The sequence below is a fragment of the Prionailurus viverrinus genome, chromosome A3 (assembly GCF_022837055.1).
Source record: "Prionailurus viverrinus isolate Anna chromosome A3, UM_Priviv_1.0, whole genome shotgun sequence".
Lineage (NCBI taxonomy): Eukaryota > Metazoa > Chordata > Mammalia > Carnivora > Felidae > Prionailurus > Prionailurus viverrinus.
In genome coordinates, this window is record NC_062563.1 from 32,182,055 (window position 1) to 32,253,874 (window position 71,820).

A 71,820-nucleotide genomic window follows, 5' to 3' on the forward strand; every position below is an offset into this window, starting at 1 on the left:
GCACACCCTCAATTACCAGAGACCACTAAGAACAAAGATAGTGGCTTAGGCAATGATGAAGAGACAACCAGCAGCTCAGACTAAGCTGGTTAGTGAGGTTTACCTCCTACACAAGACCAACCTGTCAAGACTGGGAGAGGCTGCTGTCATATCTAATATGCAAGCACCAACATATAGAGAGAAAAAAATAAAGAAACAGAGGAATAGGTTTCAAACAAAACAAGCTAAATCTCCAGAAACAGATCTTTTTTTTTTTTTAATTTTTTTTTTCAACGTTTATTTATTTTTGGGACAGAGAGAGACACAGCATGAACGGGGGAGGGGCAGAGAGAGAGGGAGACACAGAATCGGAAACAGGCTCCAGGCTCTGAGCCATCAGCCCAGAGCCCGATGCGGGGCTCGAACTCACGGACCGCGAGATCGTGACCTGGCTGAAGTCGGACTCTTAACCGACTGCGCCACCCAGGCGCCCCCAGAAACAGATCTTAATGAAACAGAGATAAGTGATTTATCTGACAGAATGTTCAAATTATGACCATAAAGATGCTCACCATGGTCAGAACAATTCATGAACAAAGTGAGAATTTCAATAGAGAAAATATAAGTACCATAAAGCAATCATAGAGCTAAATAATAAGTGAACTAAAATATTCAATGTAAGGGTTCAAAAGCAGATAGGTCAAAGAGAAGAAAGGATCAATGAACTCAAAGACTGGGCAGTGGAATTCATTCAATCAGAGATGCAAAAAAATTTTTTAAATAATGAAAAAGTTAGCTTAAGGGACTTGTGGGCCAATATACACATTATAGGGGTCCCAGAAAGAAAGAGGCAGAAATTTATTCAAAGAAATAATGGGGGGGGGGGATCTGCTTCACACCTCTAAGCTAAAAAATCATCTCGTTGGCACCACTGTATATGTCCAAGTACCCTAATCCAATGAAGAAATAAGATGGACATTACAAACTGATTTTTGTCTTTATTTTTTGACTGCCACTCATTAAAGTGTTATTGCACATAACTCTTGATGGCTACATGTCCAGAAGTCATACAATTATCCACTCATCTGCTCCAAAGGTGGATGTCTACTTTACAAACAAGAAAAAAAGCATCATGTAGTTTGGCGTGCTCTTGATGTGGATGTACACACAGGAGCATTTCTCAAGCAGTGGTCCCTGGGTCAGCAGTACCAGCCATCACCTGGAAACTTCTTAGAAATGCAAATTTTCTGCCCCACCCCAGACTTACTGAATCAGAAACTTTGAGGTGCTAAACAATCTGTGTTTAATAAGCCCTCCAGGGAATTCTGGTGCACACTAAGTTTTCAAGTTATTGAATTAAGCATCAGTTCTCAAAGATGAAGTGAATAATATGAAAGAGAAAAACAAAACAAAACAAAACAACACTTGGTTTAGGTTAACTTTTACTGTTGGTATATGAGTTCACAAGAAACTCCAGGGCAGCTACATGGGCACACAGGGCCTTGGTAGTGCAGACTTGCAGAATGAATGAAATGGGATGGGACTTGAAAACTCAATGAATAACAAGTATGAGAGGATTCTAATGACAATGACCCGTGGAGAGCAGCCGCTACAGAATCCAGTCTGTGCATGTATTCTCCTTGACAAAACTTGACTGGTTGTATGTGGGTGAGGACTGTTTGCAAGGACGTGTTTGCAAGGACGTGTTCAGTGAGGTTATCAATTTGGGCACGTTTTCTCATACAGATCACATGTCACAATCAGCTGAAAGCCAGTGAATGTGGTGTCACTGACCGCATCATTAATGTAAATCAGACAAATCGTAGTAGGAAACACTTTTATTCTTTAAAAGGAATTGTTTTAAGAAAAAGGAATCAAAACTGTACTTGTTGGTAATCACATTGACCGTTATCAGGATAGTACATGCTATTAGGAAAATGTAATTTCTTTTTTTCTGAGATGCTCCTTGCTGGATGATCAGCATCTGTGCTATAATGATGTGAACAATACTATGAGCATGTTTAGTAAGCAAGACAAGAGCCGTGGCTTACTGTAAACACTTTCCTTGGCTATAGATGACCAAATAATATGATTATATGTTTTCAGAGCTTAGAAAGGCTAACCACCTAATCATGCCAGAGCTCAACAAACCAGCATTAATAATCACCAAAAAAGGCACTTTAAAATACAACTGACAAGGAGTGACACTAATGCAATGAGAACTGGTCTAAGCTCTGCACTAAACTGTCATAGTTCACATAGATAGTGCATTCTCTCTGTCTCCGTGTATATGTGTATATATAAATATATATATGCGTATATACCAACAACCATATACATATGTATGTGTGTACATATATATACATATATTTATATATCTCTCCACAAGTGTCTGGGTAGGGGGGAAAAAAACCCTTGTTGTTGCCTTTAATTGAATAGTACACAAAAATTCTAGTCACTTCATTTCGAACAAAGAAGGAGGGGATTGGCAAATTAACCCAAAAAAGTACCCTACTACACCTCTGTGTTGACAAAAAAAAAAGCAATAAAATAAATACTCAGAACTTTCCTAAGTTATCAACTATTAAAATTAAAAAAACCTAGCATTTTAAAAAAGTTTATTCCACTGGAGGAAACGGAGGACATTTTTGGTACTGTAAATCTCGGACACTCATACATCCATATTGCTTAGATTAAAGAGAGCGGAATGAACACAAGAAATGTCTTCCACAAATTCCTTTTTAGTACCTAAGTTTTCTCTATGTTGTGTTACTCCACTTAGCTTAACACATAAAGTCTTGTATAAATATATTTCTAGGATGTCTAAATTCTCAGGATATTTGCACAGAGTACCAAATGTACTTAGAGGATTTTTGTGAAATAAACAGGATTGGCCATATATACCAGTCCACTGCATACACCCCAGGCTTAGGTATTTTGGCTCGACGTTTTGACAGACCAAATCTATCTGTGCCAGAAGTGGACAAAAGGCTTACTCGTCCTTCCCAGGAGCAGGTGTACAGACATGTTCTTATTTTTGAATGTAAGAAAACAATTAGTAATAGCATTTAAGGTTTAATTACTAACTGTATAGTGCCTGAGGACAAAAATCAGAGCAATTTTTGAAAGCTTAAGAGTCAGACTCTGGGCATTTCCGTTTTTTAGCTGCTGGCTCTTCAGTCTTGTGTAATTCTAAAGTGCTTGCGTTGGATTTGAGACTGGGGTCTGCTTTAAGGTTATCCATGGCAACAGTGAAGCCTGAGAGAAGGTACCCCCCACCTCCGCTCATCAGTAGTTTGGGATGACTTCGATCTGGCAAAACCTAATCAAGACAGAAAGACATTCATGTTTTCCTAAGCAGATAAAGCACATACTAACAATACACATGCTGGAAATCAGAGTTTAAACGACACAGATTCTCTTGAAGATTTAATCGGATCAATTCCTAAAGAGCTCCTCCTTCACATAATAGTGCAGATAAGAGTATAGAAACTGGTTTAAGTGGTTTTCTTTTGAAAAATAAAGCTGGAGCTGCTGCTCTCAAACCTGATGCAAGTTTCTAGTGGCAAACAAATGGTTGGTGTAGTACTTCTGGGCCTGTGCATAACTTTCTTTCTATTGGCTCCAGGAAGCTTCATGGCCAACAGTGGAGTTTCGGTCCATGGAGAAGTAGCTACTGGACACATATCCAGAGCCTCCCTGCCCCAATACCTTGTTAACTCTGACAAGATCTCTTCTCTGCCATTACCATAGCTCAATAAGATGACTGTCATGAAGGGCAGGGTCCACTCAGGGCTTTAAGTATCCCGGATTAAGTAGGACGATGTCCAAGCAGCAGGGCAGTGCCCGTGGCAGCCATGGCAGTGCTCCCTCAGACCTTCCAGAAGGAACCGGCTGTGAGGAGTTCAGGCAGCAGAAAGCCTCTAGGTGCTGCTCCTTTGGGATCCTCTGCAGCATTCAGAGGCCATGGGCCACTCCAAGTCGATTACTGACATGGGTACCAGGACCACAACATTTCTGCTCAACATAGGGCTCCTTTAATGGGCACTCTTTGCTCTGGGGTTCCCCATTATGTTGGCTGAGACCTTCTGAGGGTAGCACTGCAGGATCTTCCTGCCCATCTTCCTTTCTCCCTCTTCTCTCACAGCCATCAGACCTCCACCATGGTCTGAGGGCTTTCCCATCTAATCCTGCTTCCTCTCTCCTCTTTCAAAGACATTTTCCCCCAATAAATCCCTTCCACTGCTAATTCCATCTTAGCAAATGCCTTCCAGAGGACCTGAACTGACATGAAGCCCAGAAGTAAATCCTGAAAACCTGATGCAAAGATATCCCGGGAGAGAGAAGAGAGTCACTTTCTTATTGGCCTAGGGAATTTGCTATTATCATTTATTCCCTCCACAATGATCTAGAGGCCTTGAAGAAACATGAATCATAACTGTTTACATTTTAAATGTCTCTGGACTGGAGTTACAGAGTAATAGACCCTGACATGAACGGAGAAAAAAGGGTCAGGAAAAGCCAAGGCACTTTCTCTGAGTTATAGGCAGGAGATTCTTTCATCTCTGTAGACAGAAATAGGCAAATTTCTATTTAACAACTTCTGGCACTACTGCAAAGAGCCAGCAACTCAGGAGAGTAGCTCCCAGGAACTGGCTCTAAGAACACGTACCTGGTAATTCCTGAGCCAGGTTTCAGACAGTCTGAGGTTGATGACCCCTCCTCTTTCCCGCAGTTTTGTATAGCATTCCAACAGCGGCTAAAAGCATAAAAAGAGTTGAGGATGACTTTGAGGGCTGTGATTTGAATATTAACATGCAGACGCAAGAACTCTCATCCATTCCATTTCAGTATTACCTCTTTATACTGACAGTAGACCACGAATGGCCTTGAAGGGGCCACGAAGTCCAGCAAAGTCAGCAGGAGTGGAGTGGGATGGAAACGACTAGCTACAATTAAACTGTAAGGAAAACATTAGACAAATTATTTCTCTGCTTGGCAAGGCGGAGCGCAGATTTTAAAATGTATTTAAAATGATCATTTATTTGCCATGACTTGCACAAGGAAGAGCTTGATATACAACATTCTACAAATTCAAAAAAAAAAAAAAACAAAATCATAAGCTATTACTTTCTAAGAAACACAAAATGAATTAAAAGCTCTTTTGGGAGTGACTCAGTGGCTCAGTCAATTAAGCGTCCAACTTCAGTTCAGGTCACGATGTCATGGTTCGTGAGTTCAAGCCCCACATCAGGCTCTCTGCTGTCAGCGCAGAGTCCACTTCGGATCTTCTGTCCGCCCCCCCCGCCCCTCCCCTGCTCGTTCTCCCCCTCTCACGACAATAAACATTAAAAAAAAAAAAGCTCTTTTGGTGCTTGGCAACTCTAAGTCGCATTTAATGACACTCCTGATTTAAAAACAAAAAAATCTGGAAACAAATCCAACATGGTACTTACTGGCTTTATGGATATCTAAATCTACGACTGTCAGGTTTCCCCTAGCCCTTATGGGTAGCCAGTATCACACCAGTTTGAATGCCCCACCACCTGCATGCAGCAGGACCACACAGACCCATCTGACACACGGTCATCAGAGAAATTCCAAACTTATTCTAAAACTCTGAAACCAGCACACTTTCCCACCTCCACTAGATGCAGCCTCCTTTCTTTAAAAACCCAAGACAGAATCATCATCTCAGCTCCCACTATAATCAAAGCAGACAAGCAGACAAGCAGACAGACAATTCTAATCTGTTTGAAGCAGAACCCATGAGCACCCAGGTATCTGCATTCCTTCATCAACGCACCCATCTGCATTTCTTTCACTCAGCAGAGCAGCAGCCTCTAAATGTCTTTTCCTTTGCTCTTCTTGTCTCCTCTGCTTTTCCTGAATCTTCAAGAAGAAAAAGAAGAAACTAATGTACTGAGGCCATTCAGTCAGGTTTAGGAAACGCTGGTCTGTCAGAACATTTCAACAATATTTAGCAACTTAGACTAAAGCAACAGAAGGTCATTCATAAGAAAGTTGCAAACACATAAATCCATATGTTATAAAACCATCATTAAGCTACCTGGTATACAATGCTTCTGTATCCTAAAGCTCCATCCCAAAGATCACATCACATACGTGTGTACACCCACACACACGCTTTCTCCATCTGTTTTGATATTCACTATCTTGGGCACTGATGCTCCAAAGCCAAGCCAAATCTCAGTGCTTAAATTAAGTTAACTGAAACTGAGGGAGTTACACGGTAATAGATCCTGACATGAAAGGAAAAAAAAGGATCAGGAAAAGCCATAATGAGGGGAATGTTATGAAGATAGTGGGGACTCTTAATACTCTTACATAATCTTTTTTGCTTCCTCTCTCTTTAGGCTCCTTATATTCTGGATCTTGAGAGACAATTTCCATTGTTTCTTGTTCCTGTGGGTGATGGCTCTCTTGGGCTTCTGCCACACTGTCTTCCTTCTCTTGCTCTGAAGTCTGTTTTTCCTCCAGGGTGCCGTTACTTTCTTCAACTGAAGCACTGTCTTTAGGCTCTGAAGATAACATCTCTGCAGAAAACGTGCCATTTAGGAGACTGTCCACTTTGTTGAGTGGGAATTCATAAAGACCACTGAGGAAAGATTTGGGAAATCCAAAACATGCTGTTGCTGCCCGAACAGGTCCACCTCCAGGGTACAGCTGAATAATGGAACCAAAGCCTGGATTAAAAAAGAAAAAAAAAAAAAAAGCAAACATCTGCTTGACGGAGGTGATTCTAGACTATGCAAAACCTCAGGGTCCGCCACAGTAAGAAGATAGAAGGTCTCTACTCTGCTCAGAGGCTGCAACATGATGCAGCTCCTCTGGGGTCTGTTCAGTCTATGAATATGCCCAGTGAAGGAAATATAATTTCAAAACACGGGAACAAGAAATCTTTTTTTTTGTTTGTTTGTTTAATGTTTCTTTGTCTTGAGAGAGACAGAGAGTGCACGCGTGAGCAGTGAGGGGCACAGAGAGAGAAGGGAGAGCATCCTGAGCCACCCAGGTGCCCCAACATGAACAAGAAGTCTTAACGCTTACCCCACTTGACACTATGGTAAAACCCTGTGATCGTGCAAATTTGGATGTCAGGTGACCGGTGACTGGCTCTCAGCTTTCCCCTACTCCAATCCTCAATCAGGACAGTTAAAAGTTCTTATCTTCTACAGGGTTAGAGAGAGGACAGGCAAACCAGGCCATGTTGTGTTCCTCCAGGACAAAATATACCCCCAGTATTCTTCTCATACCATCCCCTCAATTCACGCCAATAAAATGAGCGCCAGCTATCCAAGAATTCACTGAAATCACTGTCCTGGAGGTCCAAGCCAGAAAAAAAGCTTCAGAAACATCCCCATTGATGTTGAAGATGGAAAGGGCAAATACCATCCAGGGGCACCAACACAGCACTGGCTGGGAGATGTGGACGCTGCAGGAAGGTCCCAGGGACGGGAGCTGTGCAGGCCCACCCAAGCCATTTCATTAATCTTGTAGTAACTCAGCCTCGCTTTCTGTGCGTTGTGTTTTTAGGCCCCTCTACTTATGTCATGGTGGTGCTTTAATGAACCTGAGAACGTTAAATCTTACCTCCCATTCGTTCCATCATTGCACCCAGTACCAAGCCTGCACACGTTTCCATTACAATCATTTTATTGCCAGCACGGATATTTCCCAACGTCAACATCTGGGCTAGGGTATCGTATCTCATGTGGCTAAAGAAAAAAAGGAATGATTCATTTATTTTTAGCTAAGCAGAGACAGCTATCTTAATCATCATTTCTCAAGTTTTATTTGTTTGTTTCACAAAAAATGATGTTGGTAAGATTATAGATTGCTTTGGAGACAACAGTAAAAAGAACTTACAATTCATGAGGTAGGAGGACACTTTATGCAGGTGTGCAAGTTTTTCATTTTACTTAAAATCATGACTTTTCTTAAAGACATATTTTCCCCCAATTATACTTTTGAAAGGAAACAAAGCGTACTTAATTTTTCCAGGTTCTCTTGCATAATACATAATTGAAAGAATGCGGGTGGATGGCTTCACAACAGTAATGATGGCTTCATACCTGAGGGAAGAAAAAAGAGGACATCAGTCTTGAAAAATTGGCTTAAAAATATTTTATTTTTAATAATTTTATAAGTCTATAAAGATTTAATACTTTCATCTTTTTCAAACAAAGGCCACTTACTTCTTTTTCTTCTTTTTTATATATTTATCTTGAGCAAATTCTGTCTTGTCTCGGAATGTTGTACTATTTTCAATTAATTGCTGAACTATTTCCTATAAGAAAAGGAGCAAGCAGATTTCCTGAAATTTTATTTCCACTGAAACGATAACTTCAAAGGTTTCTTACCCTAGAACGTATACAAAGACCTGATTTTCCAGGCCCCTTTCCACACAAGTCCAAATGAATACACTGCATTTTTCACTCTATCTAGAACTTGTATTAAAATACAAGTACTTTGTAACTCCACTTAAAACAGGATAAAAAAAAAAAAAAGAGAGAGAGAGACATACATAATAAAGGGAGAAGGGATGTAAAAGAAAGACACTGGCTGAAAACTTACTGAAAATGAACCAAGTTAAGCTCTGATATGCACTAAGTTATTAAATTCTCTTTTGCTAATAATATCAGTAAGGTCACTCACATTCCTGCATAAAAGAAATGATATCTTTGATATATTGAATTGCATGTACATTTCAAACTATTTTTAAGAGAAAGTATTTTTACATTTCACCTTGGGTAAATCCTGCTTTAAAAACCAAATAATTTCCTCAAAACCGTACAAAAACAAAACACAACATCCTTTGAATATTACCTCTCCTTTAATGCCCTTGTCCTTTAAAGCTTTTATGTCATCTTGAGTAAGTTTCTGAGATTTCCCATCATCAATTATATTTCGATTATCAGTGCCCGCTTCTTTGGTCTCTAAGGAAGGAAATTGCTTTATGACATTTATGATCTGCAGTTAGTTAAAATCTTTCTTCTTCTAAGTTCATGTCCACATCCAGCCCATCAGTCATTCAAATTTGGCCTTCTAATTCCATTGCCTCTATTCCTCCCTCCACTCTTTTCTTGCCATGACTGCTCCAGTCTCTAACTCCTATTCCTGCTCCCTCCCACTCTTGCTCCCTTACAATCCACCCAGATACCAGAGTTCTCTTTACAAAATGCAATCTGGCTCATCTAATCCTCCCGTGCACAAAACAGTGGCTTCCTACAGCCAGAATACATTCCAAAGATGACCTGCAAGGCTGTATACGCTCTGGCCCCTACACTTTAGCCACTCTGCCCTTCTTTCTCTTCCTCAAACACACCAAACATAGGCTCACTGCAGCGCTCTGGCACTTGCTGCTGCCTCCACTTGGAGTGCTTTTATGACAATCTCTGGGTAGATTTCTGCCTAGGTCCTTCCCATCACTCAGCAGTGAACTCATTATCTCAGCCAAGTCTCAGCCAATCAGCTTCCAGCACACCTCCCTGTTTTATGGTCTGCACAGCACATACCACCACCTACAAGTATGTGTTTAGCTTGTCTACTTATTTTTGGTGTTCCCCACTGCTAAGTACATTTCATGAGATGGTTTATCTCATAAACTGTTACAATCACACTGCCTAATCATACCTGGAACATATTTGGTGCTCAATAAAAATATGGATGTTAACTGAAAAGCATTTAATTGGTTTGAACAAAAATTTTAAAATAGTATTTTAATTATTTGATTTTAAAAATTATTTTAATTAATAAAATATCTTAAGTACATTTATTTTAACAAATGTTGGAGTACTTAATTTTAATCAACAATAACTGCTAAAATTATGGGCCTTTGCTACAGGCAAGGCACTGTTAGGAACTTCCCATATATTACATGACTGAACACCAGCAACATCCTGGGCATTAAATGTACATATGGCTCCATTTTACAGATGAAGCTCTAAGACCTAGAGAAACCAAGTAACTTGCCTAAGGTGACAAGGCGAGTGATAAAACAAACTTAAACCTAGTCAGTTAACTTTGAAGCCAGACTCTCAACGTCTACCCTACATGCTAACTGCCTCCAGCAAATATTTAACTTCTGGGCACTGAAAGGGCTCTCTACCTGCTCTTAGCAAGGGTTCCTGGGATTAAAAATTGGGCCTAAGGTCGGAGAGCCAGTTAATGATGGGCTAGAGCCAGAATCCAGGTATCTCAAAAGTCAAAAGCAGACCTCGCTTCATTCCATCAAGCTACAGTTCTTAGATTATGAGTTTAAGTTTCTTTGAGGATAGCTTGGGTTAGCATTTTAGAATTGGGGTTGACAGGTTTCTGACTAGTCAGCTCAAGAGCACCTATTTCATATACCCAAAGGAGTGCACCTGAAGTAGGCTCTTCCTTCTTCTTCTTAGGCTGAAGACTTCCTCCATTGGTCACTTCAAATGTGGTTCCATAACTATGGCCAATGATGTTATCCAGATAGAACCACTGCTTTTCAAAAGTTACTTTTCTGGGGAAGAAAATGCAATTAGCTGTATCTTATTTGCATTCAGTGTAGAAAATATATGCTCAATCAAATTTATTTCAAAACTGGTCTCCCACAGAGACTGATCTCTGAACATTATCTCTGAACATGAACTGACAAATGAACTAGAGAGAACTGGGTTGGACAGAGACAAAATTAATAAGAAGCCACAAAAACAGTGAATTTGGAATGAGAAACAAGGACAGAAGACATTCCTCTTCTGAGGCACTGGTCTGACTCCAACTTGCACTGACAGGATGTCCTAACTCACAGGTTTGCAGATTTCCTAAATAAAGGGTCACCAAGATTGCCTGGCCACTGAACACACACTGTGACACTGTGACACCCCTCAAACAATCATTGAGAAGACAGGGATTTAACAAATTCCTTGGTCTAACTGGCTATTTCCTTTAAAAATTATCTAGTAAAAGCAGGGGTGCCTAGTTGGCTCAGTCGGTAGAGCATGTGACTCTTGATCTTGGAGTCATGAGTTCAAGCCCCACATTAGGTGTGGAGCCTACTAAAACAAACAAACAAACAAACACACAAATAAATAAATAAATAAATAAATAAAATCTAGTAAAAGCAAATTATGTTTACAAATAAACATTACTGACAATCTATACATTTGGAAATATGCCTAATGCTGACAATGCTCTACTGAGGATCTGGCAACTTTAGCTTTCCTCATTATCTAAATTTTTATCTTATTACCATTTAAAAGGAAAATCCCACAAAAACAAACAACCTTTTCTTTTTCTTCAAAACACCTACTGAGTGTTGACAAGTGGCTGGGCAGTACATGCCAGTGAGTTTCATGCTTTTTCATTTAATTCTCACAGAAATCCTGGGACATAGCTCCTTCCTGATGAGCAATCTAAGGCTTAGGAAAAGTATCTTGTCCAAGACTCATAGTTACATAGTGGGAGGCTGGGATTAAAATCCAGGTTTGACTAACTCCAAAGCCTGGTACCTTCCACTATACCACACAGTCTGCCCCAGAAAAGACCAATGGATCTCAGGAAGCCCTGCCTAGTTTTAGGACATGGCCAGTGTCCACAGAACTCCAAATCCTGGAAGACATGTACTGATTAATTCTGTTTGTGCCCCACCCTACACCTTCTCTTCCTTTTTCTGTGCCCCAGGAGTCTATGACAGAATGCATAGACCACATCACCCAAGCTCCCTTGCCAAAAGTTTCTCACCACTACTAGACCCTGGGTGCATCACCATTCTCTGTTGGTTCTCTAAACCTCGCCACACCACTGTACGTGTATATGTCACAGCTTCATTAAATCTCCTCCTTTGAACCATCTGAGTGAATTCCTGCGAGATCCTAAGTAATCCAGATAGGATCAATTCTTATTCTTTGCTGTGTGCCCAGTTTCTAAAACGTAATAGAACATAACAGACTCTAAAAATATTTGCTGACATAAATCCCATCAGAAACTGAAACTGCGTTCAGTCCAGATGTGCAACCCACACTCTCATCCCTTGAGCACCCCAGTGCTAGTGAAATACTGAGTCTGAGATGGTTTGGGTTTACCCTTCTGGCTGGGGGACTGATATGCAAAGAAAGGTGTGCCACTCAAACTGAGCGGCGTGACAAGACGTCACTGCCCTAGTCAGGAAAGTGGGACCCAGTCAGAGCAATGCAATGCCATGTCTTCACCAAGAAAGAGTGGGATGTGCAGTCTCTTCAGTAAGCCAGGATTGCTTCTGCCCAACTAGATGTGTGCAGACCCAAAGAACAGTAAAGGGAGAGTATGACCTGGGATTTCGATGAGCTCAAAGCATCATTTACTAAATCAAACGGAAACTAATGCAATGGCTTCTGCCAAGAAAAGTGATGAAAAGTGCTTCCAAACAAGTATGTCTAGAGTACGAACAGAGTACTTTTTAGAAATAAAGATGCTACTGTCCGCATTGTTGGTAATGAAAAAGCTCTTGTTTAAAAGGGCACATTATTAACAACCACACTCAAACGTCCACTTTTAAAATTAAGCAACTTGAGAAAAGGGCAAATGAGAAAGAAAAGAAAGAAAAAACAAAATTTCACCTGCGTGGTCATTATACAGCTGTGTAAACTTGGTATCATTCATCAAGCATAACCTAAGGATTTTGCTGCACTGTTACACTTCAATTAAAAAGTTTAAATAATTAATATTGGCTCTTTCCAAAATTATACACTTGAAGGCCAGCACACATTTCTAATCAGAAATTATAGAGAAAATGATGCAGATATATTTCTGGACTAAAAGAACCCCCCACCCCCTACCCCCACTGCATTTATTTTTCTTTACCACGCTGGTTCTTGTGCAATAAAACTTGGCTGTCACCAGCATGGTGCTTTGCGGGCTGTTACTTGATTATTTTCTAATGACACCTGTTTCACTTTAAATACCAGTCAAAAGTTTGGTTCACACAGGAATAAAATAATTTATCTGAAGGGAGCACTTAGAAACTCCAAATCTCAGAGCACCTAGACTGTGCTCTGCAGAAAGCTGTTCTCCTGACAGTGAACTCAACTTGTTTCATTGTCTAAAGTTGTATAATAACCAAACTTAAAGGAAAACTTGGTTGTACTTTTCAGATAGTTAACAGAAACATCTCAATACATTTTCAGCATTAATAAGCTATTGGGATTTAACAACCTCACCACTCCTGCCAAAAAGTTACCAAAAATTCCCACTTTTCTAATATTAAAACAGAGTTACAACTAATCAGCATGTTCACAAATCAAGCCTGATTTCAAGTTTTGAGATCTTGAGCAAACTGCTTTTAGGTAATTCAACTTTCCTAGATCTCTTCGCAACCCTGTATGTTAAGTGAGGGAATCCTAGAGTAATCCTACATTCTATGGGAAGTTGTTTTCCAACGTTACTATGTGTAAACAGTTATTCCAGTTTGGATACAGAAAAGAGACCAAAGGTCAGATAAGGTGGGAGACGTTTCATTTTTGTGGGACTGATCCTGGCTGAGGGAGTAGGGAGAAAGGATGGTCTATGGGAAAAAGGCAGGGGAGGGGAGGACCCCGAGAGTCAAGGATAGGAGAGAATGGTTGGTGAGTTCTGTGAGATAAAAGGAGAGAACATCTCAAGAGCCTAGGAGAACAACTCCAGGACACAGGGAAGGGTGAGAACAAGGAAGGGGGAGAGCACTTGAGCACCCAAGGCCAAGTATGAGAAAGGGAACCCGGTGGAAAGACCGAGAGGGATGTTGAAGGCAGAAGACCAGGTTTGAAACCTTGGAAGCGGCAGTCTGCAAGAAGGCAGAAGGGACACGGGAATGGGATGTTGGGGGAAAAGGTTTCTGTAAGAAGATCAAGAGGAGAAAACGAGGAAGGAGGTTGGGGATCCACAGATCCAAGAACTGGACCCTGGTGGGAAGACCTGGAGAAAGGGGGTATCTAGAAAATGAAGCGGGGACCCTTAAGGCCAGGGACCTGACTTACTTTCTCCGCTGGACTTGCACTGCTTTGAACACATCTTCCCGTTTCAGCACCACGAAGTCGCCGTCACGGATGCGGTGGTCCTCGGGATGCGGTGGCTGTGGGCCCGGCGCCTCCCCTGGGCCCTCCATGGCGCTCAGCCCGTCTCCCCGCTCCGCAGCGTCTCTTGGGCTCCCCGCGCCCCGCCCTTCGTCCTCTGCTGTGGCGGAGGCCAGCCTCACAATCACAAACCAAGTGGACGCAGAACCCTAGGACCGGCACCTCCCCCACGTGCTGCGCGCCGCTTCCGCTTTCCTGTGGGGACCTCTGGACAGCTTCCGGGAGCCTCACGGCTTCCGTCTGGCCGCACTCCTTGATTGGCTGCACTCCATCCCTCCCTCCGGTCACGCAGCATCTTGGACGGAAGTTGCGTCAAAGACGCGCCAAAAAAGAACGTGGAAGGAGACTGGAGTTTAGCTTCAGTAGCTAAAGGTCCAGTGAGCCCGTGAGGCGTTGGAGAAACTGAGGTCCCACGCGGGGACGTCTGGAGGGCTGCGACTGAAGAGAATCGCAGGTCTTGGGTAGGGGTCGCCTGAGGAGCTCGGGCCTCAGTCTTTTCTCGGCCCTGCCTAGATTCCCCCCGGGAGGAAGGGAGAGCGGGGCGGGGCACATCTGCTGCTGTCCAGGAACCTGCCCTGCTGAGAACTGGGAGACCTTTGGGACGTCTATCTTTGCAAGTAAGAACAGCCTGAGGAGAACTAAATGAAGTGAGGGTGTTTAACGAAGGACAACAGGCCTACAGGTGGCTCCTTTACCCAATTCTACAGTCCTACATGTTGCGTCTGTGTTGGAATTTTTACAAGTTATTGCCACTATATTATCTCATTTGAGAAAGATAGGGCATGTAGCGTTCTCGAAGGAGCGCTTCAGCTTGGATTTTAAAAACGGAGTTTGGAGTTCAGTACTGCCACCAAACAACTTAGATCTTGATCTGTTTCTCAGGGTTTCAGTTTCCTGACTTGCAATATGGTCTAGACGATGATCAAAGTTCTGGCTTGTCCTAACTTTAGGAACTTGTTTGGGTATTAACGTATTTATTAATTAAATCCCTTTAAACAGATTCGGATATGGTTTTTTGTGTGTGTGTGTGATGAATTGCACTACAGTGTACGGAGATACTCTTTGTTTCTTTTTATCCTTAGGATACGAGCTATTTTTAAAGGTTGACTTTCTTTTTTACAACAGTTTTAGGTTAACAGAAAAATGGCACAGAAAGTGCAGAGTTCCCTTATATTTTCTCTTACCTCCCCACAGCCCAGGTTCCACTTGTTAACACCCTGCATTATTAGTGTGTTACATTGGTTGCAATTAATTGACCGATATTGATATTATTACTAGCTAACGTTCAGAGTTTATGTTAGAGTTCACTATTTCTCTTGTACAATTCCATGGGCTTTGACAAATTCATAATGTCATATATCCACCACTACAATATCATACAGGATCGTTTCACTGTCCTAAAAATGCCCTGTGCTCCACTTACATGAATTATTTTAAAACATATTTTATTTTTTTTACTCCTACTTCCATCACAGAATTGATTTTTTGAATTTTATTTAAATCCAAGTTAACATATAGTGTAGTAATGGTTTCAAAAGTAGAGTTTAGTGATTCATCACTTACATATAACACCCTATGCTCATCCCAACAAATGCCCTCCTTAATGCTCATCACCTATTTAGCCCCCCCCCCCCCCATCTCCCCTCCTGCAACCCAAAGGTTATTCTCTGTATTTGAGTCTCTTATGGTTTGCCTCCCTGGTTTGTTTTTAAATGTATTTATTTTGTGTGTGCACCTCACAAGTGGAGGAGGGGCAGAGAGAAAGGGTGACAGAGGATCAGAAGGAGCGCTGTACTGGGGCGCCTGGGTGGCGCAGTCGGTTAAGCGTCTGACTTCAGCCAGGTCACGATCTCGCGGTCCCTGAGTTCGAGCCCCGCGTCGGCCTCTGGGCTGATGGCTCAGAGCCTGGAGCCTGTTTCCGATTCTGTGTCTCCCTCTCTCTCTGCCCCTCCCCCGTTCATGCTCTGTTTCTCTCTGTCCCAAAAATAAATAAACATTGAAAAAAAAATTAAAAAAAAAAAAGAAGGAGCGCTGTACTGACAGCAGACAGCACGATGCAGGGCTTGAACTTGGAAACCGCCATATCATGACCTGAGCTGAAGTTGGAGCCTTAACCAACTGAGCCACACAGGCGCTCCTTTTGTTAACTTATAAAAAAAATTTTTTTTTAATGTTTATTCACTTTTAAGAGACAGAGGGTGAGTGGGGGAGGAGCAGAGAGAGGGAGACACACAATCTGAAGTAGGCTCCAGGCTCTGAGCTGTCAGTACAGAGCCCGCCATGGGGCTCAAACCCACAAACCGTGAGATCACGACCTGAGCCAAAGTTGGACGCTCAACCGACTTAGCTACCCAGGCAACCCCAGGCACCACAGCCAGTTTTGTTTCTTAAATTCCATATGAGTGAAGTCCTATGATATTTATCTTTCTCTAACTGACTTATTTCGTTTAGCATAATACACTCTAGTTCCACCCATGTTGTTGCAAAATGGCAAGATTTCATTCTTTTTGACCCCGAGTAGTATTCCATTGTATTTATATACCACAGTTTCTTTATCCATTCATCCATCAGTAGACATTTGGGCTCTTTCCATACTTTGGCTATTGTTGATAGTGCTGCTATAAACATTGGGGTGCATGTGCCCCTTTGAAACAGCATACCTGTATCCCTTGGGTAAATACCTAGTGGTGCAATTGCTGGGTCGTGGGGTAGTTCTATTTTTAATTTTTTGAGGAACCTCCATACTGTTTTCCAGAGTCACTGCACCAACTTGCATTCCTACTAGCAACACAAAAGTGTTCCCTTTCCTCCACATCCTTGCCAACATCTGTTGTTGCCTGAGTTGTTAATTTTAGCCATTCTGACAGATGTGAGGTGGTATCATTGTGGTTTTGATTTGTATTTCCCTAATGATGAGTGATGTAGAGCATCTTTTCATGTGCTCTTAGCCATCTTGATGTCTTTGGAAAAGTGTCTATTCGTGTCTTTTGGCCATTTCTTCACTGGATTGTTTGTATTTTGGGTGCTAAGTTTGATAAGTTCTTTATAGATTTTGTATACTAACCTTTTATCTGATATGCCATTTCAAATATCTTCTCCTATTCCATTGGTTGCTTTTTAGTTTTGTTGTTGATCGTTTCCTTTGCTTTGCAGAAAGAAGCTTTTTATCTTGATGAGGTCCCAATAGTTCATTTTTGCCTTTGTTTCCCTTGCCTCCGGAGGCACATCTAGTAAGAAGTTGGTTCAGCCAAGGTCAAAGAGGTTGTTGCCTGTTTTCTCCTCTAGGGTTTTGATGGTTTCCTGTCTTACATTTACGTCTTTCTCCATTTTGAATTTATTTGTGTGTGTGGTATAAGAAAGTCGTATCATTCTTCTTCACGTTTTCGTCCAGTTCTCCCAGCACCATTTGCTGAAGAGACTGTCATTTTTCCATTGGATACTCTTTCCTGCTTTATCAGAGATTAATTGGCCATACATTTGTGGGTCCGTTTCTGGGTTCTCTATTCTGTTCCATTGATCTATGTGTCTGTTTTTGTGCCAGCACCATACTGTCTTGATCATTACAGTTTTGTAATACAGTTTGAAGTCCGGAATTATGATGCCCCCAGCTTTGGTGTTCTTTTTCAATGTATCACATTGGCTATTCAGGGCCTTTTCTGAATTTTAGAATTGTTTGTTCTAGTTCTGTAAAGAATGCTGGTGTTATTTTGATAGGGATTGCGTTGAATGTGTAGATTGCTTTGGGTAGTATTGACATTTTAACAGTATTCCTCCAGTCCGTGAACATGGAATGTTTTTTCATTTCTTTGTGTCTTCAGTTTCTTTCATAGGCTTTCTATAGTTTTCTGCATACAGATCTTTTACACCTTTGGTTAGGTTTATTCCTAGGTATTTATGGTTTTCGGTGCGGTTGTAAGTGGGATCGATTCCTTGGTTTTTCTTTCTGCTGCTTCATTATTGGTGTATAGAAATGCAACTGATTTCTGTACGTTGATTTTATATCCGGCAATGTTGCTGAATTCGTGTATCAGTTCTGGCAGTTTTGGGGTGGAGTCTTTTGGGCTTTCCATGTAGAGTATCATGTTGTCTGCAAAGAATGAAAATTTGACTTCTTCCTTTCCAATTTGGTTGACTTTTATTTCTTTGTGTTGTCTGATTGCTGAGACTTGTTCCAACACTATGTTGAACAACAGTGGTGAGAGTGGACATCCTTTCACATTCCTCACCTTAGGGGGAAAGCTCTCAGTTTTTCCCCATTGAGGATGATATTCTCTGTGGGTCTTTTGTATATGGTCTTTATGATCTTAAGTTATGTTCCTTCTATCCCTACTTTCTTGAGGCTTTTTATCAAGAAAGGATGCTGTATTTTGTCAAATGCTTTTTCTGCATCTATTGAGAGGATCATGTGTTTCTTATCTGTTCTTTTATTAATGCAATGTGTCACATTGATTGATTTGTGGATATTGAACCAGCCCTGCATCCCAAGAGTAAACCCCACTTGATCATGATGAATAATTCTTTTAATGTGTTGTTGGATTTGGTTTGCTAGTATCTTGTTGAGAATTTTTGCATCCTTGTTCAGCAGGGAGATTTGTGTGTAATTCTCTTTTTTAGTGGAGTCTTTGTCTGGTTTTGGAATCAAGGTAATGGTGGCCTCATAGAATGAGTTTGAAAGTTTTCCTTCCATTTCTATTTTTTGGAACAGCTTCAAAAGAATAGGTATTAACTCTTCTTTAAACATTTGTTAGAATTCCGCTGGGAAGCCATCTGGCCCTGGACTCTTGTTTTTTGGGAGATTTTTGATTACTGATTCAATTTTTTTTTTTTACTGGTTATAGGTTAAAAACTATTTTAAAGGTTACTTTTATTTTGAATCTTTGATAATTAGCCAGAATCTATCATTGAGTTAAGAAAAAAAAAATGAGTATCTTGCTATGTACAAAACAAAAAATGTGAAGGGATAATTAGCAAAAAAAAAAAAAAAAAAAAAGGATGAGAATATGTTAATGTCTTTTAAAAAATGATTGCATTTCAATGAGTTTATCTAAGAACTGCAAATAATTCATCTAATCAGTATTGACCTAGAAATGATCTTTCTTCCATTGTCTTTTTGACAAGCTGGAAGTCCCAGAAAATTAACTTCTTTCCTATTTAGCCCCTATAGAGAAAGAAAGATTAAAACATGTATGTACCCTTTTCCACTCCTATGCATCCTCAGAAAAGTTCATATTAGCTGCCTATGTAAGAGTATGTGTGTACCTTTTGTAAAAGTGGATATGACATGCAGGATTGACTGTTTTTGAGGGTCTATGATGATGTATTCATAGTGTCACAGGTCAGAATTATGGTCAGCCAGTGCTGCCCTAGAATCAGTCTAAAACACTACAAAAAAAAAAAAAATCATCTCTGAGTTAATTACTTGTCTTATTTTCATTTCTATTGAGGGAGCCCCTTGAAAACCGGTACACTACCTTATTTTTATCCCATGAATGTTCAGTATACTTGGTTAAACACCTATGGTACATATACCTTGAAAAGAGGTGGCACCATTTGCAATGACATAGATCTAGCTAGAGAGTAAAATAAGCAAAGTCAGTCAGTCAGAGAAAGACAAATACCATATGATTTGACTTATATGTTGAATTTAAGAAACAAAACAAACAAGCAAAGGGCAAAAAGAAAGAGAGAGATAAACCAAGAAACAGACTCTTAACAATAGAGAACAAACCGACGGTTACTAGAAGGGATGTAGGGGGTGAAACAGGTGATTGGGATTAAGGCGTGCACTTGTGATGATGAGCACTGGGTATTGTGTGGAAGTGTTGAATCACTGTATTGTACACTTGAAACAAATATTACACTGTATGTTAACTGGAATTTAAGTAAAAACTTTAAGGAGAGAGAGATGGGAATTAGAAGTGTGACTGCAGAGCGTTTGAAGCTGGTACCATGATGTACAATGTTGCAGTGCTGTTTGCTAATCTCAAACTAGAATATGTTAATTTTATTTACTATGTTAATACATTCTTAGGAGCACTATTTCCATTATAATTTTGATGAAGATTTTTTTTTGTCTTTGTCTTTTAGAAGACATGAATGGAGACTATAGAGGCAGAGGATTTGGACGAGGGAGGTTTCAAAGCTGGAAAAGAGGACGAGGTGGTGGGAGCTTCACAGGAAAATGGAGAGAGAGAGAACACAGACCTGACCTGAATAAAACCACGAGAAAGCATACTTCTGGTAGGGGAGGTCAAAGATTGCTCAATTTTTTTTCCTTCATGAAGGAAGCTATTTATGCTTGTCCTGCAAAGCAGTTTAACTTAAACTTCAGTCTTTGATTTGATGTTACTCCTTAAAGTAGTATTTAAGTATTAAGATCCAAAATTTTTACTGAAACCTATAACTTAACTTGTAACTACTAATATCATGTCAGTTTCTCATTATCAGAAGGAGAAGCAAATAGGAAAAAAAAATTCTATTTCTACTAACCTAGTGCTCGCTTCAGCAGCACATTACTATTTCTACTGACTTAGTATTCTATTTTTTTTAGAACAAACCTCACAGTCTTTGCTACTACAATCAACATTGGATCAGTTCATACCATATAAAGGCTGGAAGCTTTATTTCTCTGAAGGTAAAGTTACAAGTGCAAAGAATATCACAGATTCTGTTTTCTTGTCACCGGATGTTACATCTCCTATTACTATAGTACATTTGGCTTACTGATAGATAGCCCCTTCTTTAATTTTAGTTCACCCAAACAATTAAATCATGTTTATATTTAAAGAGTATTATGTTTCGAGTTTTGTATCAGTTAGGAAAGCAGAAACCACAGTAGGTATTTCAAAAAGGGGACTTAATACAGTGAATTGAATATACAGTTGGAAGTCTAAAAAGAGCAAAAGGGGGGTTGTTCCTGGGTGGCTGTTGGTTGAGCCTCTGACTGTTGATTTTGGCTCAGGTCATGATTCCAGGGTCATGGGATTGAGCCTGCATCGAGCTCCACACTGAGCCTGGAGCCTGCTTAGGACTGACACTCTCTCTCTCTCTCTCTCTCTCTCTCTCTCTCTCTCAAATAAAATTTAAAAAATAAATAAAGAGCAAAATGGGAACACTGTGATAAGCCCTCAGATAATAGTAACTTCCAGAAGCAGCAACCATCCTTATGGCTGAGGGAATAAAAAGTAAGAAGTTCTGAGGTTGTCAGGATGTAGGGATTCAAAGGAAAAGCTGTTGCTTCAGGTGCTCAGGGGCACCCTGAAAAGCTGTGCTTGGATCTCCAAAGGGTACTCTTCACACCTGTGCTCAGACCACTGCAGCAAATGAAGCTGGTTGTTGCTGGTAACTCTGGTGGGAGGATGACACTATTGATGCTCAGAGCTGGAGGCTGGAAATTCTCTGCAGCTGGCAAGATGCTGAAAAGAATTAGAAACAAAAATAAAACCCTTCTTTCTTGCCACCTTCCAGTCTCTAACATGCCTCCAGTTGGCAGAATTTAAAGGAGTCTGGGCAGTGCACTGTGCAGATCTCAATCATAGCATCACAGAATAGAAAATAGAAGGGAGGGCTTGGAACCAAGAGAACCTACACAGGCTTGTGTAGAAACACACTTAAGGACTCTCCCTTTTATAGTCAAAAATATCAGTTAACATCATAGGTTTGGAGACTAGTCTTTTCTCTGTTCTTACAGTTTTTTTCTATATATTATATCTCTTATGAATTATGGTTTATGTGTATGTATATGTGTGTGTGTGTAAAGCTGTGTATGTATATATATGTGTATATATGTACATATATGTGTATATATACGTTTATATGTATATATATGTACATATATGTACATTTATATGTATATATATGTGTATATATGTACATTTATATGTATATATATATGTACTCATATATGTGTATATATATATATAGGTTTTTTTTCCACTGGACTGTACTGCTTTGAGGGCAAGGATCTTCCCCCTACCAGGCACTCAGTATTCATTTGGTGAATGAATGAAGTGCTTTACAAATGTTTTTCTTTTTTTTTTTTTAATTTTTTTTTTTTCAACGTTTATTTATTTTTGGGACAGAGAGAGACAGAGCATGAACGGGGGTGGGGCAGAGAGAGAGGGAGACACAGAATCGGAAACAGGCTCCAGGCTCTGAGCCATCAGCCCAGAGCCTGACACGGGGCTCGAACTCACGGACCGCGAGATGGTGACCTGGCTGAAGTTGGACGCTTAACCGACTGCGCCACCCAGGCGCCCCTACAAATGTTTTTCTGTATTGAGAGTCTGTTTGTTTGTTTTTTTTTTCTATCACATAGATATGTTTCTTAGGTGATGTGTCTTTTGTTGTTTTAGGATGCATTAGCTACCAACACCTGCAATATTGCCCTAGTAGTTAGACCAGAACACCAGAAGTGATCTTTAGACTGGTCCTAAAGATGGAGTTCAGCAGATGCCTTAGATTTAACCATCTATACTTCCAAACTACTTCATTGTATTGTTTCTCTGTGGAAGACCAGTTTGAAAATGTTATGGAACTTTACAGTGTAAAAGTTTTGGGACCAGAGTGAAATAGCGGTCTGTCTACCCTAATGTCAGGAAGGGATTTGACATGTGGCATTTTGGACTCGTAGAATTTACTTTGCAAAGACTGATTGTCTTGAGCTCTGTTTCTGGGTAAGAATTTAATTCAGGTGTCTAGCTTTGGCTTTATTATAATTTTCATTTTAAGCTCTATTATGTAAACTATTTGAACTACTAGGTCCTATTAAGCGCCGAAGGTTCAGTACAAAGATTCCCAGATAGTATTGGGGCTTTTAGAGAGAAACACTTCTTATCTGCATTTAAGATTATGCAGACCTAAACTTGCTTTAGAATACTTAACTATTCCTATGTAAATATAATCAAAATGCAAAGTAATTGGAACAAGTCCTCTACCATGTGTGCAATGTTTCTTCGTCTCATGAAAAATATGCCTGTATGTGTGTGATTATTAGTGCTAATGCCATATTTGTTGGATTAGTTTACAGCAGTAGCTCTCCTTTTATTGAGAAGATTCAAGCATTTGAAAATTTTTTCACAAGGCGTATTGATTTATATGATAAGGTAAGATTCCTGTACAACAAAGCTACCAGTACACCTTTATGTGTTGTCTTCTTAAATGATGTGTTTGAGGTGCTAGTGATCAGTAGAGGCTGGAGCCAGACAGCTTTGATCTAGATCCCACCTCTGCCACTTAGCTGCAGTGTGGACTTTGGTGTATTACTTACGTTCTTTGTACCTTAGTGTTCTCATCTATCATTTGGTCATAATAGTATTAATACCTACCACAAAGTGTTGTTAAGAGGCATAAGTAAATTAATATATTTTAAATACTGTAACTGTGCTTGGCACAAAGCTTATTATACTCATTGTTATCACAATATAAACATATGCTTTTTCAAAGTAATTGAATGTTTAGTTTTGATTGTTGACTTCAAAAAAGCCATCATTGTTTTCATGCCTTTAATATTTTATAGGATGAAATAGAAAGAAAGGGAAGTATTTTGGTGGATTTTAAAGAACTGACAAAAGACGATGAAATGACTAAACTGGTACCAACTATAGCAAATGAGTTAAGGGATACACCTGAGAAAACTTTGGCTTGCATGGGTCTGGCAATACATCAGGTAAATATTTTTGTGTTGACTTTTGTCAAAATTTTAAAGGAAGACTTTGCAGTAACAGTACCTTCCCTAACAGGTAGTTTTTAGCCAACTAGAACTGAAGAATTTCAATCCTGTCCTGAAAGATAGCATTCATTCTATATACAACAGCTTATCTAAATATAACATTTATTTTAATTTACTTGAATTAGTTTAGTCTGTTAAAGATAATACAGGAATTGAAGAGCTCCTTGAAAAAATCTCATAAGGAAGATAAGACAAGGATCATGTTGTTATCAGTTATGAACTTGGAAAACAACCTCAGGTTTAGGTTGTGTGGCATGGGGCAAGACTTAATCTCCCTGAGTGTCCCCATATATAAATGGAAAATAATATATGCTGTGCCTGTTTTTCTCAGGGTCAGTTGACACAACATATGTGACAGTATTATTTAGGCTGACAAATAGATAAATGCTTCTAGGTAAAGAGTTGTAAATCTCACAACAGGAACAGATAAAATACTGGGTGCATTCAGAAAAAGTAAGACTATCGGGGAGGAATGGGAAGAGGTCAGAGGAAGACTTTGTAGAGATGCTAGGGTTATTATGGGTCTTAAAGGGGTTCTGAGAATTAGACATAGGCCAGAGGAGGTAATGGTATCCAGGCACAAGGAATAGTTAATTACAAAGATGTGTACATTGCTGGTAACCTGAGACAGGAAACCTTGGTGTTGTCTCCAGACTCATCTCACTCATTAGTTCTCCATATCCAAGTCACCACATTCTTTCATTCCTGTTTCTAAAACATCTCTTAAATCCATCTCTTTTCCACCCTTACTGGCCCTCCACCCTTCTTAAACCTTCATTATCTTTCCTAAATTGTTGCTATACTGGTGAAACATGATCTGTCTTCAGAAACTGGTGACTTCTTCCAAGTGAAATCCAAATCCTTTACATGGCGTTGAAGGCCTTCCATGATGTGGTTCATCTTCCTCCTCCACTTTCACTCACTACCCATTAAGCTAAGCTGAGCTCTCCCCAGAATTCTTTCAATACTCTGACCTCTTGCACATGCCGTCCCTTAACCATGGAATGCCCCTTGCATTGCATCCAGATTTTTGGGCCTAACTCCATTGTCTCTCATGTAAACCTTTCTCAGGACTGTTTTTCAAAACTTGCGTAGTATTTGTCTCTAAATCTTTATGGTCTTTATAACAATTAGAGCTATAGATGTGCATCTCATTTTCACTCTTAGATTGTCAGCATACTGCTTTGTACACAAGAGGATATTAAATATTTAATATCAAATGTCAAGGGAGTGGGTATTAGATATTTCAACAGTCATCTTTATTTTCTCTATCTTAATCACTGAATATAGAGAAGTATAAAATATGTATTCACCAGAGCCTGTTCAGACAGTAATAGCTTTGGAGACTACTGTAAGGCCTTTTAATATTAAGCTTACTTTGGACAGAAAGTAGCAGACAGGGATGCTGGAGTTTTCCAGTCCAGGGATGACAAAATCCCAGGTAAAACATAATCCACTATAAAATAAGTAGTCATAATTAAATATCAGAGTTTAAAAATAAATTAATGTTTATTTTTGAGAGAGAGACAGAGCACAAGCAGGGGAGGGGCAGAAAGAGAGGGAGACACAGAATCCAAAGCAGGCTCCGAGCTGTCAGCACAGAGCCTGACGTGGGGCTCAAACCCACAAATCATGAGATCATGACCTGAGCTGAAGTCGGATGCTTAACTGAACAAGCCACCCAGGAACCCCTTAAATATCAGAGTTTTAAAGGGCTATTAGAGTTCTGTTAATATTCTGTTCTGAACTGTTTATATTCATAAACTTCACATTTCTATAAAAGAGTTCTACTTCAAGAGTGTATTTTGTTTTCCAACTGTTTAGGTATTAACTAGGGACCTTGAAAGGCATGCAGCTGAATTACAAGCCCAAGAAGGATTGTCTAGGGATGGGGAAACAATGGTAAATGTGCCACACATTCATGCAAGGTAAGGATTTACCGGTATTAAAGTATTATTTAGAATCTGGCATGTAAGACTGTTTGAGATTGGAAACCTCATTTTATAAAACCAGAGAAATCAGTAAAAAAGGTTGAATTCTGTGCTATCTTATTATCAAACCCAAGTAAACTCACTCAGAATTCTTCAAAGAGGTCATGACAAAAATAAATTTCCCTGCCCAAATAAGGTGATTTCCCAACCTGTACATTCCTGTAAAAATTGATTTGGGATGTATACTTATCAAGATGCTGCTATTTAAATTAATAATCTATGTAATACAGTAAATGGTGTGATTATATTTTGTTGAAATTACTAGGTTTCTACTAGACACAGAACAAATGGAATTCTGTTTTTCTTTAATTCATCTTTATTTAAGATTTAAAATTCTCATTAGAAGAGCTGAATAAGGTAATCACTAGGGTTTTTCTTTTTCAGAATTTATAGAAGACACTTTGTAACAGTTCTTGAAAAAGAAGAAACTCAAGTCACTTTTTTTGTTGCCAAAATTTTCCTTTTGACAGTTTTTTCCTTTTTTCCCTTAGAGAATATCCAGTGGGACTAGAAGAAACGGGAACATTTAGCATTTTTTAATCTTTAAGAATGATTTAATTCTTCTGAAATTACTGATCTGTAGGGATGCTATGGTTGGAGAATTCCACAGTTGCTCCTAAAAGGAAGTTGTGAAGATACAGATAACTTCCACTATTGGCTTATTGTAAATTCATAGATAAATACATTCTTGTTTTTGTTTTTAGGGTCTATAACTATGAGCCCTTGACACAGCTCAAGAATGTCCGAGCAAACTACTATGGAAAATATATCGCTCTGCGAGGGACAGTGGTTCGTGTCAGTAACATAAAGCCTCTGTGCACTAAGATGGCTTTTCTTTGTGCTGCATGTGGAGAAGTTCAGGGTTTTCCTCTTCCAGATGGAAAATATAATCTTCCCACAAAGGTAGTATGTTATTTACCTACTTAATTATGTATCTTGGTAGAGAAGGCAAATCAGTTTACAGAAAACATTTCCCAGTGTTTCTGAGCACAGAGCTTATTCTTACTTATTTTCAGTTTTTAAATTATGAAATACTTCAGGGTACAGAAAATAAACCAATAAAGCATTCCTCTAATCATCACCCAGAATTTTACATATTGCCAGCTCCAGTTATATTTTTAAAGATCTAGAGCATTATGGATGTGATTAGTGTCTCTTTTGTGCCCCCTCGCTTCTACAATTCCCAGAGACAGTCATTATCCTAAAGTTAATGTGTATCCTTTCCATTCATATTTCTGTATTTTGACTTAATAGGTTTGACAATGATGTGTTCCTTTTATCTTTATTGACTTTAGACTATAGATTTTAAAGCCATGGAAAAGTCGAGAGAATAATATCTATAGAGCCACCATTATGAGTTGACAGATATTAATGTTTTGTGATTTAAGCTTAATTTTTTAAGCATAAAATACTAAGTATTAGAGTTAAAGTTGAAATCTCTCTATTGCCCTCCCCAGTTCCATTCACTTTTTTCATCCTTAGAGGCAGCCACTCTTTGGAAATAGGCATAAATTCTTCAAATCTGCATTCTTATACCTGACAATATGTGTAAGGTTTGTTTTGTGTGTGTTTATGTGAATGGTATATTGAATGTAACATTCTGCAACTTTTTTTTCACTTGGTTATTTTGGAGTTTACCTATCTTAACACATACCTAATTCTTTTATCTTTACCGTTGTGGAGTACCCCATTGAATGAATAGCGATTGTTTATCCATTCTCCTGGTGGACGTTTGTGTTGCTTCCGGTTTTTTACAACTACATACGATGCTGCAGAAAACATTCGTGTACATATCTCTGTAGCAGAGGAATTTCTCAGTTCTGGGATAAGCTTATTGTTAACTATTAGAGGTTGCCAAACGACTTGTCAGAGTGTTGGTCCCAGTTTACACCTCTGCTGGAGTGTTAAACAATTACCATTTCTCTGTATTTTCACTAACGCTTGGTATTATTAGCCTTTTTAAATGTTGTCATTCTGGTGGGGTAAATGGTATTTCATTTTTAATATGAATTTCTACTATTTCTGTTACAGTTGAACATCTTTTCACATCTTTATTGGCCATTCAGTTTCCTTCTTTATTGAATTTTCTGTTTATGTTTTCTGCTTATTTTTCTGTTTATACTATTGATAAGAGTTTTTTATTAATTCTAAGATAATAATCTTGATTATATACATTATAGATATCTTCTCCCAGTATTTGGTTTATCTTTTAACTTTGTGGTATATTTTTTGTTCTATAGTTTTAAATTTTGACAGGGCTAAAGTGATTTTTTTTTTTCCCTTATGACTTTTACTTTTTATGCCCTTCTTAAAAAGGCGTTCTTCACTCGAGCGTTATCATTTCTCTTACGTTCCCTTTTAATACTTTTAGGTCATATTTTTTATATTTAGATTTTTGTTCATCAGGAATTTAATCTTGGGAATGGCATAAAGCTAAGGATCTAATTTTATTCTTTTAGGTGAAAAGCCAGTTGTCACCATTTATTAATTAAGCCCTCTATTCCTACTGACGTGTATTGCTTCTTCTGTGGTTCACTGTGCTTTTATAGACATGTGACTCTTTCATTTCACTGGTCCTATCCCAGCTCTATACAATCTTACTTTTGCTGATCTCATTAAAACTTTTGATAAGGCAGGGAGACTTACCATACCTATTCTTATTTTCCAGGGTTGCCTCTACCAACCTTGGACTTTAATAAATTTAACATTTATTACATTTTTACACAAATTGAAATTTGTAGGATTTTCTTCTTTTACAAGAAGAACAAGATGTGTTAGATTCAGCTATTGGTTCTTTTTTAAAATATATTTTCTTAATATTTATTTATTTAGGTGGGGGGCATGTGCATGAGGAAAGGATGCACAGAGAGAGAGAGAGAGGGAGAGAATGAATGCTAAGCAGGCTCTGTGCTGTCAGTGCAGAGCCATAAATGGGGTTTGATCTCACGAATGATACAATCATCCTGAACTGAACTGAAATCAGGAGTTGATTGCTTAACCAAATGAGCCACCCAGGCACCCCTCAGCTATTGGTTCTGGGTAATCAGTGGTGTTGGTAAATGGGTGTCACCTACTATTTGTCTGGGCTTAAGGTTCAGGCTCTGCCTTTAGCTCTTAGGCCAAAATTTAAATGCTGATTTATTGGATATTTACCGTACACCACGTTTGGTCAAGATACTTCCATGCCCTCTAGTATCGTGGGTGGTAATGCTGACCTGTAGGATGAGCGCTAGTGTGAAGAGGTTCTGCTTGTGTCTGAACTTTGGTGAACTGAAGCACTCAGAAAAATTGCTGTTCCAGGAGATCCCTGTTTCAGTCACTATTACTGCATAACAAATCCCCCTAAAACTTAGTGGCTTAAAATAACAACAGTCATTTAATTACTTCTCGTGGTTTCTGTCAGTTCGAAAACTTAGTGGCTTAAAATGACAACAATCATTTAATTACTTCTCATGGTTTCTGTCAGTTCGAAGTTCAGAAGAACTGCTTGCTGGGTAGTTCTGCCCCTGGGTCTCTTATGGAGTTGTAGTCCAATGGTGGCTGGAGCTGAACAGCGAGGGGCTGCAGTGGCTGGGGACTGGGGTAGCTGGGGGCTGGCTGGGCATCTCTCCTCCAAGTGGTCTCTCCGGGCTGGTTTTGGTTTCTCACACAAAGTATGACAGCTTGGGATACTCATTCTACACACATGGCTGCTGACAGCTTCAAGAGACAGACATCTAGCTCTCAGGAAGAAATGGCTTTGGCTCTTTTGAGCTAGTCTTAGAAGTCAGGCAGCATCACTTCTATCACATTCTGTTGGTTACAAAGTGAGTCATAAGCCTGTCCAGATTCCAAAAAGGGGAAATTAGACTCCATCTCTTGATGGGGGAGTGGTAAGGTTCTAGAAAGGCTCTTGGAGAGATATTGTTGCAGTCATATTTGGAACTGGCCAATCTGTGGCACGATCTGTGAATTTATAAATGCATCTTGGGGTCCAAATAGCAAACAAGTGACTTGTAAAAACTTGAACACAACTCACATGGTGAAGACTGCCTTTGTGGTACAATAAACATTATATAAACAGAGCACAAGGAAGTGAGATAGGAGATCTAGGGATTAAGGAAGACCTAGGAAGCCTTTGGAAAAGGGGAGGATTAGGGCTGGGTACATGGGACTGCATGTGAGAGGGCATTCAAAGATCAGGAGGCTACATGGGCACAAAGGAAGGAAGGAATGCTTAGTGTGAGAGGCTTGTGAGGAGCCTTGCACACCCACAGCGGAAAGAATAAGAGCAGTAATCAAGAGGGACCAGCTGCAAAAGTACCTCAAAAGCTTGTGATACAGAATTGATACAGAAGGAAATAGAAAGTCATTAAGCTCTTAGTGCATTTTACTTTAACACCATCCTGAGACCAACTTAAAACAATGTTAAATGAAGCATTTTAACTTGAATTTTCCTGAGATGTGATTGTAGTTTATTAAAATCTGGATGTGAATTAATCTTGTTGCAGTGTCCTGTGCCCATATGTCGAGGGAGGTCATTCACTGCTCTCCGTAGCTCTCCTCTCACGGTTACGATGGACTGGCAGTCAATCAAGTAAGCAATCAGACTATTAAATAAAACACAAGTTTTAGATCTCTCATACTGCCAAGTAAATCTATAATATTCCTGTATTGTACTGTGATTCTTATCTGTAGGCAGTGATACAGTGTATAGTAAAAGATTTATTTCATTAAGAGTTTGTCTTGAAATGATAATTGCCTTTATTTGAAATTTGTTGTATATCAGATTCCAGAAAGGATTTAAAGTGCAAGTATCATATCCTTTTGCTATTGAGCAATAGTTCATTTTGTTTCTCATTTATGTGATTCATTGAACTGGATGTAAGCCATCAAAGCTATATAATTTTCTTTCCATAATGAGCTATGAAAGAAGCATTGTTTAGAAATTTAAAATAAAGAATCCCTTAGAAATGGCATGTTTCATGTTCTCACTATCCATGACACATTTTACTATAGGTTTTTATTTTTAAGCTGTTTTTTGCAGGGTGTGTGTGTGTGTGTGTGTGTGTGTGTGTGTGTGTGTGTGTAGGGGGGTATATTTTTAACCCAACAATTTATTCTATTTTATCTGGCTGTAGTCCCATACATAACTCATCCCTTGAAGTCAGAGTGCTACCCAGGAAACCTGGCTAAAACAGGAGAGAGATGGTTTTTTAAAAAAACTAAGAACCTAGAGAGAAGTGAGGTAGATTGCTACCAAGCCCTGTCCTAACTTTACCTCCTTCTGTTCTCTAAAAACTAAGACCAATATGTACAATAATTAACTGTATACTATGTTGAGATCTTCACAAACACACTTTTACAGAAGAAAGGCTTAAAAATTTTTTTTTACATTTTATTTTTTTAATGTTTGTTTATTTTTGAGAAAGACAGAATGTGAGTCGGGGAGGGGCAGAGAGAGAGAGGGAGACACAGAATCCAAAGCAGGCTCCAGGCTCTGAGCTGTCAGCACAGAGCCCGACGTGGGGCTTGAACCCACAAATTGTGAGATCATGACCTGAGCCAATGTCAGATACTTAACTGAATGAGCCACCCAGGCGCCTCTAGATTTTATTTTTAAAAAGTTTAATTCCAGCATTGGTAACATACAGTGTTATATTAGTTAGTTAGTATATATTAGTGATTGCTCGGCACTCATCACGAGAAGTGTGCTGTTAATCACCTTCACCTATTTCACCCATCCCCCAAATCCCCTCCCCTCTGGTAGTCAACAATTCTTTGGAGTTAGGAGTCTGGATTTTGGATTGTCCCTTTTTTTCTTTATTCATTCCCCTCCCCCCCCACCCCACCACCCCCCCCCCACCCCGTATTCTACATATGTGTGGTATTTGTCTTTCTCTGATTGACTTATTTCACTTAGCATTATACCCTCTAGCTCCATCCATGCTGTTGCAAATGGCAAGAATTCATTCTTTTTTATGGCTGTATTTAAGACTCTTGAATGTGATCTTGTGCTCTTTCAGTGTACAGATGTGCAAAGAAAGTCTGTAGGACTTTCACCACTGAGGGGGTAATGAGGGCCTCAGAGGAGCTCTAAGGTTCATAATAGGTGCACACAAGATCCAGGGTAATTTAATTATTTGAACAAAGTCTCTCTGCTTTCTGGTAAAAATAGCAGACAAGAAAATAGGCTTAAATATTTTAATTAGGTTTGAATGATGATCTCTTGATATTAGGAAATCAAACTTAGAGAGGGATGCCATTTACATCCTTTTCTTGAATTTTTAAAAGTAAGATGTTGCTAAAGTTCATTTTGAATGAGTTATAGTAAAAATTTATTAGTATGATATTAACTTACATTATTGTTTTATTCTGTCAACATGTAGATCTATAAAATGAATATCTGCCCTAAGCTCTTCCTGCCATTAATAGTAAATTCAATTTCATTTTTTCTGAAACTTAGCTTGGGATGACCATAAAGAATTAAATTATTGTTTCTGAGCTAGTCATTGAAATATCTGAATGAATCAAGGTGAAAGCCTTACAAAGGCCTTGCTATTGAAACAGTCCCAGTTCTGGGGGTTTATCTGTTGAAAACAGTCACAGTATGTGAAGAAATAGCTTGCTGAAAGTATGTTTTCATAGTGTTGATTTTTTTTTTTAATCGGGAGCCGCCTAAACATCTGAAGAAAATATTATAAATAAGAGGGTACAGAGGATTATTGTATAACCATTAACTGATGTTGCAGGAGAATATTTTGAAATGACATCAAAAATGTTTACAGTGTTTTTAGTAATAAAGCAGGTCACAGAATGTTATCTATTGTACATTACTGACTTTGCTTAAAAACATACACTGGTGAACTTTAGCCTCTACTACAAAGCTGTAATCATCAAGACAGCATGGTATTGGCACAAAAACAGACACATAGACCAATGGAATAGAACAGAGACCCCAGAATTGGACCCACAAATGTACGGCCAACTAATCTTTGACAAAGCAGGAAAGAGAATCCAATGGAAAAAGGACAGTCTCTTTAACAAATGTTGCTGGGAGAACTGGACAGCAACATGCAGAAGAATGAAACTAGACCACTTTCTTACACCATTCACAAAAATAAACTCAAAATGGATGAAGGACCTGAATGTGAGACAGGAAACCATCAAAACCCTGGAGGAAAAAGCAGGAAAAAACCTCTTTGACCTCAGCCACAGTAATTTCTTACTTGACACATCTCCAAAGGCAAAGGAATTAAAAGCAAAAATGAACTATTGGGGCCTCAGCAAGATGAAAAGCTTCTGCACTGCAAAGGAAACAATCAACTAAAAGGCAAACAATGGAATGGGAAAAGATATTTGCAAATGACATATTGGATAAAGGGCTAGTATCCAAAATCTATAAAGAAATAACCAAAGTCCAAACCCAAAAAACAAATAATCCAGTGAAGAAATGGACAGCAGACATGAATAGACACTTTTCTAAAGAAGACATCCAGATGGCCAACAGACACATGAAAAGATGCTCAACGTCACTCCCCATCAGGGAAATACAAATCAAAACCACACTGAAATACCACTTCACGCCAGTCAGAGTGGCTAAAATGAACAAATCAGGAGACTACAGATGCTGGAGAGGATGTGGAGAAACAGGAACCCTCTTGCACTGTTAATGGGCATGCAAACTGGTACAGCTGCTCTGGAAAACAGTGTGGACGTTCCTCAAAAAATTAAAAATAGATCTACCCTATTACCCACCAATAGCACTGCTAGGAATCTACCCAAGGGATACAGGAGTGCTGATGCATAAGGGCACTTGTACCCCAGTGTTTATGGCAGCACTTTCAACAATAGCCAAATTATGGAAAGAGCCTAAATGTCCTTCAACTGATGAATGGATAAAGAAGATGTGGTTTATATATACAATGGAATACTACTTGGTAATGAGATAGAATGAAATCTGGCCATTTGTAGCAATGTGGATGGAACTGGAGAATATTATGCTAAGTGAAGTAAGTCAGGCAGAGAAAGATACCACATGTTTTCACTCATAAGTGGATCCTGAGAAACTTAACAGAACCATGGGGGCGGGGAAGGGGGGAAAATGTTACAGAGAGGGAGGGAGGCAAATCAAAAGAGACTCTTAAATACAGAGAACAATCTGAGGGTTGATGGGGGGTGGGGGAGAGGGGAAAGTAGGTGATGGGCATTGAGGAGGGCACCTGTTGGGATGAGCACTGGGTATTGTATGGAAACCAATTTGACAATAAATTTCATATATTAAGAAAAAAAAAAGGAAACCAGTTTGACAATAAATTATATTTAATATAAAAAAAATAACACTGGTGAGAAATACAAACACATGTTGAGAGTATACTGTCTAGGAAGTAAGATTGGAGTAATTGTTATTTTCTTCTTTATGTTTATCTGTGTTTTAATAAGAAAAGTTTAAATGTCTAATTTTTTAGAGCAAGGCATCCTTAGCATGTTGTGTCATTCTGAGACTTCTCATTGCAGTCTGGTAGTGTTTGTGTATTGAGGGTGAAGGTGCAGGGTTGGTGGTGGTAAAGATGGAGGAGAATCCCGAGTAAGGGTCCTTGCTCTATTTTTATTAGGATCAGGAGGCTTACAAATGTGATGGGAGTGCACAGAGAGACAGTGAAATCATGAACATTAACTCATGGGCGTGAGAGAAATGGGGTTTTGAAGATATGCGGTGTTAGGGGTTTGGGCTAATACAAAACAAAATCCTGGCACCAGGCAGAAGGTTGTTTACAGTAGATGTGAGGCCCCACCTCTGTTTACCTAAACTTCTAGGGGACAAGAAAGACAGAGCATGCTACGTCAGGGTCAACAAGGCACCTCTCTTTAGCTAATTAGCTCCTGTCTGGGCAACTTCGCCCTGCAGCAGTCCATAGCCCTATTTACCAGTTTACCTAATTTGTTCCTTCCTTCCTGTGAAAGCAGCTTTCTGCTATTGTACTAAGTTGGGGGGGGGGGGCGTTTCCACTCTGAACACCTAATCTCTTTATTTTTTTAATTTTTTTATGTTTAAAGATTTTTTTTTTCAACGTTTATTTATTTTTGGGACAGAGAGAGACAGAGCGTGAACGGGGGAGGGGCAGAGAGAGAGGGAGACACAGAATCGGAAACAGGCTCCAGGCTCTGAGCCATCAGCCCAGAGCCTGACGCGGGGCTTGAACTCACGGACCGCAAGATCATGACCTGGCTGAAGTCGGATGCTTAACCGACTGCGCCACCCAGGTGCCCCAACACCTAATCTTTTTAACTCATCCTCACCCTGAGATTCCCTATTCCTATACCTTTGTCCTATATTGGGACCTTTGCCCCGCTTTACCTATACTGGGGCCTTTGCCCCGTTTACCTAATCTTATTTACCTAAATTGTTTACTCAAACTTGGGTGTGTACATCCTATGGATTTCTAATTCTTTATGCCTTGTTAACCTATCAGTGCAAGCTCAGGGAATTCCTAAGCTTATTCCCCACAGTAAAAAGTAATGGTAAAAAGGGAATTTTAAAAGCAAGAGAAAACAAGACAGTTACATACAGAGGAAACCCCATAAGGTTATCAGCTGATTTTTCAACAGAAACTTTCCAGTCCTATCTTTTTTGAGAGCCACAATTCAACTCACTGTAATTATGAAAGAAGTTTGAGAATTAAAAATAATTGGTAGTAGCCCAAGTGTCCATTGATAGACGAATAGATAACAAAGATGTGGTGTGTGTGTGTGTGTGCGCGCGCGCGTGCGTGTATTTACTCATATAACGGTATGTTACTCAGCCATAAAAATGAATGAGATCTTGCCATTTGCAACAATATGGATAGATCTAGACGGTATAATGGTAATTGAAATAAGACAGAAAGAGAAATACCATATAATTTCCCTCATATGTGGAATTTAAGGAAGAAAAAAAAAAGAACAAAGGAAAAACAAGATAAACAAAAAAACAGACTCTTAACTGTAGGGAACAAACTGATGATTACCAAAAGGGAGGGAGGTAGGAAAATGGGTAAAATAGGTGACAAGGATTAAGAATATACTTAATCATGATGAGCACTGAGTAATGTATAGAATTGTTGAATCACTATATTGTATACCTGAAACTAATATAACACTGTGTTATAAATGTATGTTATCTATACTGGAATTGGCAGGGGGGTGGGGGGGGGGGTGGGGGGGGGTGGGGCCAGGAACATACCACAAATGCCAGCCTGACAAGTGTTGGGCTTTCAAAGCCATGGTCGGTTTAAAGCTTTTCCCATCATGTGCCAATAAAAATCCTATTGGCCCAGAAGATTTTATGAAGTCACTGTGGAAGCTGTCTAGATGGCCCTGTGGAACCAGAAAATACATGTGCCACTGGCTTCATCAAATGAGCCCCCTCAGTGGTCATTCCCAGGGCCTGGGAGGCCAAGTTGCACTTCCAGGGGCAGATACTGATTCAGTTGGTGAAAAGAAGACAGATAAGAGGCCCTGAGCTACTGGTCTCTTGCTGTACAATTAAACTGGAATATGAGTGTGGCAAAAAAAAAAAAAAAAAAAAAAAAAGTTTTAAGGTAATGCATGTAAATGTTTTTAAAAACTCAATCAATAGGGGTGCCTGGGTGACTCAGTTGGTTGAGCATTTGACTCTTGATTTCAGCCCAGGTCATTATCCCAGGGTTGTGGGATTGAGCCTCACATTGGGCTCCACACTGAGCGTGGAGTCTGCTTAAGATTCTCTCTCTCTCCCTCTGGCCCAATCCCCTGCTTGCATGCTCTTGCTCTCTCTAAAAAAACAAAAAACAGAAAACCTTCAATCAGTATAGAAGGCCACAGTTCCCACAGTTCCCAATTTCTCGTCTTATACAGAATTTAGATGACACCCTTGTATGCCTTCCTTCCTTCACTTTACTCACCCACTTTCTGTGAATCATGGACGTTAGAGACGATGTGCTTGCTTTTACTTCTCAGCTATGATGTTAATTTTACATTGTCAAGAGTTATTTCTGTTTTCCTATCATAACTGTCTTTTTTGTTTATAGTTTATATCTAACAAAAACAAGAGCATTTACATTTTTATGATCAACTTTGTTCAACAAAGAACCAAGGAAGGTGATCAAATGCTAAGAAAAGGAAATGTAATTTATATCACTGGGATGTGTTTTTCGTGTGTTCTGCCCCTTAAAGGAAATGATCCAAGCATCAAAATCAAAATGAATTCTCTTCCTTATATTCCCCTAAATTATCCCCTATTTTAATGTGCTTCATGTTTGGACTGTAACTTTGTTATTTAGCACTTTTGAAATCTTTTTGTCAATGGTGTTCTGAAGCAGTGAGAGTACATCTAAATGTGACTTCATCCTGTTTTCTCTGTTTATATATGTTTTTTCTTTTGACGCTCCCAATTAGATACATCCATTGGATTGTTCATCTGTCTTTTAACTTTTTCTCTTTTTAACTTTCATTTTCTAGTTTTCTTTGGCTTTTTCTGGTTTCTCTCCTACTAATATTTGATTTTTAGAAAACTATTTGTAATTTTCCTGATCTCACGCTTATTTTCCAGTAGGTGCCTTTTTATAGGTGCTTATTCTTGTTTTATGGTGTAAGATTTTCTCAAAAACCCTTAGGCAGCTTTTTGTTTGTTTCTAATGCTCTTCTCCTCCCTGAATTATTGCTGTTTCATGATGAAATATCTGATGAGCAATGAGATGTTAGTTGGAGTAGGTAGGGTGGGTTTCCTTTGCCATTTTGTGGATAGGAGTTTCTCCTCATGAGGCTTCCCCCCTGGATAAGAAGGTAGGGATTCCAACTAACAGATTTTACTATGTGAATGTGTTTTTGAATTGCAGTTGGGCTTCTCATATGCCAGAATAAGGAGGCTTTATTCTGGAACTCTGATACCCTCACTAGATGCCGTAGCTCCCCACACAGAGTAGATGGATCCATTTCTTTAGCACAGTGCTGTGGTTTTTGCCAAACAGTAAAGCCTGGTTTGCTGGGATGCCCTCATTCTTTCCCTACCCCCATCCACCCACCTACCAAAAAATTATCAACAGTTCTGTGACTTGTCTTTCAGTTGATTTTCCTGTTTCGTTTCAGCCATCCACTCCTACTCTCCATTCCTGCCGACTACAACCTAGAAGCCTCTCAAGGGCTCTGCTGAGAATATTGGCTCCCACTTCTCTTGTACCCTTGTAACTTTTTCCTGTGTGTATTCTGGACTTCATTTTGTTTTATCCATTAATACTTTCCCACTTGCTGTTTTCTAAAATTTCAAGATCTCTTGTTTATCAGTAACACCTCTGCACACCTAAAAACTTCTATTTATTTAATGATTGCCATTTTGGTGGACATTTTGGAGAGAGGCTAGGCAAGTGTATATACTCATCCCGCCATTCTTTTTAATTTTTTTTTTAAGTTTATTTTGAGAGAGAGAGAGAGAGAGAGAGCGAGCAGTGGAGGGGCAGGGAGAGAGGGAGAGAGAGAGAATCCCAAGCAAACTCCACACCAGCAGCACTGAGTGTGATTGGGGCTTGTGATCTGAACCGAAATCAAGGGATGCTTAACTGACTGAGCCACCCAGGTGTCCCTCATCCTGCCATTCTTAATTGGAAACAGCTGAATTAATTTTAGATACATTATTGAACTTTTTTTTTTATTTTTACTACTCTGCCCTTTAGCTCAGTACCTTGTGGATTCCAAATAGTTGACATGTTGAAGAAATGACTTAAAGTCAGTACATAAACTGAAAATTGTTTAACTTTTTAGAATCCAGGAGCTGATGTCTGACGATCAGCGAGAAGCTGGTCGGATTCCACGAACAATAGAGTGTGAACTTGTTCATGATCTTGTGGATAGCTGTGTCCCAGGAGACACAGTGACTATTACTGGAGTTGTCAAAGTCTCAAATGCTGAAGAAGGTATGGTATAACGCTTCTCATTTTGATTGTCCCTCAATAATTTGTTAGCAGTCATGTTTTTTCTTTTTAAGGTACTTTTGAATCTACACTAGTATAGGGAAGGCTTGTTTCTTACACAGGTGAAACTTTTCCTTCAAAATAAAGGTTTATTTGTAGCTTATTGTGCCTTTCTTTTACATGCTATTCAAGTCTTTGTAGGGAAAATGAAAATACCAATTATTGTACTTCATGCTTTGAAATTTACAGGTTCTCGAAATAAGAATGACAAATGCATGTTCCTTTTGTACATTGAAGCAAATTCTGTTAGCAATAGCAAAGGACAGAAAACAAAGACTTCTGAGGATGGGTGTAAGCATGGAGCACTGATGGAGTTTTCACTTAAAGACCTTTATGCCATCCAAGAGATTCAAGCTGAAGAAAACCTGTTTAAACTCATTGTCAAGTATGTATGAGGTTATCCGAAATTTTATTATGTATATGCACCATAGGGGTGCTCTTGGCTACTAGTAAGAAAAAAACTAGTCAAAATGGTTGCAAATTACAATTCACAGGTCAAATCCAGCTAACTGCCAATTTTCATATGGCCCATAAGCTAAGAATGGTTTCTGTATTTTGTAATGGCTGAAAAAAAAAGAATATTTCATGACACACAAAATTATATGAAATTCAAATTTCACTGCCTGTAACTAAACTTTTATTGGAACACAGCCAGAGTCATTCATTTATGTAGAGTCTGGCTGCTCTCCAGCTGCAATGACAGAGCTGAGTAGTTGTAACAGAGAATGGCTCACAGATATTTACTGTCTGTTCCTCTGTAGAAAAGTTTGCTGATTTCTAGTTTTATCCATAAAGAAAATTTACTATCTCACACAGGAAGTTAGATACTCAACAGAAGAGTGATGGGACTATGAATTCCAGTCACTTCAATTAGTGGTATGTCAGGGGTTGTTTGTTTACTTTTAAAAAGGAAGAAAGATATCACAGTAGAAGTCACTTACTTCAATAAGTATTTCATAATATTCTTTTATTTCCATGTTTTTGCCATGTAGTAGAGAAGAAGCAAAGTAGAGGCATTTTTGCTTTAGTGGTTAAGAGGTTTTTTTGTTTTGTTTTTTTTTAAGATAAATCTAAGTTAGAATCCTTCTTCAACCACTTAACTTCCAGTGTGGTTGGAAGCATGTTACTTCTTATCTCCTTGATTTTTATCTCCCTAAAATAGAAATAATAATTCCTGTCTCAGAAGGTTGTACCAAAGATTAAATGAAATTCAATAATATATTTAATTTAATTAACACAACATGCTGTTATTTTAAAACATTGACAATTTTTTGGACAATTTTGAAGAAACAGAAGAAACAAGAGAGACTGAAAATTGGATATACCTAAGGGTGGTGAAGATCTGAGGTTTTGAAATGCATTGCATTTTCCTTCACCTAGGCTTGGGACACTTTTTAGAGAATTTGACTCTTTTTGCCTTGAGTATGTTAATTAACCGACTAAGAAAAGTATGCAGTTCCTCAGGGGATTCTTTGTCCCTAAACCCTCAGAGACTTCCTGTGAATGGGTAGCCATCCAGACCCACCCTGGGAGAGGAGGTACTCTGAGCTGAAGTGGGGGTGTGATCTGCGGATCAGTGACTGTGGTGTGTGGGCTGTGAGCAGACGGGGAGGAGTAACCTGGTTGAAGATCAAAACGCCTCTTCAATTGGTTCCTCTTACCCATTATAAATAAGAACAAATGTTTGCAGTGGTCCTTCTGCTATACTTAACTTACAGAAAGGTTTTCTTCCCACAGGTTGCTTTTACCCTTCAGTTCTAAATTTGTAATTTCAGCATCAAAAACCAGAAGTTTTCATTTGTTAACCTTGCAGGGGTTGACAAATTAGGCAGGCTACCTGGTTTCTGTAAACAAAGTTTTACTGGAACACATCCCTGTCCATTCATCTACACATTGCTTTCACACAAGTTGAGTCGTTGTGACCCAGACAGTAAAATTGAAAAGATACAGTTTCTGGTCCTTTAAGGAAAAGTTTGTCTACCTTCGTTAGAGTAACAAGTAGAAGACCATGAAAGCAGAATGCAGAAGACAGTGGAAGGTTATGTTTTAGTTTAGGTTCCTTCAGAAGCAATGATTTGGGTAAGCATTTATTTGGGAGGTGATCCCCAGAAATACTGGTAAGGGAATGGGGGAGTGAGAGAAAGGATGGTAGTGTATGGTTTCTCAATGAGGAGGTTACTATAAGCATCCGGGGCTTAATCCTCTTGAGACCTCGAGAGACTAGAATGTGTAGAACTAGCCTCAGTATTTTTCTATCCAAGGGCCTAGATTTGGGGCTACTCTTGGAACATTCTATAACCCAGCACTTTCAGCCTGTCCAGCCTGCCTGCTGCTGATGCTTCTGCAGCCAGAGAAAGCCCTTCAGCAGACAGGTGGAGGTGTGTGGTCAGAAGCTAGCAGTAATTATGTGGGAACATGCTTAACAGTGAGCACCAGGGGGATGTGGCAGGACAGCAACTTCTGTGTTTACATGTATTAAAAGGGATAATGATTTATACTTAACTCCTGGTTACATCTCTTCCACTCTGGCCTTTTCTGTGTGACCCTTGTTTTTACAGTTGGTAAATGTGAATATACCTCTTTGTAGTCATATATGGTCTTATTCTGATCCTTTGAGTTGAGCTGAAAAAATGAAATTTTATCTCCTCTTAAAGTATTATTTACTCAATTCACCCATCAGTCTTCTTTCTGTGACTTGGCTACACAGCTGCCTATTCGTGTAAAATGCAATATAATTCTGTATCCTAAAGTAGAAGACCATGATTATGATGTATTAAAGGCTGGAGATGGATCAACCATATATTTGGTTACTTTAAAATACTTTGCGGGGTGCCTGGGTAGCTCAGTTGGTTAAGTGTCCAACTCTTGATTTCAGCCCAGGTCATGATCTCATGGTTCTAAGATCAAGCCTGCATTGGGCTCTATGCTGGGCATGGAGCCTGCCTGAGATTCTTTCTCTCCTTCCCCAACTGCCCCTCCCCTCCTTGCACACACACTCTCTCAAAAAAATAATAAATACAATAAAAATATATTTAAAAAAATAAATGCTTTGCAAGTATCCTGTCTCCCTTACAGAGGCACAGTTTTTAAAGCATTCTTCCCTTTATGGATTAACCAAGAACTTTGAGAAATTTACTGGTAGAATAAAATGTCTTGGGTTGTTTGAGGGATGTAAACTATATGTTTGTCTTTATTTTTTTATGCTAAATAAACCAAGTTAAGCAAGTTGTAAAGTAGATCCTCTAATGGATTGATGAAGTGAAAATAAGAATTTCTAAGTTGTATTTTGTTTTTCAGCTCACTTTGCCCTGTCATTTTTGGTCATGAAGTAAGTATTTTACTTCATCTTTACCCAAAAATACATAAAGTTGGCAAAAAAATAGCTAATTTCTGTTAGCCAGATGTTTGTAATTTTAATAGGTCATTATTCTCCAGAAATGAATGATGTGAAAGGCAAACTATAGTTTCTTGTAATAACAAGCTACTTACTAATTCAAGCTAATAGGAATGAGGTTCTTTAAAGTGACTTTAGGTGTAAAGTATTAAAGCAGAAGCTAACAAATATTTCCCGGTTTTGTGGAGTAGATTCATGCTTTGCAAGGTAGGTCTTTACTCAGTAAAGATACCTCTTTGATTTTATGTGCTTCCTACCTTTTGCTTTTTAATCATTTACATTATGGAAATTTATATCTTAATTTCCTTAGGAAAAAAAGTAAAGTTCAATCATGCTTTTAAAAAAAAATCTCAAATAAATGTAAATATAGAGGGAAGAACATCCCTTTTTTGCTAGTCATCTTTATGTTTTTCTTACTTTGGGGGTCCCCCCTCTTCTTTCACACTTGAGCTTGTTAAAGCAGGCTTGGCATTAGCACTCTTTGGAGGAAGCCAAAAATATGCAGATGACAAAAACAGAATTCCAATTCGAGGAGATCCACATGTCCTTGTTGTTGGAGATCCAGGCTTGGGAAAGAGTCAGATGCTACAGGTAGGAAATCAATCATCTCATATTTAATGTATTCCTTATAAAATGTGTGACTGATTCACAAGTGAATTTTCTCAAAGCATGCAGTGTTTGTGTTCTAGAGGATATAGTTGGCCTGGTGGTATAAGTGAATTGGGGTTTATGTGAGTAAGATGTCACTTCTATCTGGCCATCCTTTCAAATCGAGTCAGTCTCTGTCACACAGGCTGTTGCAGGCATGCTGGTCTATTGAGATGTTACCTATTGTGAAATGTTAACCATTTCTCTAACCCCCTGCTTTTTTGGCATGGTATCAGTTTTGGTAGTCTTTTTTGTTGTGGCTTCACCTATGAACAGAGTAGTTTGTGAAAGTAAAGAGCAGGGAAGCAGGGTCACACATTCTCTGATCACACAACTACATAAACAGTGTATTGAGCTTAAGGAACAGTGTGATAAAGGTAAGAGATCTGTCTCTATACATCTTCACTGCTCTGAGTTTAAAGCAAGGCAACTTCTGTGAAAAACTTCTTGTTGGTCCCCAAGAAGATTCTGCCTCTGCCAACCAGAGCCTAGTGGTTCTCCCCATCAGGGCTTATGATGGTCCTAGAAGGCTCTGCTTGTTGGAATGCTTGTGGTTGCATTTGAGTGACACCTGGTAAGTCAGCCATAATGTCCTTTCTGAGAATGCCCATGTGTCCCCATTCCTCACCACCACCCCCAGTGTAGAAAAATGTGACCAGACCAGGGGTCTCTTTGCTAAGTTGTAGTCCTGCGGCTACCGCATCTTTGTCCAGCGGTCAGAACCTTGGTTGCATATCAGAATCACCTTTGGAACTCTTTGAAAAGAGGCCTGGGGCCTGCCTAGTCCAACTGAATTAAGAGTGTCTGGATTAGGGTCCTAGTGTCTGTGTGCAGATAACCCACCACAGGTGATTGTGCTGTGCAACAACCAGGATTGAGAACGACTTTGACGTCATCATTGCATTATAAACCCACTGTCCTTCACATCAGAATCATTATATATTCCCTACATTTGATTGTTACATCAGCCATCATTTTAATTCCTAAGCTGACATTTCATCTATATTTCCATGTTCCTTTGGACCAACTGGGCCTACTTAAAAAAAAAAAAACAAAAACAACTCTGTCCTGAGCCCTTGCTAGAAACCTGACAGCAGAGGCACAGCACCTAGTTTTAGGGGAAACAGTTGATGATAAAAATAAAAACAGGATACCTAGCCAGGTTATGCTTGTAAAAGGTCCATGTGTGGACCTGAATTGTTACAGCTTTCTTTTCTGTCTTTTATATCATTGTGTACATAGCGAATTAGTGTATTATAGGTAGAAGCCTGGTTAACTTCCACAGTGGCTAGTTATCTATACAAATAAATCTTACAGTTTATACATTTTGCTTACGGTGTATAAAAGTTCCATTTTTCTCTCTTACTCCTTTTTATCCCCCTCTTACTCCTTTTTTATTTAAGAAATAGATCTTAGCAGATAATGGTTTCAGAATACATTTAATGGTACCGAAAAAAATTTAATACTAAGAAATGGCATCAGCAACTTTTCATGGTTTTTAGACCTGGAATAATGCCTTTTAAACCATGGGCTTAACTTAAAAATAGAAGCTGTAATGTTGGTGGAAATTAAATGTTGTAAACAGAGGAGGGTATTTGGATGTAAGTCTTCTAGCCCTGCTAAACCAGTTTTTAAAAATTAGGCTAATACTAACAGTCATCATTTACTTTATATTTTTAATCCTCTTTTCCTCTGACCATTTAGTTAGCCATCATCATCCTCTCAGACTAATAAGGGATTACAAATAACAAAAATAGTGAGGGGTGCCTGGGTGGCTCAGGTGGTTAAGCATCCAACTCTTGATTTCGGCCCAGGTCATGATCTCAATGGTGGTGGGATTGAGCCCCCACATCAGGCTCCATGCTGAGAGCCTGCTTAGGATTCTCTCTCTCTCTCTCTCTCTCTCTCTCTCTCTCTCTCTCTCTCTCTCTCTCTGCCCTTCCCTTGCTCACACTCTCAGAATAAATAAACATTTTTAAAAAATGATAGCTACTGTTTATAAGCTAGATATCATAGGGCCCCTTGGGTTGGGCACTGCACATGTCCAGAGCACACTATCAACATAGCAGTGTGAGCATTGTCTCCTGTGGTTATGCAGTGCACAGCACGCACAGTGGCCTTGCACTGGGCACTTACTGTGTGCCAGGTACCAGATTTAAGTGCCTTGTATACAAAATCTCATTTATTCCTCAGGGATATACGTGATTAAAGAAGGAAGCTGAGGCTCAGAGAGATCTGAGAGCAGCATAGCCAGTACATGGTAGAGCCAAAATTTAAACAGGTTTTCTTGGGGCACCTGGGTGGCTCAGTCAGTTAAGCATCCGACTCTTGATCTCAGCTCAGTTCATGATCTCAGGGTCATGAGTTCAGGCCCCATGTTGGGGCCTAGTTGTAGAGCTTGCTTTAAGAAGAATAACAACAAAAACCCAGGTCTGCTTGACTCTGGAGGTCCACACTTTTAACTCTTGTGTTATTTAATCACTTTTCTGACCTGCTGTAGCTTGTTTACTCAGGTGAGCATTATTGAGCCACTTTATTACCTGATGTATGAAGAAGCATTGAAGCCTTTGAAATTAAAATTGGTACTCATGTGTTTTCTGTTTGAACTTGAAAACGAAGCATAAAATGAAGTTGTATAATATTCACATGACCACAGTCATCAGAGGCAGGCTGCCTGGATTTGATTGAATCCTCACCTCCCACCTTCATAGCTACTGTGAGTTAGTGTATGCAGGGCTTGGTTTCTACGTGATTAAGTGGGGGTGTAATAATGCCTTCCTACCTCACTACTGTGGTAGTGAAGGTTGTATAGTAAAACTGTTAGAAGAATACCTGGCAGGGGTGCCTGGGTGGCTCAGTCGATTAAGCGTCTGACCTTGAATTTTGTTCAGGTCATGATCTCATGGTTCATGAGATCAAGCCCTGCATCAGGTTCTGTGCTGACAGTGCAGAGCCTGCTTGGGATTCTCTCTCTCTCCCTCTCTCTCTGCCTCTCCCCTGCTCGTGCTTTCTCTCTGTCTCCCTCCTTCCCCCTCTTTCTCTCTCTCTCTCTCTGTCTCTGTCTCTCTCTCTCTCTCAAAAATAAATAAATAAACTTAAGCAAAAAGAATATCTGGCATATAGCTGATATTTGTTAGCAGTTACTATTTGTTTTTCTTTTACTTTGGTTGATTCTCTTAAACCTTTTGTTTCCTCAGGCAGTATGCAATGTTGCTCCACGTGGTGTGTATGTTTGTGGTAATACCACAACCACCTCTGGTTTGACTGTAACTCTTTCAAAAGATAGTTGCTCTGGAGATTTTGCTTTGGAAGCTGGTGCCCTTGTACTTGGTGATCAAGGTAAGAAACCAAACTCTCCACTGTTTACAACATTTAATTTTTCACTAATATTACAGGTTCTATTTTTAAATTGAGCCAAGGGTTTTAAAGGTATTATTTCAGATCTAAATAGTTAGAAATTCTGGGGCTTTTGGGTTTTTTTTTTTTTTTTTAAGTCTTTTCCAGTTCATTTCTTTACATTCTGTTCAAGAGGCATTTGGACAGCACTGTATTGACCAGTGAGTTGAGAATGAGTGCCAGAAAAAAATAACCGGAAATGCAGTTTATGCTGCGGAATTGAAACTGGTACTTAATGTCATTGTCAGAATCTTGCGATAGACACAATTATATATCAAGTCAGTCAAGTCAAATAGGTATAGATAACTCCTTGCACTTCCCATTTCATATCAACCATCACAATTGTTTAAAAGCCTGTTTTAAAGCTTCACATCAAGCTCCCTGTGGGGTGGAATATGGTTATCTGTTGACTGCCACATTTATCTTGTCTAATACATAGGTGCATAGTAAGTACTTGCTGAATGCATTACTATTACTTAGTTCAGAATACTTCGAGATGCCTTGGAACTGAAAATAAGGTAAATGTTATTATCCTTTACTCTCAGAGGACTTACAATAAGAATTTAGACTATTACATTATAATTAGAATTTTGCTGTATTTTAACCCATCTCATTGGATGTTTGTCAGGATTTGATGGAGAGTTTATAAGAAATCCAGTTGGAGGGCTTAGCAAGAAGGGATCTCTGATTAAGCATTGCTACCTAAGTTTCTCTTTGTGATGCTGTAACTCTATTGGAAACATGTTCCTATGTATGTGTCAGACAGTGCCCTGATTCCAGTCCAGTTAAGGCCATTCATTCCTTTGTTTGCTGGCGACCTCCACATTTCTGAATCCAGATCCTGTCAGCAGCCCCCACCAACCCCCTTCCTTAATACTTTACCTGCTTGGTTTCCAGGACACTCTACTCTTCTGGTTTTCTTAGTTCATTAACTGTTCCTTCTCGGTCTTGGTCTTTATCTCCCCAACCTTAACTGGTTGGCACCTCCAGGTGCTTAGGTTTTGTACCTATTTTCTTCTTAGTCTATGTTACCTTCTCAATGATCTTATCTAGTCTCATGGCTTTGCCTACCTATATGCCGAAAATTTCCAAATTTATATCTCTTCTTCCTTGAACTCCAGGCACATTTTTTTTTTTTTTGAGAGAGAGAGAGGGAGGGAGAGAGAGAGAGCATGAGCAAGCACAAGCAGGGGAGGGGTAGAGGGAGAGAGAAAATCTTAAGCAGTCTCCATGCCCTAACTTGGGGCTCAATCTCACAAAACCAAGAGTTGGATGCTTAACTGAGCCAAAATCAAGAGTTGGATGCTTAACTGACTGAGCCATCTAGGCACCCCCAGGCACATATTTCTTTTTTTATTTTTTTAATACATGAAATTTATTGTCAAATTGGTTTCCATACAACACCCAGTGCTCATATCAAAAGATGCCCTCTTCAAAACCCATCACCCACCCTCCCCTCCCTTCCACCCCCCATCAGCCCTCAGTTTGTTCTCAGTTTTTAAGAGTCTCTTATGCTTTGGCTCTCTCCCACTCTAACCTCTCTTTTTTTTTTTTTTTTTTCCTTCCCCTCCCCCATGGGTTCCTGTTAAGTTTCTCAGGATCCACATAAGAGTGAAACCATATGGTATCTGTCTTTCTCTGTATGGCTTATTTCACTTAGTATAACACTGCCCAGTTCCATCCACGTTGCTACAAAGGGCCATATTTCATTCTTTCTCATTGCCACGTAGTATTCCATTGTGTATATAAACCACAGTTGATGGACATTTAGGTTCTTTCCATAATTTGGCTATTGTTGAGAGTGCTGCTATAAACATTGGGGTACAAGTGCCCCTTATGCATCAGTACTCCTGTATCCCTTGGGTAAATTCCTAGCAGTGCTACTGCTGGGTCATAGGGTTCTTAATGCCTGTTTTTACAGTATCTCTATAACTTCCTCAGACTTAACACATCCGAAATCAAAATTCCGATATTCTCCTTCAAACCTATTTTTATAGTCTTTCCCATCTCAGTCAATGATAATTCCATCCTTCTATTTGCTAAAATCAGAAAATGTACAGTCATATTTGGCTTTTACATATACCCCACATCCAGTCTATCAACAAATATTGTGGGCTCTACCTTCCATATATATATATATATATATATATACACACACACACACACACACACACACACACACACACACACAGAGTATCGAGACTCTTCTCCATTGCTGCTACCCTGATCCAAGACACCATCATCTCTTACATGGATTATTACTGTGATCTCCTAGTTGGAATGCTTGTGACCATCCTTGCCCTTTCCATTGTTCTTAACAAGGCAGAACAATCCTGTTAAAACTCAGATAAAGTTATTCTCCTGCTCAAAACCCTCCAGTGGCTTCCTGTCTCTAAGAGTGAAAGCTCAAGGCTTGACAGTAGTCCAGGGCCATTCACATTCTGGCCTTTTAATCACCTCTTTTGCCTCATTATCTACTACTTCCTTCTTATTCTCCAGTTACACCACCAGCACATTTTACATTCCTGCATTAGGCTTTTTTACTTGTTATTCCCTTTGCCTGTGCTTCCCTTACTCCAGATAAGTCTGCAAGGCTTGTTCCCTTTCCTCCTTGAAGTTTTTGCTCAAATGTCCTTTCCTTACCTGAGAAAACTGATCTTATGTAATTATGCCTATCTCATGTAGTTGTTGAAATATACTATCTTTTGGATATGCATATCTCTTATTTCACCTGTTTGAACATAAGTCTTTAAGCTTTTTGAGGGTCATTCGTATCTTCATTTTTGTAGCACTTACAACACATGCCTTGCCTATGAAAAATGTTGAATGAGAAAATATTACATAAAAGTTAGTTACGACAAGTGTTTTATTTGCTGTAAAACAAGCACAAATTCTCTACTGTTTGACATTTTATAATTTTAACTGCTGGAAACAATTACAAATAATTTCCTTATTGTGGAAGAGTTTTCATCCTGTAAGATTTGGAATTTAACCAAAGAAAGCTTTTTGTCTGTATTATTTTACTGTGACTGTAGGTATTTGTGGGATAGATGAATTTGATAAGATGGGGAATCAACATCAAGCCTTGTTAGAAGCTATGGAACAACAGAGTATTAGTCTTGCTAAGGCTGGCATGGTTTGTAGCCTCCCTGCAAGAACTTCCATCATCGCTGCTGCAAATCCAGTTGGAGGACATTACAATAAAGCCAAAACAGTTTCTGAGAATTTAAAGTAAGTCTCTTTGGATATTTATACCTTTAATGTATTCAATCCATATAAATCAGAAGAAAAAGATAACTGAGGACATAATAGTTCACAGAAATGATAATTTCTAGTAAATGTACAAAAACATGTTGAGCACAACAAATTAAAGCAATGAAGTACCATTGATAGCTACCAGATTGGCAAACATTTTTTATATTAATAATCATTATTGGCAAAGGGTTGGGAAAATAAGTTCTCACATATTCAGGTTAGTGTATTGAAGGACAACTGGCATGTTTATTATCACAGTTTGAAATATACATTCCATTTGTTTTAGCCAGTTCTACTTTTAGGAATCATACTCACAGAAACAGTCATGTAGGTGCACAGAGACGCATTTACAGGTTGGGTATTATGCCATTGTATATCACAGACAAAAAGTGGAAACAGCTTAAAATGCCCATTGGTAGGAAAGTGGTTAAACTATGGAAGGCCGAACAGTGGAGAATAGCAGGTATAAAAATGGAAGTAGCTCTGTGTGTGCTGATAGGGAAACATGTCTGTGCTTACTGTTAAGTGAAAAGAGCACATTACATACTTATAAATGGGGTATGACCCCACTTTTTCCCAAAAACAGTTTGTATTGGTATGTGTGTATGCTTTCTCTTCTAGTTTGTTCTGTACAGGTTGGACAAAAGGCATAGGGAGGGTAAAATAGGTTGAAGTGATTGTGGAAGTGAGGAAAAGACAAAAGAATGCCTCATGTGAAAAATTGGAAGCTTAAATTCTAGAGGGAAAAAACCCAAATTTCCTAATATTTGATAATGTGTACCTTTAATACAGAAATGGTACATGGCAAAATATACAATAGTACTTGGAGATGCTATACCACCACCACCAAAAAAGTCAATCTAGGGACCCCTGGGTGGCTCAGTCAGTTAAGTGGCCAGCTCTTGATCTCAGGTCAGGTCTTGATCTCAGGTCATGAGTTCAAGCCCTATGCTGGGTATGAAGCCTACTTTAAAAAAAAAAAAAAAAAAAAGTCAGTCTATTAGTTTTTCTTAATAAAATGACAAAGTGCTATATTGGAAAGATCAGAAAGATCCTATTGAACAAGGACTTGGTTTTTAGATTCTGGTTTTTAGTGGTACCCAAACCTGTTTTGGGGTGTTGACCAAATTCTTTAGCTACTTTGAATTTCAGTTTTATTGTCTCAAATAGAAGGATAATCTGATTGGTGGGATCAGGGAAGATGACTAAGTAGAACACAGCATTTTTATTATAATGATTCTAATGACTTCTAAGAAAAAGTGGGTTTTTTAATCTAAATAATCATAGATGCTTTGAGAGACTCAATGTCTTGGTGAAAGAAAACATACAAAAGATTAAAACGACCCAACTAGATAACCTCTGGCGTATCATATAGCATTTGTTTTAAAATTCAAAGGCATTGTGAAACTTACCATTAGGTAGTAATATAGAACACAGACATGGTGTGAGAAGGGGCCTTATCATTAACCTACCAAAGGTAGGTACATGTATGACTGGTGTGTGGCCTGGTGTCTCTCCAGAGTTGGTGGGTGTATCGAATACAAAAGCTATTGTTTGTTTCTTTAACATAAACTTTATTTTTTTAAAGTTCTACATGGAACTTCAATAGTAAATAAGTAAATGGTTTTCTACTTGTTTTGATTCCAATCATTGTTTCTTCCTTCTTCCCTGCCTCTTAGAATGGGGAGTGCCCTGCTGTCCAGATTTGATTTGGTCTTTATCCTGTTAGACACCCCAAATGAGGACCATGATCACTTACTCTCTGAACATGTGATTGCAATAAGAGCTGGAAAGCAGAGAACTGTTAGCGGAGCCACTGTAACTCGCATGAATAGTCAAGATTCAAATACTTCTGTACTTGAAGCGGTGTCTGATAAACCATTATCAGAAAGATTAAAGGTATGAATATTTCTGCTCCTTAGTCATTCATTTCGGTTCTGTTTGGATGTCAGAGTTCAGTATGTTGCTTATTGTAGAGTAGTAGTATATAAGCTTTCATGCCAAAACCTTTTATGTTACAGTAGTAGGGTTTATATAAACTGCATTAGAAATAATCTGTCACCTAGACTCAGAGCTGGAACTACAGTGTTTGGCTTCTTTGGAAAGTCTTTTAGAACTTTATATGTATCTAAACAGGTTATTTTAACAGAAAGATTTTATTTGCTATCCTTGTAATCTTTTTTTTATCATGCTTCAGGTGGTTCCTGGAGAAAAAATAGATCTAATTCCCCACCAGCTGTTGAGAAAGTACATTGGTTATGCTCGGCAGTATGTCTATCCAAGGCTGTCCACAGAAGCTGCTCAGATTCTTCAAGATTTTTACCTTGAGCTCCGGAAACAGAGCCAGCGGTTAAATAGCTCACCAATCACTACTAGGCAGCTGGAATCTCTGATTCGTCTAACAGAGGTTTGTTTTAAATTCGTGCTTTTTTGACTTAAAAATGGGGGCAAGAGGTGGTATGATTTCTCTCAATTTCCTGCATAATTAACTTGACTTTTCTTCCAGCTGAGAGACAATTAGAAATGGATGTATAAAAATGTTTAAAAATGTTTGGCCATATCTGTAACAGAGCCAATCAAGCACAGAACCAGTTACTAACCATGCAACTTTTTTTTCTCCCCCTTTTAATGACATTGAAGACTCCTGGAGTGTGACAAGTAGTTAGGTTAATTAAGGATTCTGAGATTCTAAGTTGAATATATGGGAGCATGGAATATGTCAGTATTTGATTTGATACATGACAGGTCCATAAGGATAATACCTGTTTTTCTAATAGCAGTAACATTTATTCACAGGTTTGGAATGCTAAGAGAACTCTGGCAGTTAAAATAGCTGGAGTTTGGGCTTTTTGCTTTAAAATCAGATTATTTCTTCTATGTTGTTTTAACAAATTGGTTAGGCATGATTTCCTGAAAGTAAAAGGCAAGGAAAAACCAAGGGTATTTCATAATCACATTTTCTGAAATGAACACTCAGAAAGATATATGTTAGATAAAAATAGGTTTTAATCCTATTTTATTTAGTTCGTTTATTTAGTTTATTAGGTTTATTTGTTTATGTTGTTGGGGGGGAGGAGCAGAGAGAAAGAGGGAGAGAGAATCCTAAGCAGGCCCTATGCTGTCAGCGTGGAGCCCAGTGTGGGGCTCGAATCCACAAACTGTGAGATCATGACCTGAGCCAAAATCAAGAGTTGGACATTTAACTGACTGAGCCACCCAGGTGCCCCTAATCCATATTTTATTATTTTTTTTTTAATTTTTTTTTCCAACGTTTATTTATTTTTGGGACAGAGAGAGACAGAGCATGAACGGGGGAGGGGCAGAGAGAGAGGCAGACACAGAATCGGAAACAGGCTCCAGGCTCTGAGCCATCAGCCCAGAGCCCGACGCGGGGCTCGAACTCACAGGCCGCGAGATCGTGACCTGGCTGAAGTTGGACGCTTAACCGACTGCGCCACCCAGGCACCCCCCCCAATCCATATTTTAAATGAGCGATTGGGGTACCAGAGTGGCTCAGTCAGTTAAATGTCTGACTTTGGTTCAGTCATGATCTTTGGTTCGTGGGTTCGAGCCCCACGTCGGGCTCTGTGCTGACAGCTCAGAGCCTGGAGCTGCTTCAGGTTCTCTGTCTTCCTCTCTCTCTGCTCCTCCACTGCTCGCATACTGTCTTTCTCTCTCTTTCTCAAAAATAAACAAACATTAAAAATTTTTTAAAATAAAATGAGTGATTGTTTTCATACTCAAGTTTTCAGATAATTTTATTCTGACTTTGATATTATAGTCCTCCTCCTGCAATCAGTGTTTGTGTAAAATGAACAAATGAAACAATCTTAGACCTACTTTACCTGCTCAAACAATGTCAAATATACTTACTATTGTTATTTAAAAATGCTTTTTTTCTTTCAAAGGCACGAGCAAGGTTGGAATTAAGAGAAGAAGCAACCAAAGAAGATGCTGAGGATATAGTTGAAGTTATGAAGTATAGGTAAGATTAAATTTTAAATGCTGTTTTAAATGAAATATCAGTCATCGTTTCATCTCAAATTAAATATTTAATTATGCCAAGCAAAATTATTTTTACTTAGCCCATTGGATCCTTTTAACAAACTTTATTTTCTTGGTTTAAAATATTTGTATAAAGAAACAATCTTTATATTAAAATTTTTTGAATGGGTATACATTCACATAGTTATGAAATCAATTCAAAAATACATATTTTGAGAATACTCGAAAGGAACAGCCTCATAATGGGTAAAATCATCATTAACACTTAATGACTACCAACCCTTTCAACCAATTCCTAACATTCCCTTTTGTATAAATATCCTGTGGTTTAATATTCTACTGTGATTGGACTGTCAGTTTCCTCTTTTACATGATTCAGTACTAGGGTTTGAGGGGTCTTGTAGATGAAAATTTTACCAAGCTGGCTTCATTCCCTCTCTAGTTGACTTCATTGTGTTGGAGACCCTCAGTTTGCCATTCGTCAGCAACCAGACAGTGTAGGAATTACTAGACTGTCTCATTCAGTGTGCTGCCAGGGATTCAGTGTACTAGCATGTGAAATAAAGGAGTGGCCGTAAATACCAGTTGTCTGACTTATGATGGACCTAGCTTCCTGGCAGACCAGACCAATAAGAATCCTAGAGATTGCCTACAGGGCACCTGACTGGCTCAGTTGGTAGAGCACGTGACTCTTGACCTCAGGGTCTTGAGTTCAAGCCCCATGTGAGGTGTAAGGCTTACTTGGACAAAAAAAAAAGATACCTAGAGATTGCCCCAACAGAGATTCTTTTTTCCCTAGAAAACAAACCCACTGAACCTAACCAAAAGTCCAAAAAATTTGGATTCTAACTTTGTTCCCAATTAAAAACAAGGACCACTAGTAGGGACTCCTTGTTTAATGATAAAAAGTTGCCTCTTAGTTTAGAATTTTTCTTAACAGACTGCTTTTTTTTTTTTTAAGTTTGTTATGAGAGAGAGAGGATGCGCATGTGCATGAGTGGGAGAGGGGCAGAGAGAGAGAGGGAGAGAAAATCCCAAGAAGGCTCCATGCTGTCAGCACAAAACCTGACATGGGGCTTGATCCTGCAAACCATGAGATCATGACCTGAGCTGAAACCAAGAGTCGCCGCTTAACCAACTGAGCCACCCAGGCTCTCCTGAGCATCCTGGTCTTAAATTCTCCACCTGTGGCAGTGGGGCTATCATTGCTACTCCTGGTTTCCTTTTCCATTTAATGATCTCTCACCCTTTAGACCTACTGGTGCCTGGCTCTACTGAATAATATCATGGATAGACTTGGGCTATCCAGCAAATCAGGGATCAAACTACCTTATTACTCTCTCTTACCTGTAACATTCTCTTTTTAGGCTTTACCCTAACTTAGTTTCCTTAGGCCTCAGACCCCAGACATTGCCTCAAGCAGCCATCTAGTATTTCCCCACAGTAAGTCCACTGGTCTGATTCATTCTCATATCTGAGCATTACACATTATAAATTACACATTAAACCTTTTCAATAAAAATGCCATATTGATTCTGCATGTCTGAATCCTCATGTTGGACAGTGTTTACATGTACTTTTTCCATCCAAGAGGAACTCTTCCATATTTTTTTGTGTAACTTTGTATTTTTTTCTACTACTTCTCAAAGTTGCCTTGCTGGTAATTCTGAATTAGTTTTAGGCTGTCAATTTACTCCTGAACTCCTGAAAAAAGAGATCTCATTGTTAAATATAAACAGTATCTACATGAAATTGCTAGTTTGTTTCCTTGAACTGAATGTGCTTTATTGGCTTTTACACAAATTTTCAGATAAAAAGAATAGGTTGATTCCTAGTGATTGGAATTATTTCCTAGTGATTCCTAGTGACTGCCATTATTTCCATGGTAGATATCAAGATCCAGTTAAACACAGAGACTAGGTTGTGAATTGTCTGTTTTATTATACTTACCGTGCTTTCTGTCCCTAGTCTATGCTCTAAGAGAGCAGGGACCCTATCTGTCATCTTTACCAGTGTACTCCCAGGGCCCATACCTAGCACACAGCACACCCTCAGTAAATGTACTGCATTGATAGTAAAGTTGACCATGGGAATCATCTTTCATTCATTAACTCTTGCATTTCAGAGTTTCCCTCTCTTGAGTTGTGAATGTTTGTACTTAATGTGGTCTTGAATCTATAAAACTACATTTTAAGCAGAAGCAGAAGCCAAAATAAAATCTAAACTGTAATACAGTTCATCATAGTTATCAAAGCACATAGCTATAAAAACTAAATGTTTATGGCCAACAGTTCACTTAAGTTTTCTTTAAAAATATACTAGGAAGCACAGGAGAATAGAGCCACCTTCAAAGATGAAACATCATTGAGTTTTTTCTATTTCAGCAAAGTGGCTCAGATATTTATAAATCTTCACATCTGAAGCCATGTAGCTCAGATTCAAATCCCAGATATTCCACTCATTGGCTGTGTAACCTTTGGCAAGTCACTTAACTTACCACACTTTGCTTCTTCATCTGTAAAATGCGAATAAGAATAGTCCCTAGATCAGAGGATTGTTGGACTAAATGGGGTAGCATATGGTGATTAAATATAATTAAGCTAAATATGAATTGTTAATACATGGTAGTTTAAAGCATTTTTGACAAGTACCTTATGAAAAATAAGCTACGGTTTATTATATTTACATAATCATATTACATTTCTTACCATTTATTAGTCTGATTTGGATGATTCATTCCTATTTGTACAGCTTTCTCTTTCACGTAGGCTCTTATCAGGAAACAAAACAAAGCTATGTTTTTAGTAACCCTATAAACTCATTGCTGTAAGCTCCTTAAGGGCAGGAATTACATCCGTTTTATTCATCAGTGCAAGTCTACTGCCTCGCAGGTGACCAGTTTATATATGATTAACCAATTCCTGATTAAATAACACCTTTGCCTCTGGGCTTTGTGTGAGATTATATCTGTCCCATTGTACAGGCTGGGAGTCATCCACAGAGCTGGATTAGAAATGATGGCTAATTTTATCTCTCACTGGTGTTTTCAGACTTCTGGCTAAAATCCACTAGCAAGAGTGCATATGTCTTTCTTTGATGATACTGTGAAAATAAGAGGAAGCAGCAGAGAACTAAAAATAGTAGGTGGATCCTTTAATATCTAACCACCATTACTGCAAGTCAGCAGAACCGTTCTAGTTCATTCCCACAGTATTTTTAAACATCTTTCATCTGCCAGGTGCTGCACTAGGAGCTGGGAACATATCTTTGTCCTCTAAAGCCTAAATTTAGTATGTTTAGAATTTCTTTCTTTCATGAATCAGAAAGAATGTTCCAGGCATTTATATCATAGTCTATCAACTTTGTATTCTTTTCTCTTTTCAAATGTAGATGTTTCTTAAAAGTGGCAACTGTGTCCAAAAATATTTTTATCGGCACATAGTTCATACCATAGTGAATTTCATAGTGGCTGTTCAAGCAATACAATGTTGAAATCTTTGCTACGTGAGTCTCATGGTTATTTCCACATTTTTCTTCTTATGAACTGGGACAAAAATTTCCATAGCCATGCTACATTGGGTAACTCTGTTCTCCTCCCTTCTCGTTAAGCATGCTAGGAACTTATTCTGATGAATTTGGAAACCTAGATTTTGAGCGATCCCAGCATGGTTCTGGAATGAGCAACAGGTCAACAGCAAAAAGATTTATTTCTGCTCTCAACAACATTGCTGAAAGAACTTACAATAACTTATTTCAATTTCAACAACTTCGGCAGATTGCCAAAGAGCTTAATATTCAGGTATGATAAACCAAATACTTAATCTTGTTTATGAAAATTGCAGGAGGTCTTTATTAAGTGTAGAATTTTTAAATATCAGAATATTTTGATGACTGTGGAAAACAGTATGGAAATTACTCAAAAAATTAAAAGTAGAACTACCCTATCTATGATTCAGCAATCGCACTATGGTATATTTACCCAAAGAATACAAAGGAGTTCAAAGGAATATATGCACCCCTGTGTTTATTGCAGCATTATTTACAATAGCCAAAATATGGAAACAGCCCAAGTGCCAATTGTTGGATGAAGGGATACAGAAGATGTGGTATAGAGAGAGAGAGCACGCACATGTGCTTGCTCGTTCTCTCTCTTTCTCTCAAAAATGAATAAATAAAAACTTCTAAGAAATTTTTTTAAATGTTTATTTTTGAGAGAAAGAGAGAGAGAGAGAGAGAGAGAGAGAGAGAGAGAGAGAGAGAGAGAGAGACACTGAGATGAGTGGCGGAGGGGCAGAGACGGAGATGCAGAATCCAAAGCAGGCTCCAGGTCAGCACAGAGCCTGACACAGGGCTCGAACTCACTAACCGCAGATCATGACTTGAGCCAGTTGGACGCTTAACTGACTGAGCCACCCAGGCGCCCCGAAGAAACAGACTCTTAGCTATAGTGAACAAACAGATGGTTATCAGAGGGGAGGTGGGTGAGGGAGTGGGTGAAATAAATGATGGGGATTAAGAGTGCACTTTATCAGGGGCACCTGGCTTGCTCAGTTGGTGGAGTGTGCTCCTCTTAATCTCAGGGTGGTAAACTTGAGCCCCATGTTGGGTGCAGAGATTACTTAAGAATAAAATCTTTGCTGGGGCACCTATGGTGGCTTAGTCAGTTAAGTGTTGGACTCTTGATTTTGGCTCAGGTCATGGTCTCATGGTTTGTGGGTTTGAGCCCCATATTGGGCTCTGCACTGATGATGCAGAACCTGCTTGAGCTCCTCTCCTTCCCTCTCTCTCTGCCCCTCCCCTGCTCATTTTCTCTCTCTCTCTTTCTTTCAAAATAAATAAATAAGCTTAAATGAATAAATAAAAATAAAATCTTTGCAAAAAAAAGTATCACGAGCACTAAGTAATATATGGAATTGTTGAATTGCTATATTGTTCATCTGAAATGAACACTGTATGTTAACTACACTGGAACTAAAATTTTAAAATAAATATAATGGAGATTGAAAAAATAATAAAAGATTTGGGTGAAAAGAATGGAATAGGCTTTTTTGAAGTATTTTCTTTATTTAAGCTATGAAATTAGCTGCTCAGAGCTTTAAAAAAAAAAACAACAACCCAGCAGTGTTAGGGTTCCTGGGTGGCTCAGTTACATATCCCACTCTTGGTCTCAGCTCAGATCTGGATCTCAGGGTCATGAGTTCAAGCCCCATGTTGGACCCTACTCTGGGTGTGAAGCCTACCTAAAAACAAAAAACAAAAACTAAAAAACCCAGCAGTTTTTATCTAAAATGCATACCTACCTCTTTTTTAGCATCTTGATAGTTGAAGGAAACATAAGAGACTCACTTTCCATGTTTTTCTGACAAAATCTCTTGTGGGAAAGTCATCTTACATCTTTGCATCTCTGTTTCCTCGTTTGTTCAACAGACATGATTCCAGGGGCTGACTTCGGCTCAGGTCATGATCTTGGGGTCTGTGAGTTTGAGCCCCACGTCGGGCTCTGTGCTGACAGCTCGGAGCTTGGAGCCTGCTTCGGATTCTATGTCTCCCTCTCTGCCTGTCTCTCTCTCTCTCTCTCTCTCTCTCTCTCTCTCTCTCAAAAATAAATATTAAAAAAAATAGACATGATTTCACCTGCTTTGCTATTTGAAAGTTTTAGTGAAAATGAATGTAATAAGACTTTAAACATGTAAGACAGTTTATATGGAAAACTGCCCACTCAATTTCAAAATTGGAGCTAGTCTAATTTTTGTTTTGAAGCTAATCTAAAACAAATAAAAAAAATACTCTGGATACTGGAGTTTTTAATTTTGATTAGCTCGACTCATCAAATAGAATAGAATTTCACAATAGAATTGAAAGCTCATATGTAAGCAGTTTTCTCTATGAGGAAGTACGAATAAATTTATTTGCCCAAGAAACTTGAGGAATGCATGTTATGGTTTGAGAGATTCATTTTATAAATCATGTTTTTGCATATTATTTAATGGGCTGTTTCTTGATGTTTTATTCCAGGTTGCTGATTTTGAAAATTTTATCGGGTCACTAAATGACCAAGGTTACCTCTTGAAAAAAGGCCCAAAGGTCTACCAACTTCAAACTATGTAAAATGACTACCAACCCAGGACGTCCTGAGATTATTAGCAGTTTAAAACTGTCTCAGTAATAAAGAGTATGTAAAAAAAAATATATATATATATATATATATATTGTTCTCTGGAAAATGATGTCCTAAAATTAATGTAATAGGAAAAAAGATTTAAGAAGTGATAAAGCCATGTGTTTAGTTTTTACAGCTTTTCTGAAAGATGAGAAAAATAAATTGTTTATATTTTTAAATGATGTGATTATATGTATTATATATAGTTGTATTTTTGACCTCTTTTATTCTTTTTTCTATAAAATGTCCATCTGAGTAAACATTTCCTAAGTTACATCTTAATGTTTAAATAGCTCTGACACACAAAAAATGAATATCTTTCAGAACTAAATTGAAACCAACTTTCAATTCCAAAAAAAGTTTGGAAATATTTTATATTGACACATTTAATTTAACATCTTAGCTACTGAAAAAAATTTTAAACCATATTATGTTTTATTACCAAAGTTAAATATGTACCTGTGGGTTTTTGTTTTTTTTTAATGTTTATTTTTGAGAGAAAGAGAGAGAGAGAGTACAAGCTGGGGAGGGGCAGAGAGAAAAGGGGACAGAGGATCCCAAGCCAGCTCCACAGTGATAGCAAGCCCGATGTGGGGCTTGAACTCACAAATCATGAGATCATGACCTGAGCCAAAGTTGGACGCTCAACCAACTGACCCACCCAGGGGCCCCAAATATGTACCTATATTAAGTCAATAGCTGTGTAAGGCTTATTAAAACCAAGCTGCCTCAACTCACTACACAGAGGGTGAGGATGCTGTTCTCCTATTCTGTGTACGTACATAAATACACATACACAGTTTCCCATTTCTTTCCAATTTAGTTCTATGTCCTCTTTCTTGTTTCACTCCCTCCTTTTAGTAGAATCAATCTTCTAGTAGCTTCCTGAGAAGAAGTTCATAAGGCAAATTCTACCCTTACCTCTGGATTGGGCATAGAATTTTAGTTTGTAAAACTAAAATTAGATGTTGCCGTTTAGAAATCCAAGACCACAATCGCTTCCCAGCCTTTTGGCTAAGATCAAGTATAGAAATCCAAGGCCATTGTGATTTTTATTCATAGCATGTGACCTTTTTTTCTTCTTGAGAAGGTGCTTGGATCTTCCCTTTTCCCAGGTATCCTGAAATTGTATAATGTTTAATAACTATCCTGGTGGTCTCTCATGCCAAAAATATTGGTGTTATCGTTACCTCTTTTTTTCTCTTATCCCTTTATCAGTCCATCAACAAGTTTGCTCAGTACCTTTAATTGGTTCCAGTTCCACCCTCTCTTGTACCGCTTTATAAGGACAAAGACTCCACTTTATTCTGTTGCTGCCCAGCAGGTGGAACGAATTTTTGACACATACCCCTCTGAGGTGGATACACAGACAGTGGGTGATTATACCACTTGTGAATGAGGACACAGAACTTAACCAAAGTAGGTAAGCAACTTGATGTAAGACTATGAAAAATAAGAGCATAAAAAGGATTTCTACTAATAAGATGGAGGCATTCTCCTCTTTTTCTCCTATGAAGTTGCTCAAAACCAACAAGGAAACTGAGAAATACAAATATATAGTCCATCTTCTGTGAACTAGGAAACAACTGAAACCCCAAACCCCAACACACTAGGAAAAGCTGCCAAAAGCTGTCAGGATGACCTAGGTAGCCTCACAGGAGGGAAGAGGCGAGACGATGCCTATTGGTGAATATCTTAGAAGAAACCAACAAAGTGTATTTCTTAAAGTATACTTTAAATATCTTTGGGGGTAAAAAGTAAAACCCCATGTTTGTAATAGTGTGAATATGGCATACAGGTTGGCAGCAGCAGCTTCTCTGGATCTTGCTGGAACACAAGAAATAGAACAGGAGAGGTTAAATGAGAAGTCACACTGATAAGCCACCATGAAGGAGGAAAAAAAAATCTGGCTGTGCTTAAATTTCTCCAAAGCAGTATTCATCAGTAAAACAATGGAACATTGCCTACAAGATTGTTTTTTTAAGTTTATTTATTTATTTTAATTTTTTTTAACTTCTTAAGTTTATTTTTGAGAGACGTAGAGAGCACAAGCAAGGGAGGAGCAGAGAGAAAGGAGACACAGAATCTGAAGCAGGCTCCAGGTTCTCAGCTGTCAGCACAGAGCCCAACACAGGGCTCGAACTCACAAAGCACAAGATCGTGACCTGAGCCGAAGTCGGATGCTTAACCAACTGAGCCACCCAGGCGCCCATGAATTTCATAAAAATGTCATGTTGAAAGTAGTAAATATTTTAATTTAAAAAAATACTTAATAATAATAGGTAGTGGGTCAGATTTGGCCCATTTGGCTATAATTTGCAGCATCTTGACTGCAAATAATAAAAACCTGACTTGATTAAGTAGGAAAATTAGGGTTTTTTAAAAGAATTTTGGTTAGCCCACAGAATTATTGGAAGACTAGAGAACCAAAGGCTGAGCTTCAAGGAGCAGTTTCTAAAACCATGCCTTAGGATTGGTCTGAAGACCAAGCCACTGTCACCCTACTGCTGCACGAGGCACTAGAGGAAAGTGCTGCGCCTCCCTGGTCCACTGATGCCACTTCTGTACCAGGGACACTGGGAAGTGACCGCCCCTGCAGAAAGGTGGAAGAATGTCCCCCTCCCCAACACGTACCAAAAGAGCCACAAAAAGTTATTCACAGGGTCTGTTTGAATTGCTGAATTCAAAAATAGAAATCTCATTCAGAAACACCTGACTGATGGAGGCCAGGTTCTATGCCTCTTTCATAGAGTGCTAGGGAGTGTTTTGGGTTCTGCTTTAGTGAGGCAAGACCAATAAAGCCAAACTTTCTCATTTGTTATGAGACTATTCAAGTGGTACTAGACTGCCAGACCATTATCATTCGTGTATATAGAGCCAACAAACACGTCCTAACATACAAGAGCTCAGAAAGCATGACCATTCTTGAAGAATCTACCAAAATGTGACTTATAGCAAACTAGATGAACAGGGGGAAAAATTGGCAATGTACATTGGATATTTAACTGTAAGATAAAAACTAAGATAAATGTGGGGATAACTGCCACAGAACAGAATATAAAGTCCTGATTCTGAAAAAAAGGAGGGAAAAGGTATATGGTGTAAATATGAGAACTTCATCTTTAAAGGCTGGGGTGGAGGCTTAAAAGGTATTTAATGCTGATAAATCTATTAATAGAATGAAAAGCATATTTCACAAAAGTGAAGTCAGATAACAGCAAACAAAATAAAATGGTAGATGAGAGAGAGGACAAGGATATGTACTACATAAATGGTATGTTCATATATTATATATATTTATATATATAGTATAAATATACTAAAGGATATATACTATATAAGTAGTATGTTCATACATCATAAATATAGTCTAAATATATGACATTGTGTTGAAAGAGGAAAATAATATTATTTATTTAAAAAGTCAAAGGCTATTACTATTATATAAAATCACAGGGAAAAGGGTAATAAATTATCAGAAGAAACTCTTCTGTGATTTCTTACATATTGTGCTGTCCATTTGGCATCCATTAATCACAAGGCCAACCTAACAGCCAAAATTGTTCACATCTCCTCTGCAATCCCAGCTTTTGCAACTAAACCACAAACCACAAACCCCATCAGTGTTTCACTTCCTGCCCAGTAGGGGACATCCCTACCTAAAAACTTCCCACCAACTATAGCAATAAAGGCCTAGGGTTTCCCCTCATTCCTGCCTGCTGACCAACCCGGGTGCTTCCCCATGTGGCCCTTTGTGGCATATGCCTCCTTCTCTTGGTAAATGTAATTAATGCTTTCAAAGGCAATTGTCTCGTGTCTGTCAGCTTACCATGCCCAGTTAAGACAAATCCCAGGTACAAATTTTAGAACAGAAGCACAAAAACAGCAAGAAAACATTACATCATGAAAAGTTTTTAAAATAAGAGACTAACATATTCATGACAAAAGTCAACCTAAATCTAAGAATGTCATAATAATAAATGCAAATGGGCTCAACTCACCTACTGAAACTAAAAGACTTTCAGATGGGTTCACAAACTCTTATGTGCAAGATACACCTAAAACAAATGTCACATGTTGCTTGTGAGCTGACGTTAATCCCGGGAAACTCAGAATACCACTGTATTTTATAGCTGGGTGAATAGTGGGGTGTGGAGCTCTGGGGAGCAGCTAATAGTTGTTTAGTAAATAAAACGATGCCTTCTACATTTGCCCCATGTTCATACTGTCCCCTGAAATCCCACTGCTCTCATGTTCCTGACTCACTCTGCTTCAGCCCCATTTGGTCTCTTTGCTGGTTCTAGAATATGCCAGGCACATTTCCTATCTTTAGGGTCTTTGCACATGCTGTTTCTGCCATCCAGTTTGCTTTTCCACCAGAGAGCCACATGTCTCATCTTCCCAACTAGCTTTGGGTCATTACTCAAATGTCAGTCTTTTAGCGACATCTTTCCTGGACACTTTAAAACTGCACTCCCCCCACCCTAATTTCCTTCCCTACTGTGTTTCTCTGTAGCAATCAACACGAAATAACATACTAGGTAACTTACTCATCTTTATGTCTGGTTCCTTAGTCCCGGCTAGATTGTAAACTCCATAGGGATGGGAAATTTTTACTACTATCTTCACTGTTAAATCCCCTGTTCCTATAACAGTACCTGGCATGTGAAAGGCACACGGTAAATATTTTCTGAATGAACGTCTGTCTGGTGAAGAGGCATGTGAATGAGCTTCTCAGAATGTGCTCTGAGTATGAGAATATTTGTGTCCATGTGAATGCTCACTAAAGGAACTTCATAATTAAATGGATGTCACCCACTCCATGAACATCAGCTAGTCTATTTCTCTAGCCACCCCAGTCCTTGCTCAATGAGTTCATGAACAAAGTGACCATGAGGCCAAGGTTGGCAGTTCAGCTTGCTCTCTCACCAAGCCTAAACTTCCCCTCACCAAGGCTGGCACAGACGATCACCATTGCTGAGTATCTAATTTGCCAGTGGAGGCACCTATCCTGAAACAACACAGTACTGTATTTCAGGGGGACTAGCTTGTTGCTTGGTGAGAGATCAATTTACGCTGGGCCCCGAGGGGGCAGCTATTTGTTTCCACTGGAGGGGAGAAGGGAGCTTATTTTGGATCTCTGCCCTTCCTGCCTTGTTTCTTTCAGCAATGCCATGTGTGAATTTACTCAGCTTATTCACCTTCATGTTATCCCATGTAATATTACTTCTCATGAAGACATTTTACAACTGAAGAAGTAAGGCAACGGGTTGAAGTTCATATGCTGTCTTTACTGTGTACCCCATTAGCCAAAAGCATCTGGCCTAGAGAACATTAGAATGGACAACAGCGATTCAGTTATGGTGCCAGATAGGTGACAATACCTTGCAAGTCTGGGATCTTCTCTGAGCTAGTGACTCCTATATGATTCTGTTTCTCCCATAGCCAGGATACACAGGCCTAGGAAAGAAGGTGTGAGCGTTGTATCTTATCACTGTTAGTAAAGCCCAATTTTTAGCAGCTAGAGGTCTTCCAAAGGAGGCATACTTTTTTTTTTTTTTATGTTTATTTTTGAGAGAGAGAGAGTACAAGCAGGGGAGGGGCAGAGAGAGAGGGAGACACAGAATCCGAGGCAGGCTCCAGGCTCTGAGCTGTGAGCACAGAGCCTGACACGGGTTTGAACTCACAGACCAGGAAATCATGACCTAAGCCAATGCTTAACCAATTGAGCTACCTAGGCGCCCCAAAGGAGGCATACTTCTATCAGAGGACATAGCAATGGCTCCATTGAACTGGAGGCTGAGACTGCCGCCTAAACATTCTGGGCTCTTACACCTGTGAAGTAGAAAACAGAGGGTTACTGGGGTTGCACCCAATAATGAGGGGAAACTGGGTCACTCCTACAAATGGGGGCCTGGAGGACATTTCTGAAACTGAAGAGAATCTTCCCACATTCACATCCACCAGTAAAAGAAAAGGTCATGGAAGGCTACAGGCAGGATCTCTAAAGGCTCAGACTCCTCAGGAATGAAGCTTTGAGTCACTCTGCAAGGTAAAGAATCCAGACCAGCTGAGATGCTGACTGAGCAAAAAGGGAGTAAGGAATGGGAATGGAGGGAAGATAGTTCTAAACATTAACTAGAACCTCATGACCAGCTGGGGAAAGGCCTGTATCTGTACATTAACCACTTTGCTTTCCCTCCCTCTTATTTTCCTCTAGTGGTTTAAATGGACTGTTAATAATCAGCTTGATAATTTAGTCTTTGGGACAGAGGTTATCAAGGTGAGAATGTAGCTGAAACAGAAGAGGAATGAATAAGCACCACGCTGTCAGTGACACCTTTATGAATAACACTTCTTTTATAAAGGCGGGAAATCTGGTTCTTGCATCAACGTGTTATAGTTGCTATGGTTATACACAAGTCTATGAATGGGTAGAGTTTTGAATGTGCATATTGCCGAGCCAAAGAGGTGAAGGTCATGAACACAGTGATCTGATACCCAACCTTCATTCCACCCTCCTCCTAGCGTGCCTTCCTGTCATTCAGAGACTATAAAGCAATGAAACATTTCCCAAACCCCTTTTGCAGCTAAAGTTCTGATTGTGAGTAGGATTGCCCTGATTAGCTGTCCTGTGTGAGAACGGGAAGGTGGAAGTGAAGAGAGCCATCTATCTCCTGCTCGTCGTTTTCTGGTGGCACGTGTAGCCGAGAAGACATTTAATTTCTCTGCGAATCCTAGCAGTCTGTAAGCAGCAGCTGTGGTCTGATGGCAGCAGCTCCAATTCTCCCCCTTTCTCACTGTCGTGAGTTAAACAGCTCCCATGCCAAGCTAAACCTGCAGCTTTTCTCTAGGAGTTCTGGAGACCCAGCATGGAGCTCCCACTCCTCCAGCCTGACTTTAGGACAAGCACCCAATTCCATTTTGGAATCCTTTTTACTGTGGCTAGAGCGGTTTGTGTTTCCTGCAACTAAACCCTCACTGATGCATCCTTATCCAAAGCAATCCACCCAGATCGTGTGCTATACTTAAAGTTATGAGGTAATAATAATTTCCCGAAGCTGCATGTAAAGTTATGGAGGAAACCATCAGAAGAACTAAACACAGAAAAGCTGTCTCAGGTTTGCTGTGGAGAGTGGGCCTGGGGATGGAAAGTTAGAGCGTACCTATTGATTTCCATCATCGGCTTTTCTACACAGTGGAATTAGTTACCAGGTGTATATACAGCTTCGATCAAAATAAATGAAAATGTTTAAAAATTGAGCAAGGTTTTGGCATTCAAATAAACTTCTTAGTACACTGACTTGCAAAGTCACTGAATAGTTCACTGAGACTGTAGGACCTCTGTGTTTGCATCCATAAGTGAATAATAATTTCAACAGGCTTTCTCTAGACACCCCCCAAACACTGGAGAGCCCCAAACCTTCTCTTCCCTAGAGACTGTATATTATCTTTACTATTAAAAATGGCCCTCCTTTTTTTTTTAACTGAGTTGAATCCTCGGCAGCTTTTTTTTTTTTTAAGTTTATTTATTATTTTTGAGACAGAGAGAGACAGCATGAATGGGGGAAGCGGCAGAGAGAGAGGGAGACACAGAATCGGAAGCAGGCTCCAGGCTCTGAGCCATCAGCCCAGAGCCCGACGTGGGGCTCGAACTCGCGGACCGCAAGATCGTGACCTGAGCTGAAGTCGGACGCTTAACCGACTGAGCACCCCAAAATGGCCCTCCTTCTATGTTCTGAGAAGCACCTTAGAATACTGTGTTCACACGTTTTGTAGGCAGACTAATTACCAACCGCTGCCCCCCGCCCCCAAGATCGCCACATCTTAGTCCCCAGAACCTGAGACTATGTTAGCTTACACGGCAAAGGAAAACTAAGGTTGGTAGTCAGCTGACCCTAAAATTGGGAGGTTATCTTAGATTCTTTAGGCAGGCCTGATACAATCACAAAGGACCTTAAAAGTGCCCGAGGGAGGCAGAAGGAGAGTGTCAGGCAGAAGATCTGACTGCAGAAGAAAGGCACAGACACAATACTGTTGGCTTTTAGATTGGGGAGGGGGGGGGAGGGAAGGGGGCATCAGACAAGGAATATGGGTGAGCTCTAGAATCTCTTGGGAAAAGGCAAGGAAACAAACCTCTAGACAGCAACACAGCCCTGCCAATGCCTTGACGTTTAAAGGCCAGTGAGGCCTGTGTCAGACTCTTGACCTACAGAGCTGTAAGGTAATAAATTTGTGTGAAGGCTCTAAGTAGTGGCAATGTGTTGCAAGAGCAGCAGCACACTAATACACCAGCTTATAAATGGTATTCTTTTTTTTAATGTTTTTATTTTTGAGCGAGAGAAAGAGACAGAGCACGAGCAGGGGAGGGGCAGAGGGAGAGGGAGACACAGAATCCAAAGCAGGCTCCAGGCCCTGAGCTCTCAGCACAGAGCCTGACATGGGGCTTGAACCCGCGAACCGCAAGATCATGACCCGAGCCGAAGTCAGATGCCCAACCAACTGAGCCACCTAGGTGTGCCTCTTAGAAATGGTATTCTAAGAGTAGGAGCTGAAATCTGATCATGACACTGGAAAACAGCTGGAAAAAAAAAAAAAAAGGCAAGTCAGGTCAGTCTGTTGTCTCCTGCTCTCTGAATTTTGGAGAATCTCTCAGTGAAAAAGACTTTCAGCTAACATTTCAGTTGTGGAGGTTTTTAACATTTTGTTATTGACACCTCCCCTATGAGACCATAAAATGCTTTTTTTTTTTTTTCTAGGCTGTAATTCTACAGCCTGTAATCAGAATCTATCCAACTAAACATCAGCTGGACATGAGAGGTTCTTAATAAGGGACTAGACACCTTTCTGGCAGTTCTCGGAGAAAGGTCACATACCTTCACCAAGGCCAAGAATAAAGGGCATTTCTGGGTTGCTAAGTTAATACCTTTAAAAGAAAAGCTAAGGTGATATCCCTGTATTTTCTCCACCTGATATATGAGATTAGGGGCTGTAGGGAACAAGCACAAGACCAGACCCTTAGGAACATGGCAAAGGGCTCATAATACCACCTGAGCTCTGAACATAGAGCTGTGAGTGCTGCCTAGTGATTATTACCTTGGAGTTGGTGAGTGGGTCTTTTGGGCTACAAGAATCTCTTAAAATTTTATACAAAATCTGTGTTGCATGTTTTTTAATAGCTTTCTCCAGATTCTATAGGAGGTCTGGAAAACATTCCATGGAAGACACTTTTTTATCTTTTCTGGGCTGACGTTCAGATAGTGTGCAATAGTGTAAGTTCTCTGAGAACAGAAACTTGTGCAGATGGCCTAGAATCTAGTACATGACTGGCATGCAATGATGCTCTAAGTATTTGTAGGGAGAAAAAGGAAAGAATACATTTAGTCTAATTTGCCTCCTGGGAAATGGGCTTGGAGTTGACAAGAACAGAAGACATAGTGTTGCTTTAGCATCAGAAAATCCATCCCAAGCTCTGGATGACAGCTCCACAAGTAGACCTTACTTTGGTAATACCTAGTTTTACTGGGTAAAATCTCAGTTTTAATGAAAAAAAAAAAAGTGAAAAAATATTTCAAAAGGGATCCAGCCCTATACTTTGCTCATAATAGCAGAAAGGACATAGAAACACAACTGTTTTTATGCTATCAGTACTGAGCTTCCCAGGCCTGTACTCTCTTATCCTATATATCAGCATGTGCACCAGAGATAAGGTTATTAAACAACCTGATGTAACTGGAAAAATATTAATGCTGAAGTGTATGGAGACAACGGTTTATGAAAATATGAACGGTAATAACTATTCAATTCTTAAGGAATATGAGGTATGTGCAGGAAATCAATAGCTGAAGAATATGTACCATATTCAAAACACTAAAAAATAAAATTCTCACACTTTCATTCCATTTGCAATAATTACGTGAACTTTATTTTTTTATGTAAGCCCTATGCTGAAAGTGGGGCTTGAACTCATGATGCGCAGATCAAGAGTCACATGCTCTACTGACTGAGCCAGCCGGTATGAACTCCTTTAAAATTAACTGAAGTGCTTAGGATTCTGTGGAGGGAAAAAAAATTATCTTGTGCTCACATTTGAAGGTTTCTCTCAGAAGTAAATCCCTGAAGGAGTCCACAGCATTGGTTTAATTTTTTTCTGGTGGACAGTGGAGGGGATTTATCATTTTCCAAAATTCCGTCACTTGTCCTGAAATGCAAAGGATAGATAATAACATGAAAACAGGGCTCCCTAAGCTACAAAAAAGGAGAACAAGATTCTTAAATTTTTGACAGGAAGGAGGAATGGAATGGAAACTAAAGCAAGTCATACACCAAATAATGTTAAAAAATCCCTCTGTTAACTTTAAAAAAAAAATGCTTCCCCTGCCCCCTGGATGTATGTTTATTTAACATTTTTGAAAGGAAGTTAAACAGGAATTAAATATGTAAAGTGGATATACTTTGGTCCAGAATTTTCACTTGTGCATCTCTCGTATAGAAATACACACACAGGTGCACAGAATTTTATGTACTAAGATGGTATATTCATATTTGTGAAACATAAACAGTCTAAAAAATCAGGGAGGTGGTTTATATATTATATTCTTATTGTGCAACATTAACTATCTTTTCTTATATTTAAACCCAAGTTAGTTAACATACAGAGTAATAATGGTTTCAGGAGTAGAATCTAGTGATTCAACACTTAAATATAACACCCAGTGCTCATTCCAACAAGTGCCCTCCTTAATGCCCATCACCCATTTAGCCCATCCCCCCACCCATCACCCCTCCAGCAACCCTGTTTGCTCTCTGTATTTGAGAGTCTCTTATGGTTTGCCTCTCTCTCTGTTTTTATGTTCTTTTTTTCTTTCCTTCCCCTGTGTTTATCTGTTGAGTTTCTCAAATTCCACATATAAATGAAATCATATATCTTTCTCTGAGTTATTTTGCTTAGTATAATACACTCTAGTTCCATCCACGTTGTTGCAAATGGCAAGATTTCATTCTTTTTGCTCCCCCAGTAGTATCCCATGTATATATATACCACATCTTCTTTATCCATGCATCAGTTGATGGACATTTGAGCTCTTTCCATAATTTGGCCACTGTCAGTGCTGCTACAAACATTGGGGTGCATGTGCCCTTTTGAATCAGGATTTTTGTTAAAATGTTTATTTTTGAGAGAGAGAGAGAGACAGAGAGAGAGAGAGAGAGAGAGAGAGAGAGAGAGTGGGGGAGGGGCAGAGAGAGACAGGGGGAAGAGGATCTGAAGCAGGCTCCATGCTGACAGCACAGAGCCCCATGTGGGTTCCTCCTCACAAAACTCGAGATCGCAACCTGAGCTGAGGTTGGACACCCAGCCAACTGAGCTACTGAGGCCTCCCTCCCTTCGTTACTTCTAAACAATTTTATTACTAAGGGAAGTGGGTAAAAATATTGAAACCAACCTTTTTACTTCCTTTTTTGTTGATATGTGAGCATTTTTATTTGCTTTACAGGTTCCTACAAGAATGGACCACATAAAAACTCTTAGGTGAAGACTTGACAGTTCACCTATTCTAGTAACATCAGTACTTTTGTGGGAAGGAATGATGGAAACTTGGCCCTAGAAGTTGACAAAAAAATGAACAGTTTAGATTTCTCAATAATTTAAAGAGTAATCTAAATTATAGAGTTCAGGTAGAGCTAACCTCTCAAGTCCTGAGGAGGTTGGCCTTACCACTAATTTCCTCTCTTGTGAACGGTGTGTTTTAAATCTAAATCCAATCATTTTATTCCTTCCTATTTAAGGCTATTGGCGTATTTATCACAATGATTTAGACCTGTGACTTATTTGGGTTACCGGTTACCTCTGGCTTTAGTGTCAATAACAGCAGCTCACTCCTACAAGATTTAACTTGATTCCTAGAGAAAGAATTTCATTTTTCTGGTTCGCTTTAACTTCCAATCATTATTACTCATATAAGATCCATTTGCAAAGATACGCATTTGCATTATTATTATTATTTTCTTCTGGTCCCAAGAAACAGAAAGTGGCTCAAGTTTAGTGTGTCCCAGACTGAAAAACTTAATATAAGTAACAAACCTATGCCTCAAGGGGAGAGCAAACATATTTCTAGTTCACCAGTTTATCAGTAGACAGAAAATATTAATATATTTGGGACAGTTCTTTTTTTTTTTTTTCCAAAAAGCTTATGTTTCAAATAGAAGTGACAAGTGAGAAAG

The 71,820-nt window shown here is 39.2% G+C and overlaps 2 protein-coding genes across 8 annotated transcripts; one reads left to right on the forward strand and one right to left on the reverse strand.

Annotated features, from left to right (window-relative positions):
• Positions 1-1,802: 1,802 nt before the first annotated feature.
• TRMT6 (tRNA methyltransferase 6 non-catalytic subunit) lies at positions 1,803-14,247 on the reverse strand. 2 transcript variants are annotated; one of them, XM_047851873.1, is made up of 11 exons: positions 13,962-14,247; positions 10,365-10,492; positions 8,827-8,936; positions 8,196-8,287; positions 7,989-8,072; positions 7,591-7,715; positions 6,328-6,686; positions 5,786-5,871; positions 4,837-4,939; positions 4,652-4,738; positions 1,803-3,301 (listed from the first exon to the last, which is right to left on the reverse strand). In XM_047851873.1, exons 1-11 carry the CDS (start codon positions 14,087-14,089, stop codon positions 3,110-3,112), a joined length of 1,494 nt encoding a protein of 497 aa, XP_047707829.1. In that variant the 5' UTR covers positions 14,090-14,247; the 3' UTR covers positions 1,803-3,109. The 2 variants fall into 2 exon arrangements, with proteins under 2 accessions (XP_047707829.1, XP_047707830.1); XM_047851874.1 differs by lacking the exons at positions 8,827-8,936; positions 10,365-10,492 and having other exon boundaries at positions 13,962-14,094.
• A 101-nt stretch (positions 14,248-14,348) lies between these two features.
• On the forward strand, positions 14,349-59,777 carry MCM8 (minichromosome maintenance 8 homologous recombination repair factor). 6 transcript variants are annotated; one of them, XR_007150757.1, is made up of 19 exons: positions 14,349-14,674; positions 20,145-20,297; positions 20,608-20,691; positions 23,079-23,161; positions 23,575-23,724; positions 25,612-25,715; positions 26,483-26,681; positions 30,269-30,354; positions 38,532-38,683; positions 38,930-39,125; positions 42,038-42,068; positions 42,585-42,725; positions 45,980-46,121; positions 49,214-49,409; positions 51,113-51,332; positions 51,631-51,840; positions 53,342-53,418; positions 56,489-56,578; positions 57,048-57,181. XR_007150757.1 is itself a non-coding variant. In XM_047851870.1 (19 exons), the coding sequence occupies exons 2-19, from the start codon at positions 20,150-20,152 to the stop codon at positions 59,544-59,546; spliced, it is 2,502 nt and encodes an 833-aa protein (XP_047707826.1). In that variant the 5' UTR covers positions 14,354-14,739; positions 20,145-20,149; the 3' UTR covers positions 59,547-59,777. The 6 variants fall into 6 exon arrangements, 4 of the variants coding, with proteins under 4 accessions (XP_047707828.1, XP_047707826.1, XP_047707827.1 ...); XR_007150758.1 differs by lacking the exon at positions 57,048-57,181 and adding an exon at positions 56,829-57,035; XM_047851870.1 differs by lacking the exon at positions 56,489-56,578 and adding an exon at positions 59,454-59,777 and having other exon boundaries at positions 14,354-14,739; positions 57,048-57,237.
• The last annotated feature ends 12,043 nt before the right edge of the window (positions 59,778-71,820 follow it).

Bases quoted from the DNA above. Each gene is read 5' to 3' on its own strand.
- TRMT6 (XM_047851873.1), bottom strand. From the start codon at position 14,089: ATGGAGGGCCCAGGGGAGGCGCCGGGCCCACAGCCACCGCATCCCGAG. The intron at 7,716-7,988 runs GTACGCTTTGTT...TTTTTTCTTTAG, and splicing joins AGAGAACCTGGAAAAATTAA to CCACATGAGATACGATACCC. The intron at 4,739-4,836 runs GTAATACTGAAA...TTATGCTTTTAG, and splicing joins TCTACTGTCAGTATAAAGAG to CCGCTGTTGGAATGCTATAC.
- MCM8 (XM_047851870.1), top strand. From the start codon at position 20,150: ATGAATGGAGACTATAGAGGCAGAGGATTTGGACGAGGGAGGTTTCAA. The intron at 30,355-38,531 runs GTAAGCAATCAG...TTAACTTTTTAG, and splicing joins ATGGACTGGCAGTCAATCAA to AATCCAGGAGCTGATGTCTG. The intron at 53,419-57,047 runs GTAAGATTAAAT...CTTCTCGTTAAG, and splicing joins GTTGAAGTTATGAAGTATAG to CATGCTAGGAACTTATTCTG.